At 38.9% G+C, this 60,948-nt stretch overlaps 2 protein-coding genes across 5 annotated transcripts; both read left to right on the top strand.

Moving 5' to 3' along the window:
* Nucleotides 1-1,867: 1,867 nt before the first annotated feature.
* LOC100565106 (pancreatic alpha-amylase) lies at nt 1,868-26,087 on the top strand. 4 transcript variants are annotated; one of them, XM_008109121.3, is made up of 12 exons: nt 1,868-1,985; nt 7,874-7,980; nt 10,230-10,451; nt 10,914-11,060; nt 12,548-12,745; nt 16,340-16,570; nt 17,564-17,697; nt 17,950-18,072; nt 21,609-21,708; nt 23,612-23,733; nt 23,908-24,033; nt 25,811-26,087. In XM_008109121.3, the coding sequence occupies exons 2-11, from the start codon at nt 7,891-7,893 to the stop codon at nt 23,924-23,926; spliced, it is 1,386 nt and encodes a 461-aa protein (XP_008107328.2). In that variant the 5' UTR covers nt 1,868-1,985; nt 7,874-7,890; the 3' UTR covers nt 23,927-24,033; nt 25,811-26,087. The 4 variants fall into 4 exon arrangements, with proteins under 4 accessions (XP_008107328.2, XP_008107331.2, XP_062834015.1 ...); XM_008109124.3 differs by lacking the exon at nt 17,564-17,697 and having other exon boundaries at nt 16,340-16,599; XM_062977945.1 differs by lacking the exons at nt 23,908-24,033; nt 25,811-26,087 and adding an exon at nt 21,314-21,362 and having other exon boundaries at nt 23,612-23,631.
* A 2,931-nt stretch (nt 26,088-29,018) lies between these two features.
* Nucleotides 29,019-45,865, top strand: LOC100564911 (pancreatic alpha-amylase). The gene is made up of 10 exons (XM_003220078.4): nt 29,019-30,650; nt 35,150-35,296; nt 39,024-39,221; nt 40,023-40,253; nt 41,584-41,717; nt 41,826-41,948; nt 42,062-42,161; nt 43,068-43,189; nt 44,826-44,951; nt 45,568-45,865. The coding sequence occupies exons 1-10, from the start codon at nt 30,483-30,485 to the stop codon at nt 45,755-45,757; spliced, it is 1,539 nt and encodes a 512-aa protein (XP_003220126.2). The 5' UTR covers nt 29,019-30,482; the 3' UTR covers nt 45,758-45,865.
* The last annotated feature ends 15,083 nt before the right edge of the window (nt 45,866-60,948 follow it).

Here is a 60,948-nt window from a genome sequence, read left to right as displayed (position 1 = left end):
AACTTTATTTTTATTCTGCCCTATCTCCCTAAGGGGATTCAGGGTGGCTTACAACAGAAACTTGGGAAACATTCAGGGCTCCTCCCTACCCAATGTGACCTTAAATGAATCTATTGCACTTTATCTTTTTAAAAATTTGTAACTTATAATGTGCACCTTGCTTATCCACTATTGCAACCTCATTGTTTTTAATTCGATGTTTTAATACCGCGTTGTGTTTTTTCAGTTGCTGTGTATATATTATTATTGGTTTTTGTTATTGTTCTTTAATGTTTCATATTTTATTTTATCATTGTTTTGTATCTGATTTTGCTGTAAGCTGCCCCGAGTCCCCTTCGGGGGAGATGGAGGCGGGATATAAATAAACTTATTATTAATATCATTATTATTCAGTGCCAGCATAACAAACAAACAGATCAAATCATAAACAATAAAATAAACAACATCAGGTGGTGCAGTGGGTTAAACCCTTGTGATTGATGACTTGAAGGTTGGGTTGCTGACGTGAAGGTTGCCAGTTCGAATCCAACCCGGGGAGAGGTTATAAAAAAAACCCTGGTTTACTCATGAATTTTTCAGGTTATAAAAAAATCCCTGGTTTACTCATGAATTTTAACTGGTCAACCAAATTCCCATGCTAAGTCTATGAGACGCAAAACATTCAGAGTCCCTCCAGGCACTATCTCAAGCAGATATTGACAGGTTTGTAGCGGGGAAGGGGGTGTGCTAGGGGTTTAACCCCCCCCCCCCAAATTTTCAAAACCCCTCCCAAAAAATTTTCTGGCTACGGCCCTGCTTTCACCTCTTCAGGAGTCTACCGTATACCATGCAGCTGTGGACAAGTCTACATGGGGACCACCAAACACAGCAGCATTGCCCAAACGCGAATCGAGGAACAGGAAAGGCACTGCGGACTGATTCAACCAGAGAAGTCAGCCATAGCAGAGTGCTTGATGAACCAACCTGGACACAGTATATTATTTGAGAACACAGAAACGCTGGACCAGTCTAACAGCCACCATGTCAGACTACACAGAGAAGCCACTGAAATCCATAAACATGTGGACAATTTCAACAGAGAGGAAGAAACCACAAAAATAAACAAAATCTGGCTACCAGTATTAAAAAACTCTAAAATCAGAACAGTAAATAAAGAACAACACTCTGAAAACAGAGGAATAATAGACATAAATCAATCAGGGGCAGCTAACACCTCTGAACAAAGGATTCCCTCAGGCAGGAATGAAGCTTGCAAGGCCATTAATACTAATCAAGGTGCTTAATCACAACATTCACACTGGTCTCCAACAGATAAGAATTCTTTCTCCCTCCCTGGACCTTCCACAGATATATAAACCTCCAATATACTTCACAACCTCTGAGGATGCCTGCCATAGATGTGGGCAAAACATACTCTGGTTTCTCTTCAGGTCGTATAAATATTTTGCCTTTAAGGATGTGGGCAAAACGTCAGGAGAGAATGCTTCTTGAACAAAGCCCGGAAAATGCACAACAACCCAGTGATTCTGGCCACCATGAAAGCCTTTGACAACAAATAGAATGAATGCAGTTTGACGCCACCTTAACTGTCACGGCTCAATGTGATGGAATCATAGGAGATGCAGTCTTACAAGATATGTAGCCTTCCTTGCCAAAGAGTGCTGGTGCCTCACCAAACTACATCTCTCTCAGTATTCCATAGCATTGAGCCAGTGCAGATAATGTGATGCCAAAACAGTTTAGTCTCAAAAAGAAAAGAGTTTGGTGAGAGTTGGCCTGATGGACACCAGAGGGCAGCATCCAAACATATTCACCGAGGAGCTTGAAAATTACCTAAGAGCGCTTTCAAGCCATAGAGGTGGGTTGCAGAGGAGGAGCTTGTAGTTTGCTTTTTTTCCAGGGACTTTGGGGAGGCATGTTGGCCAAAAGCACCTCCATCGGGAGCTCACAGAAGGGCCTATGCAGCCTATGAAGCAGCCAAGCGAGTATGTAAGCAATGCTTCGCATTATATTTAGAAGGCTTGCCTTTAGGAAAATGCCAATGCAATGAAACACTCGCCTTGGCTGAAGCAACGCCCTTGTAAACATTAAAATCGTGTGCTCCATCTCGGGCCGAAAGGAGAGGCTAGTAATGAATAAATTATTATTATTATTATTATTATTATTATTATTATTATTATTATTATTATTATTATTATATATCCTTTTCCCAGTCTTCCTCCTCCTTTAAAGTGTGCTTTTGCAAATCCCAGGTTAATCACACAGTAGATTCTTTGATCAGTGTTTGCAATGATCTGGGACCCCATTGCAAACCTAATCCCTGCTTCGATTTAGCCTCCTTTTAAGGGGGCATCTGCACTGTGTGATTAATACACTTCGACACCACTCCTGAACTGGCCTGGCTCAGTGCTATGGAGTCGTGAGAGTTGTAGCCTTCCCTGCCAAAGAGTGCTGGGGCCTCCCCAAACTGCAAATCCCAGGATCTCCCTAGCATTCATTTGATAAGTATAGAGCCAGGGCCCTTCCACATAGCCATATAACCTGGAATATCAAGGCAGAAAATCCCACAGTAGCTGCTTTGAACTGGGGGTCAGGACCCCTGGGGAGGTTGTGAGGGGGCTTCAGAGGGCTCGCTGAAGACCATCAGAAAACACATATTTTTGATGGTCTTAGGTGATCCCTTTGGCAGAGAAGCTGAAGATTTCTCCACTTGTCCTTTGGCTCAATTCTATCATTGGTGGGGTTCAAGGGACTCTTTGATTGTTGGTGAACTATAAATCCCAGCAACTACAACTCCCAAATGTCAATGTCTATTTTCCCCAAACTCCCATCAGTGTTCACATTTGGACATACTGAGTATTCGGGCCACGTTTGGTCCAGATCCATCATTGTTTGAGTCCACAGTGCTCTCTAGATGTAGGTGAACTACTACTCCCAAACTCAAGGTCAATGCCCACCAAACCTATCCAGTATTTTGTGTAGGTCATGGGAGATCTGTGTGCCAGGTTTGGTTCAGTTCCATCATTGGTGGCTTTCAGAATGTTCTTTGATTGTAGATGAACTATAACTCCCAGCAACTACAACTCCCAGATGGCAAAATCTATCTCCCCAACCCCACCAGTATTCAAATTTGGGTGTATTGTGTATTTCTGCAAAATTTGATCCAGTGAATGAAAATACATCCTGCATATCAGATATTTACATTACAATTCACAACAGTAGCAAAATGACAGTTATAAAGTAGCAACAAAAATAATTTTATGGTTGGGGGTCATCCTGTATTAAGGGGTCACAGCATTAGGAAGGTTCATAACCACTACCTTAAGCCATTCTTCTCACCTTTCTCCACCAACTCAAGGAAGAGAGGGGAACCATCAGTGGACCTCAAAGAGAGGTTCTTTACTAGTCAATGGATTTCAAAGGAAGGTTCAAGCTAGATCTAACATACCAGGGGTGCACAGAGTTTCGCTTTAGAGAAAGATAGTCCAAAAGGCAGGGTAATTAATGTAGAAGATTAGTTGACTACATCTCCTATTGTCTTTGTTTGGTTTACAGTGGCTGATGGGCTCTAGAGTCAAAATTTAAAGGCCATGGATTCTCTCACCTTGCTTTATGCTACATTTGCTTACCATTGTGGGGATTTGGGGGTTGGGAAATGTTGGGGGATGAATCAATATATCCTTTTTCCCTTCTTACATGGCTGTTTTTAGCATAAATAAGATAATAATTAATCAATAATAATAATAATAATAATACTTTATTTATAGCCCACCCTATCTCCCTGAGGGGACTCAGGGTGGCTTACAGCAAAGTAAAACATATTGGCAAACATTCAATGTCGAAGGTACAAATAACAAATCAAAAACAGCTTAAGTAAACAAGACCTAATGCAATCGCACTTTAACATATTAGATTGTTAAAAAAAAAAGATCAGAACTTCTCTAGCTATCAGATGTGGGCCACCCCCATTTCTCCCCCCACTAAAGTAAGTACTATGTACCATGTTTCCCCGAAAATAAGACAGTGTCTTATATTAATTTTTGCTCCCAAAGATGCGCTAGGTCTTATTTTCAGGAGATGTCTTATTTTTCCATGAAGAAGAATTCACATTTATTGTCGAACAAAAAAAATGAACATTTATTATATACTGTACAGTATTTGTCATCACAAACCAGCATAACCAGACAAACTGTGAATCCTATCAAGAATTTCTTGTTACTACCATTATTTCCATGTATATGGTATGTACATTTATCGATCCTGCATGCTCTGGTGTTCTGTTCGAAGGGCATGCTTCCCAACAAAAACTTTGCTAGGTCTTACTTTCGGGGGAGGCCTTATATTTAGCAATTCAGCAAAACCTCTACTAGGTCTTATTTTCTGGAGATGTCTTATTTTAGGGGAAGCAGGGTATCTTTTAATAATAATAATAATAATAATAATAATAATAATAATAATAATAATAATAATAATTGCCAGCCTCAACAATGGTGAGGCATGATGGAGCTATCATACAGCTATTTTCTTCAGTACTGAAAGTTTAGTAATGCTGACATATTATTGCATATTCTCAGGAAATGCAGCATTGTCTGGAAACTAATTGAGGCCTCCATGTGATTTATATGTTAAGATCCAAAGGCAGGTTTACATTTGCATTGGCTGGTTGTAAGGGCTATTCCCGTATATTCCCAATATATCATTTCCAGTTATATTTCTAAGCTGTTTGGGAATGCTAGTTCTGGCTTTGGAGATACATCTCACCTAACAAAGTTTTAATCACAGTTGACAGCTATAATAACAGTTGTGTCTGTGCTCAGCTCCACCATCATTTCAGAGACATGCTTTACTGCCTATTGATTGTGGTTTTTTATAGCGTGTAAGAGGAGCAGAATCATTGGCAAAACTTTTATTAGGACATAAAAATAAAAACTGGAAGTTAGACACTGATTCCCATAAAAGGGGGAGGGACTATAAACTCACGTTAATTGTAACGACATGGTGACATTGGTATGTCACTGTTTGTTTCTGCTCATGTAAATTATAAGCAAAGCATGCAAGTTTACATTGCAAACTAGTGAATGTTAAGATTGCTTCCTGATTTATGAAGTACTGATTCCCCCCAAGAAAACATGGAAATAGAAACAAGACAGGGAATGGCCTCATGATGCATTACTATTAACCCCTAGTACAGATTACCTGGAAAATAGGTGTAAATATATATTTAAGGTTGGCTTGTCAATCTCCTTTTCTGCAGTTCTCTCTGGTAAGTCAAAATTGTCTCTAGGTGAGCGACCAGGAATGCAATTTTGATTGACATAGGCTTTTAAAAAGTGCCACAAATGGTTAATCTAGCCAGGTTTGTTTGAAAAAGTTAATGATTTATTTTGTTGGCCAATAACATACATGGCTGTGTTTGCAAGGTTCCTGTAAGGCCACATGTGATGCAAATAGCTTTAAATGTGTTCTATTTTGGGTTGTGTTTTTTAAAAAGTCTAACTGGCTCATTAAGAAACAAAACAGGTTTCACTTTCCCATGGGAAAGCATAAAAAGGCATCCATATCTAAGAGAAGATATGGCAGAGCTCATTAAATAGTCCTTAGACTGCTATATTATTACCATACGACCAAATTCACTGTCTGTCCAAAACTTGATTCCCTCCCTGAAGTGAGGCTTTGTCAGATGTGTTCAAAGCTGTTCTGCTTCCAGCTTCGATTGTGAAACAGTAGGACAGCTGGTGGCGAATGTATCTTGCAACCTACACATTATAAATGGGAGCACTGAAACAGGTTGCAAAAGAGCACCAACTCGCAAGAAGAATTCTTTCCTTCCTCTTGGTTTTTGGATTTGAGGCAGTGGAGGGACAATGGCTTTGAAGTATAAAAACTCAATGTGAAATATATTTATTTATTACAATCGATGTCCAGCAACAGAAAGTGTACAAGCATCAGAATAAAATAGAAACATATACATTTAGGTATTAAGAAACACTGTCAAAACAGGGTTAAAACCCAGTATTGAATATTCTAGTAATCTCCTAGACAAACTATTAACCTGGTTGGAGGATGTGAAATGCATTGTGACTTCTATCCAGCTTGGGGATATGCACCTGCAGGAGAAAGTTTCTGTGCAAGTAGTACTCATTCAGTGAGAAACCACATGCAAAAACAAATCCTGTACATGAGTTTCCAGAAGCCAATAAGATTAAGGGTCCTTCTACATAGCCATATAACCCAGAATATCATGGTAGAAAATTCCACAATATTGGCTTTGAACAGGACTATCTGAGTTTACACTGCCATATATTCCAGTTCAAAGCAGAATATGTGGGATTTTATTCAGTTGTGTGGAAGGGCCTAAGTGCTGTGTGGAAGGGGCCAGTCCTTGTGCTGCTGCCGTTATTCCATCAATCAGAGCTTAAAGAAGTTCATGTTTAAATTAGACCAGAAGGGTTTTAGTCTAAATTTATTGAAAATGGACGACCAATTGGCAAGGAGAAGTCAACAAGCAAGATTTGACTACAACAGCACATTCTTTTTTCACCTTTAGTTTATGCCTTGCCTTTCTTTTGATGTGTGAAGGGCAGACAGTACGAGTTAAAACCAAGGACCTCATCATACTTACCTTTTTTAGCATCCTAGGATGGGGATGCTACCCATCCCATGGCGTCACTGGAATTCCTGTTGAAGCTCCATCCCAAACAGGAGTGGAAGCATCATAGCATGCTTCCCTCCTAACATGCAAAGGCTTTTGCATTGCTTCGGCATGCTTCCCCCAATGGCAAAACTGCACCAGGTTGCAGGGGCGGGGAGGGATAATCCATGTGATGAGGTCGCAAATAGCTACTTACAACAACTCTATTATAGGGTTTCCTTGGCAAGATTAATTCAGAGGAAATTTGCCATTTTTTCTCTTTGAACTGAAAGCTGTGACTTGCCCAAGATCACCTAATGATGTTTCCATGGCAGATCAGGGATGCAGTCTCTAGTCTCCTAGAGTCATAAATAGCTCAGCACGTACATTATTACTCTATGATGTCTCCAGTATTACAAGACGGGGAAATCCAATCTGCTTTCACTTCTGATCTATTTTTGCCCATGGTCAAGTCGCTCTAAGCCAGTGGTTGTCAACCTGGGGTCCCCAGATATTTTTGGCCTTCAACTCGAAGAAATCCTAACAGCTAGTAAACTGGCTGGAATTTCTGGGAGTTGTAGGCCAAAAACATCTGGGGACCCCAGGTTGAGAACCACTGCTCTAAGCTAAAGAGACCTACAAGTTGTAATCTTTCATCATAAGGGAGTGACTACAGCCCCTTTATGACTTTTTTTGACCATTTATATGACTTCTAGATCTCTCATATTCTTTGTTCTGGTACACTGACCAGATCTGAGAGTTGTCCAATTTTCCTGCTAAACAGCAGACTGATTGAGGTTAGGGACTGGCTTTGGAAAGGGTTTCTTTTCCTTTTTCATTCATTCATTTGAATTAGATCCCTGATATACACCCCATTCCCTTTGAATGGCAAAGACATGGGTTAGGACTCATCAAAGATCTACCTTCTAATCCCAAGTTATCATTTAAAGAATGATTCTTTCTTCCCCCTGTAACAGTTGAATGTACGTTGGGGCAGGCTTCTCTGGATTCCCTCACTGTTTCTTGAACTTTTTTGTTCAGCTTCTCACAGCATTGAATGTTTGCCAATATCTGCTGTAAACCGATATTGGGAGATAGAGCGGCATATAAAGAAGTATTATTATTATTATTATCATTATTATTATTGATGCAGAGACTAATGTTTGTGGTCTGTCACATTTGGGGGGAGTTTCCTTGCATTGCCTATGAAATTCCAGTCTAACATTATTGTTGCAAAATCAGATTCCAGGCAGCCTACAATGATCGCTGGAGTCCAAGCAATCTCAGGGACATTACAAGGTGTGACTCAGCTACATATAATGAAAAGAACACAAGCTCTTTTCTCTAAGGTATTTCATAAAGTTTGCATATACTTTAATCTCAAAATGAAGGGGTAATCTACAAAAGAGAAAAGTCAGTTAAAGCAGCCTTTCCTTACCTGTTTTCCGAGCTTGGAGTTGTAGGTCAACACATCTGGAGAGCATTAGTTTCTGGAGAAGATTGCTTGATAGAAGTGAACATGTGGCTAGGCTGCAATCCCCAAGAGCCTTTAATTAGTGGGGAGTGTATGTGGGAATTGCAGCCTGAATGATCACACACTCTCCATTCTTGCTTTAGAGGTCTGATTGGACATAGCGGAGTGTTAAAATGAAATGGAATTTGACGTCTTCCTATACCTTCCAAAAGATATATGCATATATTGCTCTAAAACACAAGAAATAATAACATTGTGAGCTAACTGCCTCTAATTTGACAAACTCAATTGTTTTGGACTATATTTCCCATCACACTCAATCAGCTTGGCCATGGATGCTGGAATATGTAGGCCAAGACACCTGGAAGATAAATTGGGGAAAATTAGTGAACAAGGATAATGCTTTAGCTGCTTGCAGTGTTACAGCAGTCTGATAATTTAATGTTTTAATTTCATTTTAGTTTTCATATTTCTCTTACTGTTATTTAGAATTGTATTGACTGTTTTTTTGTATTTATAAACCACTCTCAGTGAAATGCCAGTTGGGTAATATACAAAATTACATGAAATCAAACCCCTTCTTTAAGGGAGAGATTTCACAACTTCTTTGGCAAACATAAAGTAGCTATAATTCAAATAGGGTCAATGTGTGGTCCTTCAGGGGTTCCCGGCTGCAGTTCCCATTAGGTTTAGCTAACATAACTGAGAGTGAAAGATCCAGTCCAGAAACATCGGTGGAGGAAGGCACATACTCCACATCTGTTTTGTAGTCTCAGATTCATGTGACCTGCTCTACTTCAGAAATGTTGGGGCACCAGAGCTCAGAACCTGATGAGTTACCCTGGGTTGTAATTTTAAGGGCTCCATCACACTACACTGTTATAGCTCTATTAATCCACTGGGAATAACTGGGATGACAACCTTGTATGGAATTCTGGGATTTGCAATATTTGAAAAGAATTTAGTATTCTCAATCAAAGAGCTCTTCACTCTCACTGAAGAATTCTACAGAATGTTATCATAGACGTTAAAGTGGAATAATAGCGCTATAACAGTATAGTGTGATAGAACTCTTAGTCTTCTTATCACTAATCATCCTGGCTGTATATTCTGGAATCAGTACAGGCACACATAGTTTATCGAGGGCTCTGACAAAGTCTTTTTAACATACCCCTAGTTCCTGCTTTTTTTCCCTTTCCCCTGTCTAGCTGAAAGTTTTTAGTTGCATTGTCATTGGGAAGATGCTGAAGCAGGGCTGGAATTGCAGACTTTTAGTGGCAGATTGCAGCAGTCTCTTTGCAGCAAGAGATGTAATAATGAGATCTGCTTTAGCTAATCCAAATGTAGCTGTGTGTGCCTGCCCACAACAGGCGAGGTGAACAGTGTTTGCCTCCAGAATTCCATACAAAACATGTTGAAAACCAAAACAGAGAAAGAAAATATGGAAATCACATATGTCTGCTTTAACATCTGGCCACATCACTTTAAAGAAACATAGACACATGCATTTGGCCTTGAAAATGGAAATCATAAGAAGAAGAAGCTGAAAGAAGCTTTTGAGAGGCCTCTCAAAGATCAAAATGTTACATTTTCTTAGGCAAGGTTTCTCTGGCTCAGTTGTCTCATTTGCATATTGTTAATTTTGATTTAAAACTTTTTTGAAGCACATTGAACTAATTTTTATGGATTATGAAACTTTTGTCACTTAACCAGGTGTCAAATTTTCTGTTATAGAAGTAAGCACTAGGAATGCATCTACTTTGTTAACTGAGGTATACCTGTAGTTCCCAAAAGTAATAATAATAAAGTAATATTTCCTTGCACAGATTTGCCTGACCTTCTGTTTTTGTATGGTCCACAGGCCTCTCACATTACTGGTTTAGCCTCTGAGAGAATGTGAATCAAATGAAAACTGCATCTTGTTGTGGGCCTCTGAACTTACCTAGTGTATTGACCCCAACAGACAAACAGAAATAGTGTCCTCTAGTTTGACAGCATTTCTGTTACTCTGGGAAGCCTTCAGTGCCTCTTTCCTGCAATATATTCTTTTAAAATAACATGTTGCCCCCTCTGAGGTGGCAGTTGAGGTGTGCAGTGGGTCATTTGGGATTTCTTCTCTACTAGGAATGCAAAAGGCTCTTGAGAAGAATGCCACCGATTGGCAGAGACAACAAGAAGGGCTTATTGCTCCTTCTCCTTGCAGCCTTTGGACTTTGCTGGATGCATTACAAATCAGATCCCAAACCTGTAAGGACGTCTATTGTCCACCTTTTCGAATGGCGCTGGACAGATGTGGCTGATGAATGTGAACGTTATTTAGCACCAAATGGATTTGCAGGAGTTCAGGTTGGTTGGTACCTTTTTCTCTTTGATACTGGTTAAAAAAATCCCCATTGACTTCCCAGAAGTTGTTGAGCTTCAACTTTTCATTAGCCCATAACAGATAAAGGGATACGGGAGTTGCACTCTGCCAACTTTGAAAGAGTCACAAATTCCTTATCTGTATCAATAGAATATGATTGGGGGAAATTCTGTTGATATTGTTGATCTCCAGCTGCACTCAGCCCCTGTCATCATTGCTCTGATTCAATCATGTTGTATTCAAAGACATATTACTGTCAGTCTAGAGCTCTCTAAGCAGAAACTTTTAAATCCCTTACCAACAGGAAACCCCGGGATTCTGTGAGATAGATCCACAATCGTTAAAGTGTGTTCATACTTCTGAAATTGTGTAATACAGATTAAATGTTAAGTCTTCTTGGGCAATTCGTTTTTATCTTCTTGCTTGCTTGCTTTTTGTATTGATAGGTTTCTCCTCCCAATGAAAATCTGGTTATAATGACTCCATGGAGACCATGGTGGGAAAGGTATCAGCCTATCAGTTACAAATTGTGTTCACGTTCTGGAAATGAAAATGAATTTCGAGACATGGTGACAAGATGCAACAATGTTGGAGTAAGTGGCTTTCGATGACTTTTCTGACAATAAGCTGAGCCAAAGATTTCGGGTTAAAGATAAACCCTTATTGTATAAGAAAAATGTGTTTTTTATGAACTGTGTTGGATAAAATGTATGCTTTATTCAGTTCTCCATGGGAAATCATCTCCCTGACCCCACGTTTTTTAAATCTACGTGTCAGAATCTATTATGCGTAATGGAATAGACTCTAGCTATTTGAATGTCCCTTTGTAAGCTACATAAATAGAATATATTCAGTGTAGGAGGAATTTTATGATCATATATGACAAATTTTAGGCAGGCTGGGCTAAATTAAAGGCTGTTGGAGGAGCTACATTTCAGATGTGCAACCCACCAGTTGCCAGCCAAAAATTATAGAACATCTGCCACAATTTGGATTAAACATGTACTTCATAGTTTTATTTTCGAAGTCTTTCTATTTAGACCTTCATCTTGCAAACTGTATTCAGATATTTAATGTTCTTGCATTTTGGTATAAATAGTTAGATTTTCTTAATCTGAAATGTACTGCCATCATCACATTTGAGCACTTCTTCATGTATCTCATGTATTTTGGAGAATTATGATCTTTGGAAAGGCATGACCTTGTTAGAAATCATAACCATTTAGAAAAATGGTATTATTTTGGGAAATGGAAATCTCCATAACCTTTTTGAAAATGGTATTCACCACCATTTTGGGAAAATCAGGATTCTCCCTGAGAAGAGTTAAAAACTCACTTGAGTCAATCTTCTCATTAGTGGTAAATATCTACTAGAATTCATGCAAGGTAATTAGATTTCTCAGCTATTAAGCTGATATACCTAGATATCTTTTTGAACTGTTAGGGACAAAGATATGCCAATGCACAAACGTGCACACATATATCTCAAGAGTTTCAGAAGTGTTCTTTCAGTTGTCTAAAAACGTCTACTCTCCCTTAAAATGTCTTGGTTTAAATCATGCTCTCAAAAGACAAAAATAAGTAGACTTCTTTCAAAGTAACAGTTGGTTTACTCACAAACTTCATGTATTCAGCATACAGGTACATTGCATATCAATCCAGTTACAAATTGAATTTGAAGTAGTTTCTCTGTGCAGGTAACATAGGGCATCTTTCTCATAATCAACAGTCCATAGTCTAAAACATCTCTTTGGTCTGAGAGTCTAATGGAGTCTCATGGAGTCAGTTTTCTAAAAGCATACTGTTTCTACATTGAAAGTCTGATGGCTTCTAAACTGTACTGTTTCTATTGGTATCTGAAAGCATACTGTTTCTAAAATGGAGTCTGAGTCCTGAACAATTCCAGATCTGATTGCATGGTCTGCAGGCCCTCTCGCAACATAGAGTTAAGGAAAACTGCATACCAATACACACACATACAATACAGTAAGCAATCTGAATTATATACATAACAAATAACTAGTGGAGGCTTGAAGAAGGTTGCTATTTCGAACAATATAATCCCGTGTATTTCCAACAGATAAATATTTTTGTGGATGCTGTGATCAATCATATGTGTGGCTCTGGGGCTGGCTCTGGACACCGTGGGACCTGTGAGAGCTATTTCAATGCTGGTGTGCGATATTTCCCTGCTGTCCCCTACTTTACGTTTGATTTCAATGACCGAATATGTAAGACACCAAGTGGGGATATTGAAAATTACAGTGATCCTATCCAGGTAAATATCACTATGTTGCGTTGGGGTAGGAAGTGGAGTATAAATAATTATAACTATAACAACAACAGCAATAATAATTGGTTCTGGCTGGATAAGTGGTGTTTCTCAATGAGGTAGTGTTCAAGGATTTTTTTTTCAAAACGAGTTGATTACAAGTCATTCCCAGTTTTGCAAGTGTCATCTTCCCCTGCTAGACCTAAAACAGCAAGATATATTTTGGCCACTCTTGCTGTACATTTTAGTGGACAAAGGAATGCTTAAGGCTATGCTACTTGGCATATACTGCTGACTGCCCAGTTTGAGTTCTTATATCCACACCACACAAGGGTATATCTGAATTACACACTTTTGTCAGGTTAATACCATTTTCATTTTCATCCTGAGATCTGAATTTTGGATTTTTTTTTTTCATGTCAGGAGCAACTTGAGAAACTGCAAGTTGCTTCTGGTGTGTGTGTGTGTGTGTGTGTGTGTGTGTTTTTTTTGGTGAAGTGCATCGAAATCATGGCTATAGAAGTCTAGTCCACCTGCCTTCCCCAGCAGTAAGTTATCATTAGTGCCTGTTCACATTATAAATATAGGTTTAGGTAAATCCAAAGTTCTTCCCTTCTTCAGGAATCTGGGGAACTAAAGTTTGTGGAGAGTACTACAGCTTTCTAGAAGATAATTTTAAGTATCTCATGAACTACCAATTCTGGATTTCTTAGTATGAAGCTGTTTCAATTAAAAGAGGTGTGGTGCTGATGTAACAATGTTATTCAGTGCATCCGTAGACTTGAGTTGATGATGTATGTAATGTATGATAATGACGTAGTGTAACTGTGCTGTGCACACCTCAAATCGTGATATAAGACAAGTAACAATCTATATCTATATTTATATCCATAATAAAAGTGAAAACCCGTATGTGTGTATGTGGCATGGGTGTCTGCTCACACAGACAGCCTCCGGCCTCCACAAACAGGACATAGTTCCCAGTGCTAAGGAGCCACCAAGTCACTCCCTTCCATTGACTTTGCGGTTACAGCGAGCTCCATGAACAACCCCTGCCAATGTCCTTCCCAAACACTACGAACCACCAGCCAAGGAATGCTTTCATTTGGGGACCATTTCATCCTAGATTTTGCATTTTCCTCCACCACAGGCAGGCATCCAAGGGTTCTCCATTGGTGTGGAATTTGCATGACCCTGCCTACTGCCCTTCCCTTTCTGCATAACAAACAGAGCAGAAATGAGCAGCAAATAAATTTCCTGGAGTTTTGGGATTGACTCCACATGGTGGAAGTTGTTGTTCACCCTGCATCAAGTCAGAGCACTGTGACTCCTACTGGGGAATTTAGAGGAGTTGTAGTTCACCAACATCCAGAACGCTATGAACCCAAACAATGATGGATCTGGACCAGGGGTCCCCAAACTTTTTAAGCAGAGGGCCGGTCCACAATCCTTCAGACTGTTGAGGGGCCGAATTATCATTTGAAAAAAAAAAATACAAACAAATTCCTATGCATACTGCACATGTCTTATTTGTAGTGCAACTACAACAACAACGAAAGAATACAATATTTAAAAATGAAAACAATTTTAACCAACATAAACCTATTAGGATTTCAATGAAAAGTGTGGGCCTGCTACTGGCCAATGAGATAGTCAAGTTGATTAGGATTGTTGTTGTTGTTGTTGTGTGCCTTCAAGTCATGTCAAATTTTGGCCGAGTCTAAGTCTAAAATTAATTATTTATTTACTGCATTTATTTACTACATTTATATTTTACCCTTCTCACCCCGAAGGGGACTTAGAGCAGCTGTATGTACATACAATATATTATATTATTAGCATAACACAATATTAGCATTATATATTACTATATTGAACTATACCACTATACTATTATATAATATGTAATATATACCATATAATTAATATTATTATATGGTATTACTATTAGTATTATATTGTAAGATAATAATAAGATTATTATCAATATTATATGTATATACAATATATTATATTATTAAAACTGATATAAAATATTATATTATAAAACTGAGGGCGGGGGCCAGGTAAATGACCTTGGAGGGCCGCATCCGGCCCCTGGGCCTTAGTTTGGGGACCCCTGGTCTAGACCAAACTTCCCATGCATACCTGATATGCCCAGATTTGAATACTGGTGGGTTTTGAGGGGAATTGGCCTGGACATTTGGTAGTAGTAGGTACTGGGATTTATAGTTCACGTGCAGTTGAACCCCACCCATGATGGACCAGGACCAAACTTGGTACACAGAGTCCCCATAACATATTGGGCAAGTTTGGGGGAAAGGGACTTATAGTTCACCTGCATCCAGAGAAACAGTGACTCCCACTGACAATGGACCGGGACCAAACTTCGCACAGAGAAGCCTTATGACCCAACTGAACATACTATAGGAGTTTGTGGGAATGGGCCTTGATTTTGGGAGTTGTAGTTCACCTGTATCCAAAGACCACTGAACCCAGCCAATGACAGATCTGGACCACACTTGGCACACAGACTCAACATAGCCTACTGTGGATACTGACAGATGTTTCGGGACAATTGCCCCAGGAACCTGGGAGTTGTAGTAGTCCACCCCCATCCAGAGATCACTGCAGCCAGGCGATGACCAGCCAACAACAGATCTGGACCACACTTGGTACACAGACCCAAAATGGGCAACTTTGAATACTGGTGGGGTTTGGGGAGGATTGACCCATGATTCTGGGAATTGTAGTTCACCCACTCCAAACAAAATACATAACATTCAAAGACAAATAATGCCTTTTTCAAATAACCCGGGCACCGCCGGGTCCCCAAGCTAGATAATAATAATGATAATAATTATTATTAATAATAATAATAACTGCAAAAGGCTACCCTACTGGGATCTGCACACATCATCCGAAAATACATCACACAGTCCTAGACACTTGGGAAGTGTTCGACTTGTGATTTTGTGAAACGAAATCCAGCATATCTATCTTGTTTGCTGTGTCATACAATAAAATAATAATAATTGTAAAGTATTTTTGATATCGCTGATCATAGCTCAATCATACAAGTCTCTATCAACAGGACAGAAGGGAGCAAATAATACTATTTGCCATTCTTTCTCCTGCATTTGTCTTTGTATTTCAGCCTTTTCCTATTGTTGCTTGAAATAGGAGACGAGTCTTTCATTTATCCTTGCGCTGTTAAATGTTTCCATGTAGCAGGAGGGCTTCAGACCCTAAAGATCCAATGGGCCTGTGAATACTACATCTAATACTACATCCACTATATTTTCTGTTTCCCCTCTACATTGAACAAGTAAAGACCATGTCATTTTGTGCAAGCATAGATCTCCCTTCTTGAAGTCAGAGCTCTATCTCTGATTTCAGAGGGAGAGTTCATCTTTTTTATGATTCCTGGGACAATATCACAGGAGCCATCAAATGACACTTCTGATTTAAAATAATATTAGGATCCCAATGTGGGACTATTTCATTTTTTAGGTTTGGCAGCAACCATCTCAAATCTTCGAGGATTAAATATCTGTGTTTTGGCAGGTGACTCATTGACAATTTTTCATGTATTTACAGGTTCGCAACTGCCGTCTATCTGGTCTTGTTGACCTTGCACAAAGCAGAGAAGATGTACGTTCAAAAATAGCTGGATACATGAATCACTTGATTGATCTGGGTGTTGCAGGGTTCCGAATTGATGCTTCAAAGCACATATGGCCCAAAGACATTAATGCTATCTTAAGCAAAGTAAACAATCTAAACACACGGTGGTTTACCAAAGGTTCACGGCCTTTCATCTACCAGGAGGTTGGTGAATCTAATAATGACTTAATAATGTAAGTTCATTAATTTAATATAATTCATAATATCCGTGCAATGTTCAATGCATCTTTTTGTAATTCTTGCAACAATTTCATAAGGTAAGAAGTCCTCTTCCTCTCCTTGATGCTGTATTTTTATTACTGATATGTGGGAGGCTGAGGCTGAGGCTGAGAGGAAAGTGGTTTGCTTGAAATTATCTACAGAACAATCCTATACATGTACTATCAGGAAGAAATAAACCTAACTGAATTCAGGGGAATTCCTGCCAGATAAATTGATATGAAATTGCACACCTTGTGAGCTAGAATACTAGATTGGATAGACCTCTTGATCTAATCTAGCAAGGCAGTTCTTATTTTCCTTTCCCAAATAAACTTTAAAGTGTTGTATACATAAGTGGTATTTGTGTATTTACTGGGATGAGAAAGTTTGAATCCATTCTGATTAAGTTTTTGGGGGTCCATTACTTTTAGTGAGAAAGTACACAGTGCAATAGAAAAACTACAAAGTTTGTGTAGTCATCTGACTCATGCCCTGATTTTTTACTACTGTTCATAGTAGTCATTTTTGTTTTTATTTTTACGTGCTTGAATTCTTAAATAATTTGGTTGTTTTAATATAATAGTTTAAGTGTTTTCTAAACTTTTGTGTTAATCAGGTTTTTAACTGTATTTTGTATTAACCTTGGTGTAAGCTACTTGGGCCCTGTGTCGAGAGAAAGACTGAATCATAGAGTTCAAAGCGACCACAAGGAACATCCAGTTCAACTCTCTTTAGGATATAACTAAAATAAATAAATAGTGTGGAACTTGAAATGCATGAGATGCTAGATGTGATCAGGTTAAGCATGGCAGAAAAATTGTGTCTTATTTTTTTGTGCTAACTGCCTACCAAATAACCCCACTCTTGGTAGTTTTGAAGCACATTGAAACCACAATTGTATTCCTTCTCCAGTTTTGTGTGTGTGTATTTTTCCAGGTAATTGACTTAGGTGGCGAAGGTGTCCAAAGCTCCGAATACTTCAGAAATGGTCGAGTGACTGAATTTAGATATGGCATGCAACTTGGAACTGTCCTCCACAAATGGAATGGGGAGAAGATGGCAAATTTGAAGTAATTAATTTTGGATGCCCTCTAGTCCTAAGGGCCTCATGTGCAAAAAGGAAGCTCCCTCTGTGCATGAAATCTAGTCTTTCAGGAGCCTCTCCCTCACCCACATAACCCCCAATGTGCAGCAGTTGCAGAGTATAGACAAAGATCTCCAGAACTCTTCTTCTCAGCCCATATTTGGAAGAGAGAGATCTTTTAAAACTTGCTGAAAGAGTCTGTAATCAAGGAAGTTCTAATTATTTCTTCACAATTTAGGAGCTTGGGAGAAAATTGGAGTTTGATGCCCTCTGACAAAGCCATTGTCTTTGTAGATAACCATGACAACCAGAGGGGACATGGTGCTGGTGGAGCCTCCATCTTCACTTTTTGGAACCCCAGGTAAAGAACCTCTTGAAGTTAGAACAGAAAAGCTGTTACATTTTTTAAAGTCTTGAATTCCCATATGTGTTGGAATGGACTTCCTAAATCAAGTAAAACAAAAGTCCTTGAGATAATTTATCATGGGATGGAAATAACACAGAGCCATATTCTGCTTAAGTAAATGCTCTCATTTATGCCACTGAAAAACATATTTTTAAAGAACTGAGTCATGTGGACCTTGTGGCTGTAGTGCTTTGAGCCATTTTTGACTTATAGCGACACTGAAATCAATATATTATAGTGTTTTGGGCGGTTGAGAGAGTGACACACTTAAGGTGATGTAGAAAGATTTCCTTTGCTAAATCACTTTGAGCAGGCACTCTAATTCTGGTCTCCAGTCATAGTATAATACTCAAACCAGTACACCATGCTGGCTCTCCATATTACTAGCTTTTTAGATATCAATAGTGTGATGCAGTCATGCCGACCACATGACCTTGGAGGTGTCTATGGACAACGCCGGCTCTTCGGCTTAGAAATGGAGATGAGCACCAATCCCCAGAGTCGGTCACGACTGGACTTAACATCAGGGGAAACCTTTACCTTTTTTCAATGTGAACTACAGGGAAATTTTGGAAATTTCCTCATTTTTCTCCTGAAATGTCAAGGAACATATCTCAGGAGAATTAGAAATACAGTAGAGTCTCACTTACCCAACACTCACTTATCTAACGTTCTGGATTATCCAATGCATTTTTGTAGTCAATGTTTTCAATGCAATGTGATATTTTGGTGCTAAATTCATAAATACAGTAATTACTACATAGCATTAATATGTAATGAACTACTTTTTCTGTCAAATTTGTTGTATAACATGATGTTTTGGTGCTTAATTTGTAAAATCATAACCTATTTTGATGTTTAATAGGCTTTTTCTTAATCTCTCCTTATTATCCAACATATTCGCTTATCCAATGTTCTGCCAGCCCTTTTATGTTGGATAAATGAGACTCTACTGTACAAGGGAAGAGCAACTCAAGAGCATATTGAGTTAAGAGCCATTGGCTGGCCCAAGTTTTGCTTTGACATACGAGCAATATTTTGAGTTTAGAGCTAGCACCAGAGGGAGTGCTAACACAAGAGTACCATGTTTTAGGGGTCTGAGAGAGCAGACTCGGTGTCTCATGCTCTTGTCCACTTTGGGAAGTTGCTGTCCACTTGTCAGCTTTGAGCAACTTTGGGTTAGTTGATTTTGTGTGGTTTTTATTCCTGATATGTTTGTTTTCATGAAGAGAGAGAGTGAGAGAGAGCAAGAGAGGTAGGGAGGCTGGAGTGAGTGCAGTATGAAGAAAATGATGCTTCTGCCTCTTTGCTTTGTACTCTGTGCTTCCTTGCCACAACTTTGTACTTCTACCATTTTGAAGTTGATCTTTTTTCTTGTTCCATGTGGATGTGAATTTATTTGTTATTTATAAATACATTTTCTTATTTTAAAACATATAACAAAAAGGGGGGGCAGCTGTTCTGGAGAGTAGCTGGCAAGACTCTTTGGTCTCCTTGCCATAATGCCTTTCTTCAGTGATGCAACAGCAGGCAGCAGAGTCAGGAATACTGGTTTTGTTGCCTACCCTTCTAGATCCACTGTTTGGATCAAGAAATGTATTTTGCCTCAAAAGCAGTTTGGCCCTGCAATCCTCACATGTTGAGAATAATGGCCGCAACTGATTGTTTCTCCATGCATATGTGGAATTTCTGCATGTGAGACCGGATATGGATGGTGATCCCTCACAGACAGATAGAATGATACCTGTTTAAAATGTACAGCTTTGATAGCTTCCCAAGCCTCTTGCATCTCACCTGCTGTTCTTGGCCACTGGTTGCAGATATTAACTTCTTGTACTTCACTATGTTGGAAACCACAATTGATCTCATCTCCAATTGGTAACCCAGACAAGACAGAGGTCCTCCTAGTCAGTCGGAAGGCCGAACAGGGTACTGGGTTACAGCCTGTGCTGGATGGGGTCACACTCCCCCTGAAGGCGCAGGTGCGCAGTCTGGGGGTGATCCTAGACTCATCATTGAGCCTGGAGCCCCAGGTCTCGGCGGTGGCTAGGGGAGCCTTTGCACAATTAAAACTTGTGTGCCAGCTGCGACCGTACCTTGGGAAGCCGGACTTGGCCATGGTGGTCCACGCTCTTGTTACATCCCGTTTAGACTACTGCAATGCACTCTACATGGGGCTGCCTTTGAAGACTGTTCGGACGCTTCAATTAGTCCAACGGGAGGCTGCCAGGTTAATAACTGGAGCGGCGTTCAGGGAGCGTACTACTCCTCTGCTACGCCAACCAATTAGCTACCGAGCACAATTCAAGGTGCTGGCTTTAGCCTATAAAGCTCTAAACGGTTTCGGCCCAGCTTATCTGTCCGAACGTGTCTCCCGCTACGACCCACCTCGAAGCTTAAGATCGTCAGGTGAGGCCCTGCTCGCGGTCCCGTCAGCCTCACAGGTGCGGCTGGCGGGGACGAGAGACAGGGCCTTTTCAGTGGTGGCTCCCCGCCTATGGAACGCCCTCCCCATTGAAATCAGGCAGGCTCCCTCCCTCCTGTCTTTCCGAAAGAGGACAAAAACGTGGTTATGGGACCAGGCATTTGAGCATGAGTAGCAGCAAAAATGAGATAAGAATATATGACCTACTGACAGACCCCACATGAACATGGAAAGCGCCTTAAATGTATATTTAAATGTATAATTATGTATATTTTAATGGATATTCTTAATTTTATTGTAATTTTTAATATTGATGGAGTTTTAAATTTGACGACAACTGTTTTTAATGTGTATGTTTATATTGTAAGCCGCCCTGAGTCCCCTGATGGGTGAGAAGGGCGGGGTAGAAGTGATGTAATAAATAAATAAATAATAAATATTCCTACTGAAGGTCTATTTCTTCCTTCTACCTACATTCTTTCTTAGTTTTCACTCAGATACATGACATAAATTGCACGCAGAACTGTTCACAGGTATGAAAAGAGCCAGACACTAGAGTATGGCTTTGTCCATAATAGTATATAATGATCTGTCCTGAATGATTGCCATAGGTTCTATGACTGAAGAATTCTTTCTTCAATATGTATGTATGTATGTATGTATATGTATGTATTGTGAATGTGAGCTTCTTTAAAAGATGCCTACTCAAAGAAGTATGTTTTTTGGTAGTAGGAAGGAGCGCTTTTAGAATGTTTTTGCATTCTTTTTCAGATATGCTTCACAAAGTTCATCCTTCACAACTGACAGGAGCTGAAGTCTAGTATCTTTTTGAGAGTCACATGGGCCCTATCTTTGCTTTGGGAAAGGAATGCCTTTTGCAACCCAAACCTATACACGCCTCCTTAGAAATCAGTTTGATTTACTCCCAGAAAAGATTATCATCAGAAATTTATAAACAACTGACATGTGTTTGCCATACAGATATGCTGCTTGTCACACCAGCCCGGGACATAATCAGTTTTTGTATTTTCTCTGTGCTCTAGTATCTCTCTTATCGATTTTACAGACTCTATAAAATGGCAGTTGGGTTTATGCTTGCTCATCCCTATGGGTTTACAAGAATAATATCAAGCTACAGGTGGCCGAGAGATATCCAGCATGGAAAGGTAACTCTCTACTGGCTCGCTAGAAATATATAGCTATTTGCTTGTTGTGTTTACTTCTTGCCTTAAGGGATTGTAGCAGCACTTGGAAAATGGACTCAAATACAAAGAAATGTCCAGATTTCAGTTGAACGAAAGTTATCTTGGCTTAATTTGCTTTGAACTATGCATCTTTTATTTCATTGTGATTTAATCATGATTAACTTTCCCTGGATTGAGGCAATTGAGAACGAACAATTCTATCAGAACTGGAATATAGCTGTTTGGAAAAAGTAGTGTGACTTAGAACATTGCAAGAAGATCAGAATTTGGCAGACTCCAGTGAGTGAATTTTACAAATGTGATTTTATCACATTGCCCTCAAGCATTTAAGTTAAATAGTCCTGTAGACATCTGATCTGTACTGAACTGTTGTCCTGTGACCACAGTTTTAGTGTATTTAGAGACTAGGGGTGCAGATAGTAGCTATGAGAAAGATGAGGTTTTGTGTTAGAATTCTTTTGTACTAGTTAGTCATTTTGTTTATAGTGGATACATCCTTCCCTAAAGTTGGAATAGGTTTCAAAATTACTTGCTTATCCGTTGTAAAAAACAAAACAAAAACAAGACAGAGTTAGATTTTTTTTAAAAGACAAAAGTGAAAAGAAATAGAGCTGGAAAGAGGAAAGAACGCAAGAACATTAGAGCACAAGTTTTTAATATTAGTAGATGGCCTAGTGGAATATTTTAGTGTATTGTCCCTCTCCCTTTGCTCCATTTTCACTTTAGTTTTTCTAAGCCTGGGCCTAAGGAAAATTTCAGTGCAATAAATCCCATTTTCTGTACAGTACTGTAATAGTAAAATTTTACATTTTATTCAATACACAGCATGTAGTTCTAGTTTTTAAATGTGGAAGAGGATACATATTGTGAGTGAACTAGGCAGGGAAGGATGACCTGATCCTTCCATCCCTTTTTGGGATCCTAAAAAAGACCTTCCTGTATACTAGTTAGGTTCGCTTTGAACTAAATCATTTATGTGTTTGAGTGTAAAAAGACATACCAAGCTCTGGACTCTTCTCCAGCCCTTGAGTATCCTGTTGAAAATGTAATATAACTTGAAAATTGGGCATGATTGGGGGTTGAAATGTTTCAGGTGGCAATTGATGGGGATACCAATTTTAGCCCTTACGAAGATGGTATGTTAGCATGTCGTAGCAATGTGAAGTGAGTCAGTGCATCCTAAAAGGAGAGCTTTCTGGTTGCTGGCATCCTAGCAGTGGAATAGTTTCAGTGTGATAACTATGCTACTGAATCCCATTTTCTATACAGTTCACTAATAGCTAAATTTGCCGTTGCATTCAATAGATAGCATGAATTACTGACATCCTAGCAGAGGAGTAGAAGTGCCCTGGCTCCTTCTGTTTGCTTTGATAGATGTAAACCTCATTCCTTCCTCCTTTGCACTCCTTAGTCTGAACCATGAATTATTTTGTATGTTCTCCCTATTAGAAGAGAATATTATGCTCCCTTTCATATTATTTGTTATATTTTATCGACATTTTATTTTGTTGGTATTGATTAGCCATTACGCAGGGAAGGTTTGTTGATGGGAAGCCATTTGAACTGAATAAATTAAAATCAAGTAATTTAGTCTATCTGGTAATCCATAGAACCTGCTTTAATGATTTATGTAAGTATGGTGGAAAAATGGCAGGAATTGGATTCTGTATTTCGTGTTTTGATTATGAAGTGCAAAATGTAGGGGCTCTTAAAGCAAAATTTTGGTTCTACAATGATTCTATATTATAATTGTAAGTAATATGTATGCATGTGTTCCAGTTCCTGGCAAAATAATTTCCATGTTGTCTTCTTATTACAATTTTATTTCATATCTAATTGCTTGAATGTTCTCTTTTATTAAAAGGACTTGAATGACTGGGTTGGACCACCTAGCAATAGTGATGGAACAATTAAACCTGTTACAATTAATCCTGATGGCAGTTGTGGGAATGGCTGGGTCTGTGAACATCGTTGGACTCAAATACGGTGAGCATCAGTAGTTTATCAATACTTAAATGTGTTATATGTGTTCTGACATCACTTGGGGGTACCTCTGTTTTTCTGATTATTAGTATTCAAATGATAAATGTAATTTTAGTAAAAAAAAAAAAAGACCTTATGTATACTACAATTTGTTATGGTGATCCATTTTTTTTCTAGGAATATGGTGATTTTCTGAAATGTTGTACATCGTCAGCCTATTACAAACTGGTGGGACAACAATAACAACCAGATAGCATTTGGGCGTGAAGCCAAAGGATTTATTGTGTTTAATAACGATGACAGGTAAAAAATACTTTGTTCTCTATCCTGTAGTTTGTAGTGCCCAAAATAGATAAAAAGCTGATTGACACTTTCATGAACATGGATTTTGCTCCTTGTTTATTGTATGCCTACTGATGATATTTTACTATGTCACAGTTGGATGACTTGCAATCTTCTAGATGATACTACACTACAATATCATCTACCAACATAGTGATAAAAGCTGATGGGATTTATAGTCAGAAAAAAAATTGGAGGGCCACATGGAAACCTTTCTGTTGTGTACAATTGTGCTTATGTATCCATCGATTCTACATCCACAGATTTAACCGATAGAACCCAAGGTGGCTCACAGATAAAATCTATTAAAACAAGTTAGTTTTGAAAATAATTTTTAAAACTATACAATTATTTTTATATGATACAAAAGTTAAAACATTAAAAAAAACAGAGCCCACATCTCAATGTCCCCACTGATAGTAATTACATATTAAAAACCTGCTTGAACAGAAGCATCTTGGTCTTCCAGCAAAATGAAAGGTGTGTGAAGAGGCCAAGCATTTGAGGAAGGATGAAGGGCATTCTCCTGGGGTGGTTATGGGTGCAATCTGGGGAAATGAGAGTTTTAAATGCAATTTTATTGTATTTATTATATTTTAACTGTGTTTTAAGCTAAATCCACATAGTAATTATGTGGGCTTTAAAAAAAAATATTCACTTTGTTATAAACTGTAATCAGATTGTATGGTTGTTAGCCGGCTTGAGTTCTTACGGGGAGAAAGGTGAGGTATAAAGTAAGGAAATAAATAAATACATATATGCATACATATATAACATTGATGTCCAGTTCCATGTTCAATAATTAGATGGCAGATTTCACTTACTGGCAAAGAGAAAATGCTCTGGAATATGGAGAGAGAAAAAGATCATATAGGCGACTGAATAAGGCCCCTTCCACACAGCTGAAGAAAATCCCACATTATTTGCTTTGAACTGGAATACATAGCAATATATCTTGCACTCCCTCCAGATTGTACACAACCGAGGTCTAGGAAAACAAGGAGGTCTCTAAAAAAGACACCCAGGTGTACATATTTACGCCGCTTCCACACTGAATAAAATCACACATTTTCTGCTTTGAATTGGAATATAGGGCAGTGTTGACTCGGATATCCCAGCTCAAAGCAGATATTATGGGATTTTCTGTCTTGATATTCTGGGTTATATGTCTGTGTGGAAGGGCCCTAAGTTTTATCCTAGACACAGTAAGCAGAGAGATAGATAGGCAAAAGAAAATAAACCATTTATATGAGTGAAAGGAAACAATATGGTTTAAACTGTATTGCCTTGGCTGGCCAGGTGCTGGACATAAAATTCACCAAACATTTCAAATAATGACTATGAAACTGTTATGTTGCTAAAACCTGGCGTGGATGGATGAATGCACTGCCTTCCATGAACTTGACCTATGATCTCCCATTTAGAAGATGATGCTAATTGCTGTGAGTCCAACCAACACAGATCACACAATAAACCATTTGTCATATGACAGACACATTAATTTAAATATACCTATGGCAACAAATGATCTAAATTAGGCAGGTTATCTGCTGCCCTTCGCTTATTTTTGTGCTGCAGTTCCCATGATCACTAAACTATATCATGGTAGTTCAAAACACCAGACTCATCAACCCCGATTTAGAACTTTGTCTTGGTGCAGCATGATAACCAGGCATTACCATCTAAACCCCATTCATTGGAGAGTATAAATACAGAGAAAATCTTTGCTTTTGTACAGGAACTTGTCGATAAGCCTCCCAACGGGTCTTCCTGCTGGCATTTACTGTGATGTTATTTCCGGACAAAAGGAAGGCAACCTCTGCACTGGAATTCAAATCCACATTGCTGCCAGTGGTGTGGGTGATTTTCAGATTAATAGCCAAGCTGAAGATCCATTCATTGCAATTCATGTTGAAGCCAAATTGTAATCAACACTGACTTTTCTCTCTGCATTAAAAAGCTATTTAATGTTAAAATATGTACATGCTGAAGAATAAATGTAGTCTGTAAATTAACCTGCATTGTTCTCTTATTAATTATCTTAAGCCCCGTTTTTAACCTTACAAAAAGCAAAAAAAGAACCTTGTTGGTTCAATCCAGTGGCCCTGTATTATTAGTCAAATAAAGTACACATTTGTGGCTAATGGAAGGGCTTCTTTTTTAGCTCAGGATTGGGAATCATGCATCTGTGCAGGGGCCATTGGAGTACAATCTCTAGCTGCTTCTAGCCAACTGATAAAGATGATGAAGTCCATAAACATCTCTAAGGCTATATGTTTCTCATCTGTGTTAGAGGAACCAGCTTGGAGGCAGTTTCCCTTCCTGCCAAAATCTCCCTAGGGTGCAACAGATAATACTCAACAAAGGTTGCATATACACTGTAGATTTAATGCAGTTTGACATCACTTTAACTGCCACGGCTTAATGCTATGGAATCATGTGAGATGTAGTTTTGCAAGATCTTTAGCATTCTCTGCCAAAGAGTGCTGGGTTCTTACCAAATGACAGCTCCAAGGATTCCATAGCATTGAGCCATGCCAGTAAATGTGATGTGAAACTGCGTTAATTCTATAATTGGATGCAGCCTTACTCTCTTAGTAACCTCAAAGGAAGAAATATTCTGAATCAATCATGCCAAGAAAACCCGGTAATAAGGTGTCTTAGAGTCACCATTGGTCAGAAACAACTTGGAGACACACAACACCAACTCTTGCATTTTCTTCTCTGATGGCCCTTCCAGACAGGCCCCGTATCCCAGGTTCTGATCCCAAGTTTTCTGTTTATCCCAGATTATCTAGCAGTGTGGACTCATATAATCCAGTTTAAAGCAGAAAACCTGGGATCAGATCCTGGGATATCAGACCTGTCTGGAAGGATCCTGAAGCCTCTTCCACACAGCTGTATAAGATCCTACATTATCTGCTTTGAACTGTGGTATATGGCAGTGTGAACTCAGAGAACTCGGTTCAAAGCAGATATTGTGGATTATCTGCCTTGATTAAAGGTAAAGGTAAAAGTTTTCCCCTGACATTATGTCTAATCATGCCCAACTCTGGGAGTTGGTGCTCATCTCAATTTCTAAGCTGAAGAGCCAGCGTTGTCCCTAGGCACCTCCAAGGTCATGTGGATGGCATGACTACATGGAGTGCTGTTACCTTCCTGCCGGAGCAGTACTTATAGGTCTACTCACATTTGCATTTCGAACTGCTAGGTTGGCAGAAGCTGGGGCTAACAGCGGGAGCTCACCCCTCTTCCCGGATTCGAACTGCCAACCTTTCGATCAGCAAGTTCAGCAGCTCAGCAGTTTAACCTGCTGCACCATTGGGGCTCCTTGATATTCTGGGTTATATGGCTGTGTGGAAGGGCCCTTAGTGTACTGTATGTTTGCTAGAAAAATATTTCTGGACCTCAGTGGAAGTTCATCAGAATTACATCACATAACATGCCCACTGGAGGAGGACCTTAAAATGAATTTGAAGACATGAAAAAAGGGAGATTTCTTCTCCTTCTCCATCTCAGCCCATGTCACTATGGATTGTCTTTAGGGGGGACAGAACGTCTTGAATAAAATGGAAGGGGATGTAAGGAGCTGACAAGAGGCGGAGAGATCACCAAAAGGTTGGTGGAGGTACAAGTGTGCAAAATCACACATTTGATAATGGATAGTTTATAACCAGTTCAGACTCTGGTTACCCTTTGAACCAGACTTTGGTGGACTTTATCGTTGCTTTCATGTGAAAAACATTTCCACAGATTTCTTTGGTCATATCACAGAGTAGTGGTCTCTGATGAGGCCATTCACACGCAACATGGACAAATTTGCTAACAGAAAATAAAAATGTAAAGCATTTTGGTAGCAAATCCATGTGTGCATAATGCTACCTTATGCTCTTGGTATAACAGCAATCTGATTGATCTTGCTAATTGTCCCCTGTCCTATAACAAAACAAAAGTGTGATGCCATATGGAGTTTGTGATATTTCATTTGGATTTTCAGGATAAGAATAATGAAAGGCTACACCAGACATCTGCACTGTACAGTTTAACTTAAGCCGCTTCCGCACAGCTGTATTAAAATCCACATTGAACTGGATTATATGACAGTGTGGACTTAGATAATCAAGTGCAAAGCAGATATTGTGGGTTATCTGCCTTGATATTTTGGGTTATATGGCTGTGTGGAAGGACCCATACATCTCTGCTGAGGAAGAATCTATCAGAGATTAGTGGCGAATGAGAAAACTAGCTGGAGTTTCTCTTGGGCCCCTGCTACACTGCCTTATAAAATCCAGATTGTCTGCTTTGAACTGGATTATATGGCAGTGTAGAATCATAATCCAGTTCAAAGCAGATAATGTTGATTATCTTCTTTGATTATCTGCATTATACGGCAGTGTAGAAAGGACCTTGGTTAACATAAAAAGGGCTAGCCATTCTAAGATTAAAATCAAGCATTGGATGTGTTATAATATATAAATAATAATAAAATTTATTTATATACTGCCCTCTCCTCAGAGGACTCAGTGCAATTTCCAACATGATCAAAACAATACAATACAATACACATAATAAAAACAGAACCATACGACAATTTTTAAATTGTTTTATTTTTAAATTTGTTGGACCATAATATTCATGGGGCTGATTAATATTAAAACATGGGCAAAAGCTGTGTAATTGGTAGGGCACCTAATTTGCACTTTACAAATGCAGTGCTACTCCTCTTATTTTAAACTTGTTTTCCAGACTCAAATTACATTTTGAATTTAACCTTTAAAACCCCAAATTGCTCAGGGCGTGACTATCTGGGGTTCCCCTTCTGTTTTGCAGTGAATGTTCCTAGTGAATAAGATCTGCAGAAAATTATCAGCAGAGGTCTTCTTGACTGTCATTTGAAAGAGGGCTTTCTACTAAATAGTGGACTCCATTTAGAGTTTTAATGCTTTTTTTTTTAAAAAAAAGGGCAATAAACACAATATTTTTAGAATTTGTTTTTAAAAATATGTTATCTTTGTAATGTCCAGGTAGCCCCTGAGTTACAAACATCTGATTTACAAATGACTCAGAGATAACAATGAGGATGAGACAACAGGAAGTGTGAGAAATTGACCCTTCGGAAGAGAAATTCACTCCTGGAAGAGTTATCATGGGGAAAAAAGTGTATCAACTGAAGCTTTCTCATCAATTGTTTCCACAAGCCAATTTGTTCAAAATCCAATGATCACAGGGACAGAAAGTTAGGTGAAGTCCTCTGAACAGGAGCACAGATAGCAAAACAAACACCACAGGGGTGTTACCTATGCTATCCAAAACTAATAATATTTTTGGCTGGAGTTACGCTTTAAAAATGTACCTGTTCTGACTTAAATACAAATTCAGTTCAAGAACAAACCTACAGAACCTGTCTTGGTTGTAATTTGGGAACTACTTGTACTATTGTCTTTTCTGTTATGATTTTTATTTTCATGAGTTATTATTTTGTTTGCTGTCCAATGTGGTGTAGTAATTTGAGTAAGACCTTCCTTATAAATTTCAGATTTCAATATTAATGTCAAAATATGTAGTATGGTTTTACACAGGATTTGTGCTACATTAGAACAGTAAAGACAAATATCACTTATGCAAAATAAACATTAAATATTAAATAACCAAAAATAAAATAAAATAAGGTGTAAACACTAAACTAATCTGGGAATCTGCAATTGCAATAGATTGGACTCAGACTGAGGGTGCAAGTCCCTGCTTAACATGGAAATCCTCTGAGTAGCTTTGGGCAAATTCCACTCTCTCAGCCTCAGATAGAGGCAATGGTAAACTCCTGAACTAATTTGGTCAAGAATCCATCCACATTAGAATTAAAAAATTAATGCAGTTTAATTGCCATTACTCAATAGTATTACTATGGAACCATGGAATTTGTAGTTTGGAAAGGCACTGGCTTTCTTAAGAAGAGAAAATTAAAGGTCTTGTAAAACTACCACTCCCATGATTTCATAGCATTGAGCCACGAGAGTTAATAGTGGTGTCAAACTACCTTCATTCTATGGTTTAGAAACTCCCACAGTCTTATGTTGGTTTAATATGCAACATTCTAATACACAGTACGTTCTTTTGAGGAATGCTATCTAATCTATTCAGATGAGAACCTGAGCATGAGAGATCACCTTGAATCTTATCCTTGTCTATGCATTTGAAGTTCTTAGCCAGAGAATTTGGTTTGTTATCTTCACCTGTTATGTTGTTGAAACCCTCAAATGGAATGACCTTTGATTACGGGGAAATAACTAAATAAAACCAATCGTGGGTTGAATGTCTCATGACTGACGTGTACTTTGAGCTGCAGCAGGAACATATAAATAGTCACCGAAATCAGCGAAGTCGAGCACAGAGACGAAATTGACCTGAACAGTATGAAGATTTTTTTCCTCCTAGTGGCTTTTGAGCTTTGTTGGGCTCAGTACAACCCAAATACAAAGTCTGGAAGGACCTCTATTGTCCACCTCTTTGAATGGCGTTGGGCTGACATTGCTCTGGAGTGTGAGCGCTATCTGGCACCTAATGGATATGGTGGAGTGCAGGTAGGCCATTCTCAAGCTTATTACCAGATTCTGCTGATATGCCAATTGCACCCCTTCCTGGAATTGGAGGACCTAAAGATGGAAGTGCAAGCACTGGGAGCCTCAAGGCTGGACTTCTGCAATGCCCTTTACATTGCGCTACCTCTCTAGCTAGTTGGAAATTCCAGTTAGCTTAAAACACAGCAGCCAGACTAGTTACAGGAACATCTAGGAGTGAGAATATCACCCCTTTACTAAAGTCATACCACTGGTTGCCAATTTGTTTCTGGGAAAAGAACAAAGTGATGGTTTTGAACTTTCAAGCCCTCCATGCTTTGCGTTAAGGTTACCTACAGGATCACCTTCTCCTGTATAATCCGCCCCAGACACTAAGGTCCTCTGGGAGGTATCAACCAGCCTAAACCCAGTTGGCAACTGTTACCCAGAAAACCTTTTCATTGGCCACCTTTTCATTGGAATGACCTGCCAGAATAGCTTTGACAACTAAATCAGCTGATGGAATTTGAAACACAACTGAAGACTTCTCTCATTGGTAGCCCTACCCAGCCAGTTTTAACTTTGACTTTTAAATCACATTCTATGTTTATTGTGTTTTAACTTTTGTCTCAGGTATTTTGATATGATGATGTGTTAATATATGCTTTTATGGTTGCATTTTAACTATGTTTTAATATGTGATTTTATAGATGTATTTGATTATGTTGTGCCCTGCCTCTAGCCAAAAGGCGAGGTAAAAGGTAAAGGCAAAGGTTTTCCCCTGACGTTAAGTCCAGTCATGTCTGACTCTGGGGGTTGGTGCTCATCTCCATTTCTAAGCCGAAGAGCCGGCGTTGTCCGTAGACATCTCCAAGGTCATGTGGCCAGCATAACTGCATGGAGTGCGTTACCTTCCTGCCGGAGCAGTACCTATTGATCTACTCACATTGGCATGTTTTTGAACTGCTAGGTTGGCAGGAGCTCCCGGGGATTGAACCTGGGACCTTTCGGTCGCTCAGTGCTTTAACGCACTTCGCCACCGGGGCTCCTAAAAGGCGAGGTAGGGAAATGTTATTATTATTATTATTATTATTATTATTATTATTATTAATAATAATAATAATAATAATAATAATAATAATATATTGAAAAATGTATTTGGAAGTGGATTGTGCTTTGGCAAAGACCTGGAAAGTAGTGATTATGTCCCATCATAATTAATGTGTCCTGCACAAAATTTGATACCAAGGTGACAACATAATTTTTAATTGACTTGTTTTGGATACAGGTCATTTCACCTAAACAAGCTGAGGCTCTTTTTATGTTGTTCCATCTGTAGTCTCTTTGGAATCAGTTTTTATCAGTCTTTGGAGGTTTTTAAACAAAGAGTGAATTGGCGTTTGTCACGAGGGCGTTGAATATATTCCTGCACAGCCGTGAGTTGGATTGGATTCTTGTGGTCTCTTCTAAATCTGTGATTCTAAATCTGCTACATTCTTGTGTTATAGGCTGTGCAACTGGTTGAGCACACCAAATTTGCCATTTGAATATCTGAATGGATGCTAAAACACAATGAAATGGTGGCACCTTAAATGTATGCAGGGTTAGGGTAAAGGTAAAGATTTTCCCCTGACCTTAAGTCTAGTCGTGTCCAACTCTGGGGTTTGGTGCTCAACTCCATTTCTAAGACAAAGAGCCATGTGGCTGGCATGACTGCATGGAGCGCCGTTACCTTCCCGCCAGAGGGGTACCTATTGATCTACTCACATTTGATTGTTTTTATGCAGAGTTACCCACAGGTAATATGTACTAAAACTAAAATATATACAGAGTTGCTCAACAGACATTTGCATCATGGGAATAAGAGCATTTCAATCTTTAATAGATGTTCATCAGGGTTGTAGCCAGAAAATTTTTTCGGGGGGGGGGGGTTAACCCCTTGCACACACCCCTCCCCGCTACAAACCTGTCAATATCTGCTTGAGATAGTGCCTGGAGGGACTCTTAATGTTTTGTGTCTCATAGACTTAGCATGGGGATTTGGTTAACCAGTTAAAATTCATGAGTAAACCAGGTTTTTTTTTATAACCTGAAAATTTTCGGGGGGGGGGGGGGTTGAACCCCTAAAACCGCCCCCTCGCTACAGGCCTGATGTTCATTAAATAATACCACATTCCTAGAATATCAGAAGTCCAAGTGTATTATTTTACAGCATCTGTCATCCTTGACTATGTTGGTTAGGGCTGGTAGGACTTGTAGTTCTACATCTACAAATATCCATGATTCCCATCTCTGGTTTAAACTAAAGCTTGGAGGTTTGCATTTGGCTTCAGTGAACCCACTCCACTGCTAATTTTCACACTTGTTTGAATGAAAAAGAATTGGTTATGTTGTGCCCTGCCTCTAGCCAAAAGGTGAGGTAGGGAAATAATAATAATAATAATAATAATAATAATAATAATAATAATAATAATAATAATAATAATATAATCCCAGGTGACAGTCGCATTGACGAAAAACAACAAGGAAAACTCAGCCGCTATCAGGACCTCAAGATTGAACTGCAAAGACTCTGGCAGAAACCAGTGCAGGTGGTCCCGGTGGTGATCGGCACATTGGGTGCCGTGCCAAAAGATCTCAGCCGCCATTTGGAAACAATAGGCATTGACAAAATTATGATCTGCCAACTGCAAAAGGCCACCCTACTGGGATCTGCGCGCATCATCCGAAAATACATCACACAGTCCTAGACACTTGAGAAATGTTCAACTTGTGATTTTGTGATAGGAAATCCAGCATGTCTATCTTGTTTGCTGGGTCATAAAATAAAATAATAAGCAGTATAATCTTTGTTGAGAATTCATTGTGAAAGCTTGGAAAAATCAAATACAGGCTGAACATTCTTTATTCTGGAATCTGAAATCTGAAATACTATAAAATGTAAAATTGTCCGCATGGTGACCGCATGGTCACCTTTGCTCTCTGATGATTCCTTATAATACAAATTTTCCCTCATGCATAAAAGTATTAACAAATTGTGTATAAAATCGCCAGGCTATATGTATAAAGTGTGTATGAAGCATAAATGATTTTCATATTTAGACTTGGGTCTCATTTCAAAGATGTATATACAAATAAAGCTATTCCATTTTTTTAAAAAAAACAATCTGAACTCCAAAACTTTTCTGGTCTTAAGTATTTCACATAAGGGATTCTGAACCAGTACTTTTGGAGCTGAATTGGAGAAAGCATGCTCGTTTTTAATATTATTTTATTTTGACATACAAAATCTGTCAGTTGCTTTGAAGCCTCTAGTGCAGGGGTCCCCAAACTAAGGCCCGGGGGCCGGATGCGGCCCTCCAAGGTCATTTACCTGGCCCCCGCCCTCAGTTTTATAATATAATATATTGTATATACATATAATATTGATAATAATATTATAATGTAATGCAATATAACCTAATAATAATACCATATAATAATATTAATTATATATTCTATATTACATATAATATTACTAATAATATTACAGTATAGTGGTATAGTTCAATATAGTAACATATAATGCTAATATTGTGCTATGCTAATAATATAATATATTGTATGTGCATATAATTTGTAAACCACTCTGAGTCCCCTCTGGGGTGAGAAGGGTGTGATACAAATGTAGTATATTTTTATATTTTATATTTTATTATATTGTATTGCTCTGGGCATGGCCCCATGTTAGCCGCCCCGAGTCCCCGTTGGGGAGATGGTGGCGGGGTATAAATGAAGTTTTATTATTATTATTATAGTAAATAAATGCAGTAAATAAATAATAAATAAATTTTAGACTTAGGCTCACCCAAAGTCTGAAATGACTTGAACGCACACAACAACAACAACAACAATTAACTTGACTATCTCATTGGCCAGAAGCAGGACCACACTTCCCATTGAAATCCTGATAAATGTATGTTGGTTAAAATTGTTTTTATTTTTAAATATCGTATTGTTCTTTCATTGTTCTTGTTGTTGTTTTTGCACTACAATTTTATTTTATTTTTTCGTGTCAGGAGCAACTGGAGTTGCTTCTGGAGTGAGAGAATTGGCCGTCTGCAAGGACGTTGCCCAGGGGACGCCCGGATGTTATGATGTTTTTACCATCCTTGTGGGAGGCTTCATGTCCCCGCATGGAGCTGGAGCTGATAGAGGGAGCTCATCCACACTCTCCCCAGGTGGGATTCGAACCTGGCAGCTTTCAGGTCAGCAACCCAACCTTCAAGTCACTTAGTCCACTACGCCATCTGGGGGCTCGCACTACAAATAAGACATATGCAGTGTGAATTGGAATTTGTTTGTATTTTTTTTCAAATGATAATCCGGCCCCTCAACAGTCTGAAGGATTGTGGACCGGCCCTCGGCTTAAAAAGTTTGAGGACCCCTGCTCTAGTGTATGTAAAGATGCATCACATGCCTTTGCTTAAATGGCTGAACTGTTTATCCAGTGTCATTGTATGATACCTTTTTTTTTTTTACAGATCTCCCCTCCAAATGAAAATATTGTCATTACAAATCCATGGAGGCCATGGTGGGAAAGATATCAGCCCATCAGCTACAAACTATGTTCACGATCTGGGAGTGAAAATGAATTCATAGACATGGTCACCAGATGCAACAATGTTGGAGTAAGTAACTCAGAAATCCTGACAATATCACTATCTGGGTGTTTTCAGATCAAATAAATTCTGGCTCCATGTTGATGATACCAGAAAACCAGTTCCTTCAGAAAGATACCTTGTAGAACTTACAAGACATATGACTATGTTTCTCATGGGAAGTTGGCATAATCAACTCAATTTGAATGGTGGCATTTCAATTGAATTAATTTGGAGAATGGCTCTGGACACATTAAATGAACCCACTTCATTTAGAGTGCACCACTCTAAAATAACATATGTCATTAGCAAAGCAACAGGAGCAAAAGTACAAAGTGCTAGGACTACATGTTTCAGTCATCCTTGGACACTTGGAATATGGTAAAATAATTTCCTGTAACTTTGAAAAGACTTGTATGCTTCTGGTATATTATAGAGACATAAATGCACCAATAATCCATGAAGTTCCAACTCTGTCTCCGTTGGTTTGATAAGTTGGAATGTTTGAAAGAATGGAAGGAGTAGATAGTGTTTTAAAAACCTGTTATGTGATTCACAAGAGCTTTGACTGTGTATTCTTTCATGCCTGGAGGTTGGACCAGTTGGACCTTTAGTCTCACCAATGTCTTTTATTATCTTATTCTCTGAAATAAAATCTGCCCCTCAGTCTAAAAGAGGGTCTCTGGCTTTCCATTCTACAGTGCACGTGCAAACAATTTTATACCTATTGTCACACCAATCCTCACATCAGGTCAAACTTTGTTAGTATTCCAATATTGTAGATGGAACGGGCAAAGAATGAGAATTTTTTCCATGTCAGGAGCGACTTGAGAAACTGCAAGTCGCTTTTGGTGTGACAGAATTGGCCGTCTGCAAGGATGCCCAGGGGATGCCCAGATGTTTTGATATTTTTATCATCCTTGTGGGAGGCTTCTCTCATGTCTCTCATGTTGCTATCAGCATGGAGCTGATAGCGAGAGCTCATCCGCGCTCTCCCCAGGTTGGATTCGAACTAGCAACCCTCAGGTCAGTAACCCAACCTTCAAGTCATCAATCCTCCCATGCACTTCCAGTCAGTTTCCGCAGGATGTTATTGCGTGCAGCTACTTTGTGCTTGGTGTTCATGCAGTGTTTCCTATATGTTAGTGTTCGGTCTAAGGTGACACCAAGGTATTTAGGATGGAAACAGTGTTCGAGCTCTTGGCCTTCCCAAGTAACTTCCAGTTTCCTGTTGGCTTCACGGTTAGGTAGGTGGAAAGCACACACTTGTGTCTTGGAAGGGTTAGGCTTCAGGTGGTTCTCTTTGTAGTAGCTGGAGAGATCTTTCAAGGCATTAGTGAGCTGGTTTTCAACTGTTTCAAAATCTTTTGCTTGTGTTGTAAGGCCAAGGTCATCAGCATATATAAAGCTCTTTGTGAGTGGTGGTTGTGGCTGATCGTTCGTGAAGATGTTAAATAAGGTCGGTGCAAGAACACTTCCTTGGGGTAAACCATTCTTTTGCCTCCTCCATCTACTTTTCCTGCCCTGAAACTCCACATACAAGCTGCGGTTTTCCAGGAGGGTCTGGACAGTTTTTGTAAAGTCAAAGTCCCGGGTAATATGGTAGACTTTATGCAGCATTTTTCTATGTTGCACCGTGTCATATGCTGCCGTAAGGTCCACAAAAACTGTTCTCATGGTGCAGCCTTTCTCATAGCCTTCCTCGATATGCTCAGTCAGATGGAGAATTTGACCTGTGCAGTTTTTCCCTGGTCTGAAACCTGCTTGTTGTGCAATAAGCTTAGGTTTGATGACAGGTCCTAATCGATTTAATAGCATCCTCTCATAGACTTTATATAGATGACATAAGAGGGAGATCCGTCGGTAGTTCCTGGCATTGGAGGCATCTTTACCAGGTTTTAAAATGGCAATGATCTTAGTTTTCCTCCATGCTCTGGGAATCTGTTTGTGTGCCAAGCATTGATTATAGAATTTCAAAAGCCAGTTTTCAGTTTTAGGCCCCAAGTGTTTGATTTGCTCCATCATTAAGTCATCTAGGCCAGGTGCTTTACCAGTTTTACATTGCTTGATGGCTTCTCTGAGTTCTTTCAGGTTTAGAGGAGAAGACAACTGGTGGGTTTCAAGTTCTGGCACCCTGTTGATTTTCATCTTTACTCTGCTGCCATTGGTTTTCCCATTCTGAATTAGCTGGTAAGCTATCTGGTCTGGTGTTACGTTTACATGTCCATGGTTGACCAGAGGGTCACTATCCAGGCGTCTCAGCAATTGCCAGGCTTTTCGGCTTGGACATGTCAAGGTTCTCAAGCAGCTCTATCCAGCGGTCTTTCTTAGCATTAGCTATGGCTGTAGATAGTTTTTGGCCTGCTGCTATAATCACATCACTATATGGATTCTCTTGAAATAGTCTGAGATATTCTTGTAGCTGATTTAGTGATTCTTCATTTAGGCCTGGTAGGTAGCTTGTGTGACAGCCTCTAGGGATTGAGAGCCTCGAGGATCTTTTCACAGCTTCTACAAACAGGTCATAATTTTCTATAGAAGGTTCTATATCAGAAATAGCTGCTTCCAAGGTCTCTGTAAACTTTGTCCAGTTAGCTTTATTGAAGTTATATCTTCTGCGGAATGGGACACTTTTTGGTCTTACAGCTGCATACGCTACGCAGCATATCGGTCTGTGCTGAGTATTAGGTATCGGGTTTAATACCCTTTTAATGCATTGGTGGATTATGCTTTCCTTTACAAAAATCAGATCAGGGTTATAACCACGCTTCCATCGGCCGCTATTAAAAGATGGTGGTAATTTACTGTCATGAAGGAGGCACATTCTACTATTGTTGGCCCATGTTAGAACTGCTTCACCATTTCTGTCATCTTCATCATAGCCCCAGACACAGCTATGGCTATTGAAATCTCCCACAATAAAATGGGCTTCATGATTGGTTGGGGGCGTAAAATAGAAATCAGCCCCAGGTGGTTTGTAGAGTGAAGATACACTGCAGCTATCCAGTTTCATAGATAGGATTTCAATGTTGTTCACTTCTGTGAGAGAGGTTGCAGATATTGCTATACCAAATCGTACAAAAATGGCACTACCATATTGCCTGTGAGGTCGTTCCACTGCCAGTTGCATTCCAAGAATTTTTGGTCTTCTCATTGTGATGTCTCTGTGTGTTTCCTGTATACATAAAATGTCACACGAGATGTCCTCAGACATTTTGGCTAATAGCTCTTCCTTAGCAAGTGACAAACCTTCTATATTAATAGATATAATTGTCAGCAATGGTCTTGATAAAGACCTTTGGTGTTCATCCATTTGTGGAGAGATAAAACACATTTAAAATGTTAAAAAAATGTTTAAAAGCAATGCAATGCTTTTGGGTTGGAAAGATCAGCCGTTTACAAGAAACGTTGCCCAGGGGACGCCCGACTGGATTTACTCAGTCTTCGAGGAGGCTTTTTCCGTGTCCCCCATTTATCACATTGCAACTTTTTTTTTTACTCTTCTGAAATCAGGGTCTATGCTGTCAAACAGGGGATCTACAATTTATCACATTGCAACTGTAGACCCCCCGTTTGACAGCATAGACCCTGATTTCAGAAGAGTAAAAAAAGCATCATTTGGTTGACCAGCCATAAGGAGGCATCTTCAATGCCACTATTGTAACAAAATGAAAATAAACTAAAGAAAGGGTGAAATCTAGGATATCCCTTCACATTGCTTCACGAAAATAACTTAAACATTTTTTTTCTCAATCAGGTACATATCTATGTTGATGCTGTAGTCAACCACATGTGTGGATCTGGAGGTGGAGAAGGCACCCATTCTACTTGTGGAAGCTATTTTAATGCCGGTACCCGTGACTTTCCTGCAGTCCCTTATTCAGCATGGGACTTCAATGATGGGAAATGCAAAACATATAGTGGAGAGATTGAAAATTACAATGATGCTTACCAGGTAAACTCTGGGGCTGTTTTCTTTATTGCTCTTTCTTTATTTTGTTGTTCTTTCAGCTGGTTGAAATGCAAAATCAAGCAGATGAATAGATGATAGATAGACAGAAAGATACATACATACATAGACAGTCTGACTGACTGACCTACCGATCAGAGGTTACTTGTGATCAACATCATGTTCCACTCTCAGGTCTGGATGCAAAAGGTTTTAGTATGTCAAAGAATTGAATAAATGTGGAATAATTTTTATATACTCTATCACTGAGTTATAGCTGTAGGATGTTATTACCCCAAAACACATGTGTCAAACTCAAGGCCCTCCATGTCACTTTGTGTGGCCCAGGAGGTTTGGGTGGATTTCAGACCATGTAGCATTTTGAATGGTTGTGTTTGCGTTTTGAATTTTGTTTGTTGTCATTTTCAGAATGTGGTCAATTAATGAGGATGATGTGTGATATGGTGCCTCAGGTTATTTAACAATATGTCAAATAATATATTTATACAGTTTTATAAATACAAATAGCTCTCTGAAAGCAACTGTAAAGCTGATGTGACCCCCAGTGAAAATGAATTTGATAGATCTTGTCTGATTTTAGAAGCTAAGCAGGGTGAGCTCTGGTGAATATTTAGATAGGAGACTGGCAATGAAAACTATTTTTCTGAGGAAGGATCTGACAAAACTATGTATGAGTGTTCTTTACCTAAGAAAACCCTTATGGTATTACTGTAAGTCAACAGGTGGCTTAAGGGCACATGCAGACACACCATAGAATTGACATTTCAAAATCATATTTCTAAACAGGTCCGTGATTGTCGCCTTGTTAGTCTTCTTGACCTTGCTCTGGAGAAGGACTATGTGCGCTCAACAGTTGCTAACTTTATGAATCGCCTGATTGACATTGGAGTAGCAGGATTTCGGATTGACGCTTCCAAACATATGTGGCCTGGGGACATGAAAGCATTTTTAGACAAGCTAAAGAATTTGAACACAAGTTGGTTTCCTGAAGGAACAAAGCCATTCATCTTTCAAGAGGTGATTAGTTGATCTGTTGTCTCAAAGCAAAATATTAAACACATATAGTGTTAGTTTGAGAAAATTGTAAGATGGGCAATTTCTTAAGTTGTCAACATAATAAATGTTTTTACTACACTGGATATACTGGCAGGGGGGCTCTGGGATCTGCACCTTTAAAGGGTAAGTTTGAAAGCTCAACAGCATTATCAAGGAACTCTCATCACATTTCACTTGCATTGAACAATAGTCAGAAATAATATGGATACGGGTATAGCTCTGTAAACAGAGTTAGGAGAGCTGGGAAGACATGAAAATAAACGTTTGACAGAGTCTTCATTAAGTGAGACCTATCTTTTTGTATATTTCACTTCTTCTATCTTAAGGACATGCCTAACTTTATTCTAGTCTACACACAGTTTACATTTAGATTTTTATGTGAACAGCTGGAGCCTAATATTTTTCCACAATATGTAATGCTAATCTTGAGGTGCTTGATGTTATATAGTCAAGAGAGCAATGAGTGAGGCAGTAATGCAGACACTATAGAGTTGTGTTTGCAAACTTCAGTATCCTATGGGCACGCTGGTCAGGAAACGGATTGGCTGCAAACCTTATGTAATATGGAACCCATTTTATTTATTCTTTCAATTTAAACTTACATTGGTATCATATGACCTCGTTAGTCAATACTACACAAGTCACAGTTGAATGTATGACCTGTCATAGGGTTAATCTGCATTGAGAGGAATCCAGAGTTCTTTTTCACACTATTGGGGAGTGCAGTCACTCTGCTGGGATGATGTGCATTCTAGTTCCTCTGTGTCTCCACCATTCTCCTAGTTGTCCACAGAGCTCTATGTCCCAGTCAATATAGGTACCCTTGTTGACTTCAAAAGCATGAAGGTGTGGGAGCTATTGATGGTGGCAATGATATGGACAGGATCCATGTCCTTTCCCTGAGCTGATAAACAGATGCCAGTGTCCCATCTGGATGACAGATCAGGTTGAATCTAACCCAAACTAGACTGCTCTAAAACTGCAGGATACTCTGGAGTTTCTAGCAAACTCTGATGTATCCCCTGACTTTGCTCAAGAGTGGGGGTGGGGTGGGGAAATGAATGAAACAAAACAAAACAACTCCTGGGATATGCCTGAGAAGTGACTGTGCGTCATGAAGGCAGCCAACTTTCAATTTAAAGCAAGGCCAATGTTTTTGGCTAATGTAGACAAGACCGTAAATGAAAAGTGTGGACCAGCCAACTTTTGTATCTGAGTTTATATATGAGATGGAGAAAGAAAGGGCTTGTTCCACACCTTGAAATAAATGGTGTTTTTTTTCACTTTTCAGGTGATTGATTTGGGTGGAGAGGCCATCTCAGCCAGTGAATACTTCGGAAATGGCCGGGTAACAGAATTCAAATATGGTGCAAAATTAGGGACAGTCATTCGCAGGTGGAATGGAGAAAAGATGGCTTATCTAAAGTAATTTTTTCATGTATTTCAAACAAGGATACAACTGAAGGTTCAATATTCTTTAGCATCTTACAAGTACTGTTTCCAATTAATTTTCACTTCCTTCATTTTCTTTAGGAACTGGGGTGAAGGCTGGGGTTTCATGTCTTCTGACAGAGCTCTGGTTTTTGTGGATAATCATGATAACCAGAGAGGACATGGTGCTGGCGGAGCTTCCATTTTGACTTTTTGGGATCCTAGGTGAGGAACACTTTTGAAGGCCTAACTGTTCTTCATCTCTCATCTACCAAAAGAAATATAAACTTTGATTTCTGAGTCTTTTTTTAACCTTTCTCTCCCTACCCCGTTTTCAGACTCTACAAAATGGCAATTGGTTTCATGCTTGCTCACCCCTATGGTTTTACTCGAATCATGTCAAGTTTCCGTTGGTCAAGGAATTTTGTGGATGGAAAGGTCAGTTCCTATTGTGTCATTAGTAGTAACAATGTCTAATTGGTTCTAAGTATTTCTCAATTATTTAGTGCAAGCTATTTATTTTCACTGTTCCACAAGTTCAAGAAAACCTGCACATTTTGGTTATGGGGTGATAGGAGTAGGAGTATGTGTTAAAGGAGCTGAAAAGAGCTTTTTGTTGGGCAAAATAACAAAAATAGGCTTACATGGACTGTATTAGATTAAAGAATGAGTCACTTTTGTTATGGTTCTTTCACTATAACTAGACTCGTGATGAATCACATACGATTTAAAGCACAATTGGAGGGTGATGGTCTATAGAAATGCCTTTCCTTTCCTAAATTGACTATCTTTTAAACCTCAGGTCCAATATTAATTTAACTTGAATATGTTTTAATGGATTTTGACTGAATTTTAAAAAATATTGTTTAAATTTAATGCTGCTTTAATGTTTGCTTTATTGTATATTTTAAATTATATGCTAATATTTTTATGTTAAGCAGCTTCGGGAGAGATAAAGCAGGGTATAAATAAATATAATAATTTTTTACCAAATTAGAAATGACAGAGAATGCAAAAGTTAACTGTGCTCCTAAGTTTCATAGCTATCATAATCTTATTGTCAGAACCGTGTAGCTTCTTAACTTTAAAGATTATCGTAGTCCCGCATCTTGGAAAAATTGCTGTTTACGTGAACTCAGGATAACAATTATGATATGATCCCCAGGAGTGTACTTTATCTCATTTGTTGCATGTACAGCTTCATTTGGAATATTTTTGAGCTACTCAGTTAAATGTTTTCAATTATATTTCCTTGTATATAAGTTCTAAGAAATGTATTTTGTCTGCAGATCTGTCAACAGTTATCTAGTATTTTTGCCCTAACAATATATGTCCTGTAACTAGGATGTGAATGACTGGATGGGACCTCCAAGCAATTCTGATGGCTCAACTAAGTCAGTCACCATTAATCCAGATACAACCTGTGGCAATGGGTGGGTCTGTGAACATCGATGGCGTCAAATAAGGTTAGGAAAATGTAAACTTTATCCAACCTATAGATAAGATCGCTTTCAGTCAACTTAATTATGCTTCACTTGGTATTGGTTTTTAGGCACTTTGAAGAGTGATGAGGGAAAGCCTATTCTGTTTAGCCAATATGTTCTAGCCTCAAAGTTTTAAATGAGTAGGTTTTAAACTGATTTTTTAATAGTGAAAATTATTTAACAAAATTTAAATGTAACTGAAATTTTGAAATTTTCTTAAACCAGGAAAAAAAAGAGTGAAAGATCGGTATGAATTTTAATTATACAACTTTGATATTCCATGACTATTTCAATATTTATGGATATGAAAAATAAGGAGCCATGAGTTCTATTTTAAGAAAAAAGATGAGTATAGATAAAAATATTAAAGGTCATGTACATGAAGTAGAGATTCTCTTTCACTCTCCTCATCTCCATGTCTTTCTGAATGGTCTTTCCTCTCTCTAATACCACGCTAGAGTGGGTAAATGAACAGAGAATTTGAGGAAATTGTGTATATCTGAACAAAGAGGCAGAATCTGTATATAAATTCAAGGAGTCTTATGTTTGAGCTGTAAATTGATCTGAAAATTCAGAAAAAAATGCTTAATCTGTACCTACCTTCTAACAGAAGCTACTTCTCTGATTATGAAGATGGACAGTGCACATCAAATTATATGACACACAGCTAAAGAACAAGAAAAAACAAAACAAAAAAGGAATGAGGAAAAAGATACACACATATAAAGATACACACATATGTTACTGAGACAAATGCTGAAATAAAACACAAACAAAACACTAATACATTGACCCCTCCACTCAAACTGTAATGAAGTGAAACATATATACCAGTTTATCATTATCAATCACAATCCATATTACTAATAATCATAGCTACAAATTGTTACAGTATTCGTTTTCATTGTTGGTCAAAAAGTCCATAAATCTTTCCCATTCTTTCAGGAAATTTTCAATTGTTTTGTCCCTCAAAAGCCATGTTAATTTGACAATTTGTATATCAGAAGTGCTTGGTATGTTAATCCAAACTGCCAAATTAGCATACAGTATTGGACATTTCTGACACTTTGTACTCTGGAACTTCCTGTCCAGTCTTTAGATGTATCTTGGGGTGCTCCAAGACTCACTTGAGTCCCTTTCACATCAGGGTTAGGCTGCTTGAGTCCCTCCACTTGCTTATATTGCTCAGTGGACCTTTATACATTGTCAGATTGTAGATGAGTGGTTCTCAACCTGTGGGTCCCCCGGTGTTTTGGCCTACAACTCCCCAAAATCCCAGCCAGTTTACCAGCTGTTAGGATTTCTGGGAGTTGAAGGCCAAAACATTTGGGGACCCACAGGTTGAGAACCACTTCCCTAGATGAAGAAGGACATTGCAATACTACTCACTTCATTTCATGTATCTGAATGTCCACTTGCAAATATTCATGTCTCATGTCGAATTCTAGATGTTGCCCTTACCTTTTCATCACTATGTTTTGTTACAATTTTTTCAAAATGTTTTTGCTGACTTTTGATATGTCAGCACTTGGGATCAGCTTGTATTGTTACCAAGATGGCACATAATGGTACTCCTATATAAAAAATTTAATGCTGTTTCTCCTCTCCCCTTCCAAAGGAATATGGCTATTTTCCGCAATGTTGTTGATGGACAGGCTTTTACCAATTGGTGGGACAATAATAGTAATCAAGTGGCATTTGGTCGTGGCAACAAAGGATTCATTGTCTTTAATAATGACGACTGGTAAGTAGGCTGAGGTTTTTTTAGATGCTGAAACTATCACTATCTTACTTGGAAGTGTGCCTATAAGGTTGACCAACCTCTTTTGAAGTGGAAGGCAAATTCAACATCAGAGAAAAGAGTGCATGTAAGTGCATTTCTGTGGTGAGCAAGGGCTAAAGGTGAAATGGTGAGACCAAAAATGTACGTATCTTTGAGCTCAATTCCTGCAAACCATGAGAAGGAGGGATGTATGCAGACATGCAGAGAGAATGGGAAAAACCTTGCATAAAAACTAGGAAACCATCAAATGATTTGGCCCCCAAGAGCCGGCACTTACTCACCCCTGCTATGCTATATCATATCACACAAAGCATTGAACTGTGCTTCATGAAACCATCACAGAATCTTCCATAGAAAGGCAGCAATACGAACCTAATCGACATCAGTTATATATCTATTAGTGTGTAATGATTCTAACAAGGTGAGACGGTTTCATGAAGCAAAAGAGTACTTTGGTATTGGCCACTACATAAGGGAATGATAGTCTTGGACAAACCACATTTGTTTATTGTGTAAAGTTTTATTAGGAAAAGGGATTATTTAAATGTCTAATACTTTTTATCTCCCTGTCAAACAGGAACTTGTCTGAAACACTGCAAACCGGTCTTCCTGCAGGCACATATTGTGATATAATTTCTGGTGAAAAAGAGGGGAAAAGCTGCACTGGAATCAGAATTGAAGTCCAAGGTGATGGCAAAGCTTATTTTCAGATCAGCAACACTGCTGAAGACCCATTTGTTGCAATTCATGTTAATGCAAAATTATAATTCTGTCCAAACAAATGTCCTTCCTTGATCTTGCTTTCCTAAACAATTGGAGTGATGTAGAATAATACAGAAAAATTTTAAAATAGAATAAATGGCTATAATATTCAATATTCTTGCTGTTTGTTTCATTGGTAGTGCAGGCCCCTTCTAAACTGCCAGATAATCCAGATTATCAAATCAGATAATCCACATTATCTACTTTGAACTGGATGATATGAGTCTACACTGCCATATAATGCAGTTCATAGCAGATAATCTGGATTTTATATGGCAGTGTAGAAGGGGCCACAATCTTTGGCACTGGGATTTTTCTTCTAATCCCTTTTTATCTAAAATGGTCTTCATGTGGCTACTGGTCCACATGAAGAAAGAAAAGGCCACCATACAGAGCAACATTTCTCAACCTGGGGGTTGCAACCCTTGGGGGAGAGTCAAATGACCATTTTACAGTGGTCGCCTAAGAGACTACCAGAAAACACATATTTCCAATGGTCTTAGGAACCCCTTTGGCAGAGAAGGCTGAAGATTTTTCCGCCAGTGGTAGTCCTTTGTGATATTATACGTTTTTATCAAAAGAAGACAATGATTTACAGTGACATAAGTGGCTGACAGGTCTACAAGTCTGCTCCTGTAATTTGCTGCCTTTCAAATCCATCTTCCATGTGCTGAGTCAGGTTCAACACTTGTGTGTGCTGTATTATTATTGTTATGCTTCTGAATGATTTTACGCTTAAAATTTTAATAGTATTTTAAATATGATAGGCTTTTTAACTTTTGTTTTTTCTCTTAGCAATTTTATAAGCCTCTTTGAATCCCATGCTGGGGAAAGGCAGCATATAAATAAAATGAAAAAAGACACCAAATATTCAAGCGATTGCATGGTCAAATATACATATGCATGCATGCATTCACAATAACACCACCATTACAATTTGCTTTTGAAATCATGAAGTGAATGCATTTTGTGTCTTATGAATGCAGAATTTAGTTTAACATTGGACAAAATACGTCTAGCCACTTCTACAAGGGAATCTTATGCATTCATAGGACACAAACAGGATTCTATCCAGGGCTAGTGTTGAAAACTTACTTATTTAATGTAAGATAAAATCTTTATCTCACTTTCTTCTCCCCAATTGTTGTATTTGTATAAAAAGTGTGTGACCTGGCAGTAAAGATTGAGAACATCTGCATATTACAGCAATTGGAATGAAGTGCTATACCCACTTAACAACAATTTACTGACTAATAAGGTCTATTAGGAATAATTTAGCATCCATGATAAGGTTTCTTCCCTCAGTTTGGCAATTGTGCCAGTGTTTAATTGTGCTGTAAATAAAATTGCATGCTTTACTTTCCAATTGAATGCTGCAATAAGGTGCTTTAATTGAGCTAAGGTAGAAAACAGAGTATCCCTTTTAGCAAATGAATTAGAGCCTGGGACTGAATATTCAGGTTTGCCACAGAAAGCAGAAAAAAGACAGTCATATTCAGAAGAAGGCCTTTTCCCAGCTTACTTGGGATGCAAAAAGACAAGGGTGGCTCTTACCAGGGCACCATAATAGCTTGTCCAACATCTAGTGTGGCCTTTGATGATGTGACTGTTTGCTGGTGAACTGGGAGTGAATTTAGACTGGCCAGAGTAGACAAGTCCTGGAGATCACCAAATGCACTGCTGAATGCACTGCTGCATTGGGTTGGCATCCACATGATCCAGTCAGGCCAAGACCACATCGGGGTCACTGGACTGTCATCTCACCGTATGCGTCAATATCACCATTCCCAGCTGGTCAGAGAGAACCATGCGAGCTTCTGACCATCATAGATGATTCCAGCCATCTGTCATTTGAACCAGATATTTAGAAAAGAACCAGCTCTATACAGCAAGACCACGATAATCGGTCACCATTGCTTTCAGCTCCTTTTACTTCTTCAGGAAGTGGAAGAGTTCCTGTCTCTGGAGAGTTGCACAAAACAACAGCAGCTAAATTCAACACACCGGCAGAGCCGGCCAGGACAGAGAGTGGTGTATTTGCCACACAGAGTTCCTTGCTACTTCAGCATAAGACCACTCCTGTGTGTGTTCAATCTAATTGTGATGGTAATTTAAATAGAAATGCAATGCATATCTGAGGAAAACTATGGCAAGGTAACTTTTCTTCTTTAGTGTTTTATGAAGCTTCACCATAACTGCAATTCTACATTGTAACAGATCACCTTTCCAGGCTGGAATCCTGTCACACCCTGCCTTTGTTTACCACTTGGGATCTTGGATCTCAGGGTAACCTTATACACATAGACCTCTAGCTGTTGTGGCATGACCAGCCTTCACCAAACTTTATATGAACAGAAGGAGACAGTGAAAAAAACAAACAAGTTATATTTAAGAAGAGACATGTAATTAATATATTGACAGTTGAACTCCCAATCAATCAGAACTCCCTCAACCCACAGTCAGTTCTCCTGTCCTCTATGTGATTTTTTCTTTTTCATTTTAAAATCCACATTCTGTTTCTAAAATGTATTTCTCTATATCAAATCCAAGAATATCTGTGTCACACAAAGACAAACCTTTATTTTGTAGTATTTCCTATCTACCTCACCTGCAAAATTTCCCGAGCTATGATTGGTTTCTTTCAGTTAAGTTTACTCAATGCTTTTCTTCACGTCCATATGGTCATTTTGTTGTTGAAACCCTGGGAACTCAAAGAGGACCCCAAAATGGCCATAGAAAGGTAACAATAGCTAAGTCAAGGCAATCTTTCACTCAGAAACCTTATTTAAGTTAACCTCCAAAGTTGGCTTGTAGCCTGGACATACAAGTTTCACAAGCACTTAAGCATTCACCAGGGGGGAACATAGGAAAATCCCATGACCCCTTAAAGTGGTAGGCTTAATCCCCTAACAAATCCTTTGTACACATAACAATGGAGCCAAACCAAAGGTCATAGAAGTTGCCCAATCCCCTGCTTCGGTTCTTCTTCTGGGAACCGATTCAGGCTGGCTAACATCCATTGCCACCCATTATTTTGCCAACACAGACTATTATCCTCACCCAGGCTGGGAAAACTGCCTTCATTACCACCCATTGACTTAGGCCCTCCCCACATTCCTTCTTCCTCATGAACACCTGAGAGGCAGACCAAGAAACAGCCACAATTCTTTAACTGTAAATGACAGTTAATTAAAATTCCCACCAGACCCAGAAGCTGCAGAAAGAAACAGCATGGCAAAGCCAACCAGTGAGCAGATCCTAGCCGGTGCCCACTTGAGCCAATCAGCACTCAGTGTGGCAAAAGTCTATTGTTTGGAACTTCTATAAATGTTTCTATATGTTCCCATTGTGGGTATATCAGATTTGAGAGCACAGACTCTTCTGGCATCCATTTTGGCCAAAGCGAATAAAGCCTCTGTTATTTTGCCTTCACCCTGCCGTGTTCTGTTTTGGATTGGATCTATAGAACTTGTGGACTTGAAATTATATAACCCTTTTATGGAATATTTTCCATTTTTGAGTATATTGAATGTAGTTCCCCCTTTATAGCTCTGCGTAGATCTGGGTTATTGAATACAATCTCTGTAAGGCATGTACTTCCAGGGTCAAAAGATTTGTTACCCATTTCATATAGTCATAACATGTATGAGTTCATCCATGTGCTCCAAGAGCATATCTAGCAATAGAGAGTGATAAAGTAAAAGCGGCATATTCTCTAGCCCTTTCTCTTTAGATTAGGGAATTTGTCTGCAGATCTGTTTCTGTCTGGGCTTCCTTTAACATTGTTTGGCCATCTGAGCTCCAATTTGTGATCATAGTAAAATTCACTTAATATCCACTAAGTTAGGCAGACTTTCTCTTTTAATCTTTTAGGCTATTTACTGTAGGCAATTACAGATATTCTGGCATACACATTCTTCTTAGAGAAAAACACAGACATGTTAATTTCTGGGCATATGGCTTTCATTTCATCACGCGGATTGTAAGGTATCATAGATTCATTATGTTTCAGTACATGGCAAGTCAGATGTTACATTTCCATAAGGACTATCTTATAGAAGGATATCATCATCTTAAGCAATATAGCTTGGCTATTTATGCATTGAGGAAATACACTCTGTTTTCTGAACAGGCATCCAAGCAGTTAATATTTCCGTAGACATTGCTATATCCTGCAGTATCTGTTGTATATGTGTAAACATCCATAATGAGCATCCATAGCAATAAGAATGTGAAATACATATATTTATTTAGCAAAGCCTATTTGAGATCAAAGATGTTTCTCTCCCTTTACAAGCATGGTCTATTTCCATCAGTATGTCTGTACTCTACCAGTAAATGCAAACTATGAAGCAGTCTGGTTTCTTTCTGTGCTTTGCTTATATTATGTATTTCCAAGATTATCATCTGATATTTCTGGTCCAATCGAAATAAATATGTGGCATATCTTCCATTTATATAAACATTTATCTCCTCCAATCAGATTCTTGAAAATAACATGAATATACCAGGTCCACTAAACTCTCATCATTATTACATCATTCATCTGATTGCATCAGCTGCTGTTCTGAAGGCAGCAACTGCTATGAATATATTATTTTGGTTTATACTTGTATTGCCATTTTTTATCTGGAGGTAAGCTATCTCTAGACTCTTGGTAACACACACATACACACATTTTATATTACACAGAACTTTTTGCTTTATACCTTATATGCCTCCATCTCTTGTGAACTCTTTGTTTGCATTTTCTGCAAATGTTAATCCAAATGAGACTGTAATCTGTTTCAAAAACTCCTTTTTGCTTCCTAAAATGATATGCTGTCAAATTCTATTGCTACAGTTGTTGCTCATCCAGGCCATCTTTCCCTTTGGAGATGGCTACATTTGACCCAAGATCTCCCAGCTGTCTTCCTTAAAAGGATTCCATTTTAGTGAGATTTTTAAAATAACTGCTTACATCTTTAGAGGGGAAATAGCTGTTTACATTTTTGGGAATATTTGCCACTGTAGGTTTTCATCATTTATATTTTGACTGGCAAATGCTTCCCATCAGAAATCTTTTTTGATTTAGCAGCAAGGAATTCCAATGGCGAACAATCACAAAATTTTGGCATGAACAATGTAAATTACAAATCCTTGATAGTCACATAATTATTGCTTGAATCAAAGAACAATGTGGCATAGTGCTTACTGTGAAACCATTGATTGGATTTCAGCTGTTTAGAACTTACTTTAATTTAAACATTGAATTTCAAGAGCTATTATGCATTACAACCAGTGCAAGACAAAAGAATCATTAAACTGACAAGATTAATAACCCTATATGGCACAGCAAAGTAAGAGAATGGTCTTGTTTCTTTCCAACATCAAGCTGATCTTGAAGCCAACTTTCCTTTAAAGAAATGATTTATATTCTTTTCTTTAGGATAAAAAGTGAAATAAACAAACCCACCAATTTATGAAAGAGATTATTGATATAATAATGGAGCAAATACATTATTCTTACATATCCATATACACACACAAATATTTTTTTTTGTGTTCCTCTTCCCTAAACCATGAAGTTTTATATGACTTTGATTGATTTTGAAAGATAGAACCCTCCTGAGAGATTTCACTTATCTTATTTAAATGCATGGATTTCCCATTGGAAATAAATGTTTTGCCCAATTAGCTTCCAAATTCACCTTGAATTTCACTTCAGATTAAATGCAGACATCTTAAAGACTATTTAAAACCCCTGGGAAATTTGCTGGGATCATCAAATCTATTTTGCCTCCCCCTGAAAATCTATGGACAGTTTCACTGTGAATTTTCAATTTAGGTGGAAACTAGGAACATTTCTAGTTTGTATTGATCTAGCAAAGGAGAGCTACACTCATGATACTGATGCAGATGTACTCCTGGATGACTATCATGATCTTCATGGACATATAAAAGGACAATATGGAAGAAGAATGTATTGTCCTTTCAACTCTTTTGTACACCTGTGAAACATGGACCTTCTACAGCCTTTGCTCTAACCTTCTGGAAAGATTCCAACATCATTGGCCCTGAAAAATCCTGCAAATCTCTTGGGAAGACAGGCAAACAAATGCTAGCATTTTGGAAGAAGCAAATACCACTAGCATTAAAATGGTGATCATCCGCCATCAATTTTGCTAGACTGGCCACGTTGTCTGAATGTCAGATCTCCATCTCTGAAAGCAATTATTTTATTCTCAAGAATGGAAAATGGAATTTCAGTGGACAACAGAAGAGATTTAAAGATGATCTTAAAGCCAACCTTTAAACCATATAACCCAGAATGCCAAGGCAGATAATCCACAATATCTGTTTTGAACTGGATTATAATCTAGTTCAGTGTGGATTTTATACAGCTATGTGGATGGGGCCTTAGATGACACTCTTAGGATGCATAGGGCAAAGTTTGTGCTTTTCAGATGAAGTATCAAGCTGAATAACTTCTACAATAAGATTGGATCATATGTCCTATCCAGTGCCATAGTATTCTTATGACAATGCTCACATTTTTTGGAATCATCATGCAAGCAGTGACAATTTTTATTTTAAATGACAGCCAAACATAGAATTTTCCATTCATCTATCCGCCTGTTTGTCTGACCACTTAAGCCATGCGTAACACAGTAGTTAGAAATGCTACTGTACCTATTTCGAGCGTAATTGTGTCATATTTGTTTCCAAAATACCAAAATGACAAAACCAGATACTGGCAACAATGAGAATACTATGATGGACAGACAATATGACCAAGCAATTAGGCAGATGATGAGAGACAATAAAAAACCATTGTTAAGAAATAACTGATACGAATAGAAGAATAAATGACAAATGATAAAAGAACTCCTCATAACAGAAGAGAAGCAATTCCCCTCTGGATTACTTGAAAGATGCAGATTCCTATGTACCCTGTTTCCCCTAAAATAAGACATCCCCAGAAAATAAGACCTAGTAGAGGTTTTGCTGAATTGCTAAATATAAGGCCTCCACTGAAAGTAAGACCTAGCAACGTTTTTGTTTGGAAGCATGCCCAACGAACAGAACATCAGAGCATGCAGGATTGGTAAATGTATGTACCATAGATTGTTGTACATGGAAATAATGGTAGTAACAAGAAATTCTTGATAGGAATCACAGTTTGTCTGGTTATGCTGGTTTGTGATGGCAATTACTGTACAGTATATAATAAATGTTCATTTTTTGTTCAACAATAAATGTGAATTCTTCTTCATGGAAAAATAAGACATCCCCTGAAAATAAGACCTAGAGCATCTTTGGAAGCAAAAATTAATATAAGACACTGTCTTATTTTCGGGGAAACACGGTAGAAGAGATTTGTTTGCTGCCAAAGTTTACCTCTCTCAAGAGCTAATAGAGTACTTTAGAGTGTCTGAAATCATAACAGAGATATAATAGTTTAAAAAGAGTGCACATATTGTCAGAATTAAAAACTAGGAAAGCCACAGAATCCTTAAATGACTGATCAGCACAGTTACTTTAGGAAACTACAGCTCCTAGACACCTACAACTAGCATGTCCAAACTGGTTCAAAGTAAATACTCAGCGTTATCTGGCTCAAACTTGCAGAACCTTCAGCTCATCAAATTGAACACAGGCCTTCAAAAATATTAAAGTGGGATAGGAGATTTTAACTGATATCTTTTCTGATGTCTTTATTAGTGCTTTTAATCAGTAATCATTGTTTGAAACCATGCTGCCAGTGTCTTTGAATGAGAACATGTTAATTCTCCCAGGTAAGTGTACACCAAAGGGAGTACAGGTGGGTGGTAACATTGACAGGAAAATAAGAAAGGCTATTGTTTGAATGAAATATGCATACCTCGAAGAAAGAAAAAAAAGCCATAGCCATTGCAGTTCTGTGATCTAAAATAATCTGGTGCATTGAACACATGAACAATGGTAGAACCCCCCCCCCCCCCTCAGTTGTAGCGATGTGACCTTGGGTAAAGGAATTATCTGGCTTTCTAGCTAATTTGAGTTCAAATTACAATGGGTGAGTGTGGCATGAATGGGATCAAACCAGGATGGAGTACTGCACACTAGTCTCATGCATTTGTATGGAATTACTACCTGTTTCTATTTGTCCCATTCGTATGGCCCTGTTTCCATCTGCCGCTTACAGAAACAGGTGCCTGTACAAATGAGCTTTTCCACCCAAGATCCCAAAATTTTTCGGGCCTTGGGTGGCAAAGCACCAAGGCCTGCCAGGGCCTACATCCGAGCAGGCCCGGCACCCAGCTGTAGGCCTTGCTTGCTGGGCCTATGAGTGTCGAGTGTAGCTGTAAGCCCTGCCTGCCAGGCCTATGAGCTTGGTGGGTAGGGCCTACTGCTGAGTGCTAAGTGCTCAATGCTTGTAGGCCCAGCAGGCAGGGCCTACTAGCATCAAACGCTTGACACTTGACTGTAGGCCCTGTGAGCCAGGCCTACAAGTGTCGAGCACTCAACTGTAGGCCCTGTGAGCCAGCACTTTCATTCCGGAGGGAGTTGTACCATTCTGTGCCATCCAAATAGATGGAACGGTACAAAACCACGAAAGAAACAGATGAAACGGGATTCAGGCCCAACCCTACTACACATGGGAGCAGAATTATTTTGCACATGTGGATTGAGCCACAGATTTTATTTCCTTCCCTAAATATAAATCAGTTCATAAGGCTATACAATAGAATTACTGCAAAGCTCTGGAAGACTCGTATCTTGCAGGTATGGCAAAAATGTACTGATTCTTGACAAAGGTATAATTCACAGGGAAGAAATGCTAGCAAAAAGAAAGCCTTTACAACTTTTCTTCTTCCTCCTCTTTTTCATTTCATTTCATTTTTCAAACATAAAAAGCAACAACTTTTTGAGAATTTATCCAATTCCTTGTAATTGCTTCACTTCAGCTAAAGTAGAATTGTATTTCTATGCTCCAGCAATAATATTATTTGCAGAAGGATTATATAGGCTATAAGTCTTTGTCGAAACCAATTATTAGAATTTTCCAGAAGCACAGTAACTAGAGAAACTTCTCAAGTAAATGGAGGTTCTCAGTCTATACATTTTGAAATTACCCTGTTGGGCACGAGCCAACCTCTGGAAAGCATGGGGCACAACGGTACCACCTTGGGATGGATGTTTTGCTTCCTTGGCTGGTTTTCCAACAGCCTGGAGAAACAGTCATTAATCTTCTTATTTAATTTTAAAAGTGTCACCTATTACTAAATTTTAGAGACTTATTTCCATTTGTATCCCTTCAAGGGAACAGGAGCTAGAGATTTGGATACAGACTATGAGGCTGGCAAAGCCTCTGTCTCATTTAAAAAAAAAATATGGTTTGAGGTTATGTTTTAGAACACTTTCCCAAGAAGGGAAGAATTTGTTTCACAAATGAGAATCATATGATTTTATGTGATATTTTGTATATAAATGATCTTTGCAAGATGACATTGCAAAGGACAATGGATTGAGATTAAATTTAATGGATTTAAAACCCACCTTTCCAAAAGCTGAAACAAAATGAAGTAGCATATGCTAACAGATAGTTGATGAAAAGAGCAAGAGTCCTTGCAACAATAAACATGCAAATAACTTATTGGAAAGATCGATTTCCTATGCATGTTCTTTCCTCTCTTGGTTATGGTTGCAGAAACAATACAACTTACCAAGCAGGATGATGAGTGGGAATGGGAACAGGAAGGTTTCCAAATGATTACTGGTATAAAATAACAAACCTAACAAAGCATGTTCACTCAAAAACAGGAAATCTAGAGACAGAGAACAAAACCCTGAATCTTCAATATCTTGTACTACCTGCAGATTTTACACAACTAAGGTCTAGGAAAACAAGGGGGCCACTAAAAAAGACACCCAGGTGCACATACTTACGCTCCTTCCACACAGCTGAATAAAATCACACATTTTCTTCTTTGAACTGGAATATATGGCAGTGTAGACTCAAATAACCCAGTTCAAAGCAGATATTGTAGGATTTTCTGTCTTGATATTCTGGGTTATATGTCTGTGTGAAAGGCCTTTAGAGACACAATTCTGCAAGGAGTGACTGAGAACAAAACTATCATTAAGAACAGATACATGTAGCTAAGTAAAGAGCAGAAAAAGAGACAAGAGTGAAGTAAATATAATACGCATAGAAGAATTAAAACAGATAGTCTCCCTGTGTAGTTTGAAATGGAATACTGCTAGGAATGTTTCTGAATACACAGATTGACTCAAATATATCTGTTTTAAAAACTTTCCTCAGCTTCCCCCCCCCCCCCCCTTCAATAAAATTATCCCAACTTGAACATACTGTAAAATGAATCTTGATATTTAATAAATACTTGTTGCAATTTTTCCTGGTAATGTGAAATGGTTTTACTTGAATGTATCAAGCACACTGTATCTGAAATGAACCACTTTTCCCTGCACCTAAAATGGTCCAGACTAATGGTAAAAAGAAAGTAATTCTGAAGGTTATATTAAGTATAATGGAATCCAATCAGAGCGCAACTGCAATTCTTTTGAAGTTGTTATAAACCATGATGCAAGCCACTTACTCACCAACAGTTTGTTAAGCATTTCAATGAGATTGAAAGAACTCAGGCTATCAATTTCTTTCTTTCATTTCCATTATGAACACGGCAGGTCTTCGCATGTTACAATGCACGCTTCCAAATACATATATATTTTCTGTATTAAAATGTAGATGTACTCCCGTCCAGTATCTGTAGAACATAGACGGGCCATTTAGTTAGGGTTTTTTTCCTTGATGCCTCTTCTTATAGGGAAGCTCAGACAGGTACATTAACTTTTGAAAGACCTGTAGGATTATATTGGCATTACCTTCACATGTTATCTAAAAGGTCTTTCACTCTGAACAAGGAAAAGTAACAATATTTTTTGTATGTTTAAGTTATGGAATGTCTTCTTTGAGAAGTGATTTTTTGTCAGTACTGTACATCTTTTTACTGAGTTTAATACATACAGTAGAGTCTCACTTATCCAACATAAACGGGCCGGCAGAACGTTGGATAAGCGAATATGTTGGATAATAAGGAGAGATTAAGAAAAAGCCTATTAAACATCAAAATAGGTTATGATTTTACAAGTTAAGCGCCAAAACATCATGTTATACAACAAATTTGACAGAAAAAATAGTTCATTACACATTAATGCTATGTAGTAATTACTGTATTTATGAATTTAGCATCAAAATATCACGATATATTGAAAACATTGACTACAAAAATGCATTGGATAATCCAGAACATTGGATAAGTGAGACTCTACTGTACTTGGCCCTTCTTTTTTCTTTTTCACTAATATGTCTAAAACAATATTCCAGGAATCTGGTGATTTAAGATTTTATATTCTATTCATGTTTTATATTTATATAACCCTAACATCCCACTAGTGAGGCACATGCATGTCTTGTTAGAGACACACTTTCTAAGGCAGTGGTTCTCAACCGGTGGGTCTCCAGATGATTTGGCCTTCAACTCCCAGAAATCCTAACAGCTGGTAAACTGGCTGGGATTTCTGGGAGTTGTAGGCCAAAATGCCCGGGGGCCCACAGGTTGAGAATTACTGTTCTAAGGTGAAAACCATATGTGATTTCTAGGAACTCAATCCAAAGAACTGGCTTGGAAATAATATGTTATCTTTCAACCCTGTAATAAAATTCTAAAGAAAGCAAGCGGACACTGTTATGCATAATATTGTGATGCTAAAAATATATGAAAACTACAAGAAGGAGGTGAAGAATTCATAGACTACAGTTAAAAGTTGCTGATGAGAACTGTGACAATGATTAACTGATGAACTTTTGGGGTGAAAAACGTGTTTATATTATCAGAGACAATGGCTATTTAAGGTAAATAAATGTTTACAAGGTTCCTTACGTTAAGAAGGAAGTCAACACAAAGCTCCTTACGCTTTCCAACACCAATTAAGGAGAGTCAGCATCTGCCAGGAACTGAGATAAATCCAGGATGTTTCAGGCTGGAAAAACAGCTATCATTCGTTTACAACTTTGGAACAACATCAGCAAAAATATTGCTATATAAGAGACCTTCCAATATTCCAAAATTGTGGCTGACTGGAGGACCTGCTGTGCTCTTCTTCTTGGGAAGGAGATAGTGTACCTTGGGAGTGTCATTTCTGCTATGGGAAAGCAGGATGCTGGATGCTTGTCTTCTTTTCTCAAGTGAAGAGAAAGGTGTACAATTTTGGAGAAATATGTTTGCAGGGAGTAAGTTTCTGCTGTAGGGAAAACAGAGATCTGATCCTTGGCATTGTTCTTAGGGAAAGAGGATGCATTTTGGAAGTTTTGGAAGTTTTTGGAACGGTGCGTTGGCAGGCAGCAGAGAAAGCAGGATCTGGCCTAAGTAAGCAGGTTCTTCTCCAAGAGATGACAGAAGGAGAAATGGTGATGTATGCATGAGGATGAATGAATGTGTATGTGTAATGTGACTACTGAGTAAAAATGAAATCCCCTTTGTTTTTTTTAGCCAATATAACTGTAGTTTGTTTGTGGATTCAATATACATAGAATCTATTTGTTTGTATATCCAATGTCAGTCTTTGTGTAAAAGTTTAAAAGTTCTCATACCCTTTCTCTTACTGGAAAATTGCAATTAAAAGCTATGCTTTAAAGTTATTGAAAAGTTATTCATAACAATACCTGTACACAATAGTAGTAAGAGATTTAAAATATTATGTATATTTAATCATCAATTCCATCATATACTCATTTATTAATCTTAATGGGTTCTTCCATATTATCATGTAAAATAGAGAATATTACTGTTATCCTATAAAATAGGGAAAATACAATGAAAAGGTTTTCAGGAAAATGCATTGTTTCTCTCTCTCTCTCTCTCTTTCTCTCTCTCTCTCTCTCTCTGTGTGTGTGTGTGTGTGTTTCTGTATTTTCTTTTAATGTCATGGGGCAATCCATAGAAGTCACTTCTTTTATTTGTCAGTAATAATTCTTAGGCTGAGCCAATTCTGTGAAGGCTGCTATAGTGTCTAGGTGACTTCCCCCCTTTCTCTTAAATCTAAAACATTCCCTACTGACAGCTCGGCAGCTCACTGTGAAGCATTTGCTCGGTTCTTCGCGGATAAAGTCGCTCTGATCCGCTCTGGCTTTGACGCCATATTAACGGCAGTCTCCGGGGATGTAACACAAGCACCTTCTTGTCCTATTTTGATGGATTCTTTTCAATTAATTGAGCTCAAGGATGCGGACAAGGTGCTTGGAGAGGCGAGAGCCACTACCTGCATCCTAGACCACTGCCCATCCTGGCTGGTGAGAGAAGCCAGAGGGGGATTGGCCGAATGGGTGAAGGTGGTGGTGAATGCCTCCCTTAGGGACGGCATTGTTCCAGCGAGCTTCAAATTGGCTGTGATAAAACCGCTGTTGAAAAAGCCATCACTGGACCCCACTCAATTGGATAACTATCGGCCGATTTCCAATCTCCCCTTTTTGGGCAAGGTCATGGAACGGGTGGTGGCAGCGCAACTCCAGGCATTCTTGGTAGATGCTGCTATTCTAGATCCGGCACAGTCTGGCTTCAGGGCGGGGCATGGTACCGAGACAGCCTTGGTCGCCTTAGTCGATGATCTTTGCCAGGAACTGGACAAGGGGAGTGTGTCCTTGCTGGTTCTGCTGGATCTCTCAGCGGCCTTCGATACTGTTGGCCACGGTATCCTTCGGGACGACTCGCCGGGTTGGGCATTGGAGGCACTGTTCTGCAGTGGCTCCGGTCCTTCCTGGAGGGACGATCCCAGATGGTGTCACTGGGGGACACCTGCTCGGCTCCACAGCCATTGTCCTGTGGGGTCCCGCAGGGGTCGATATTGTCCCCCATGTTGTTTAACATCTACATGAAGCAGCTGGGAGAGATCATCCGGAGTTTTGGGGTAAGATGTCATCTGTATGCAGATGATGTCCAGCTCTGTCACTCCTTCTCACCTCTCACTAAGGAGGCTGTCCAGGTCCTGAACCGGTGTCTGGCCGCTGTGTCGGACTGGATGGGGGCCAATAAATTGAAATTGAATCCAGACAAGACGGAGGTCCTCCTGGTTAGTCGCAAGGCTGAACAGGGAATAGGGTTACAGCCTGTGTTGGACGGGGTCGCACTCCCCCTAAAGATGCAGGTTCGCAGTCTGGGGGTGATCCTGGACTCATCGCTGAGCCTGGAGCCTCAGATTTCTGCGGTGGCCGGGAGATCCTTCGCACAACTCCGCCTCGTGTGCCAGCTGCGCCTGTTCCTTGGGAGGTCTGACTTGGCCACGGTGGTCCACGCTCTGGTCACATCCCGGCTGGATTACTGCAATGCACTCTAAGTGGGGCTGCCTTTGAAGACGGCCCGGAAGCTCCAGCTGGTGCAGCGGGCGGCAGCCAGGTTAATAACGGGAGCGGCTTACAGGGAGCGTACAACCCCCCTGCTAAGCCAGCTCCACTGGCTGCCGATATGCTACCGAACCCAATTCAAAGTGCTGGTTTTGACCTACAAAGCCCTAAATGGTTCTGGTCCTGCCTATCTATTCGAACGTATCTCCTCCTATGAGCCCGTTAGAACTTTAAGATCTTCCGGGGAGGCCCTGCTCTCGATCCCACCTGCCTCGCAGGCACGGTTGGTGGGGACGAGGGACAGGGCCTTCTCGGTGGTGGCTCCTCGGCTGTGGAACTCCCTCCCCAGCGATATCCGGCAAACCCCATCCCTCCTGGGATTTAGAAGAAAACTAAAAACTTGGCTCTGCGCCCCGGCATTCAGCGAATAAGCTCATTGGCTGATGTAATCGGGTTGCAAATCTGTAATTGTAGCAGTATTAAATGACTGAGGATGGTGCAATATCGCTGCCTTGCAGCATTTTAAATTTTGTATATTTTTATCATGTTTTAATTGTTTTGTTTTATAGTATATTTGTTGCTGGCCCTCGTGGCAGAATGTAAGCCGCTCTGAGTCCCCTCAGGGAGAAGGGCGGGGTATAAATGCATGTAATAAATAAATAAATAAATAAATACAGAATATGTTTTCTCCTCTGATATATGAGATTATAAAGAAGCAACAGCTGAGGTAACCAATATGCCATTTGAATCAATATTATCCAACTTTGTAACTTTATTACACTTATTACATTTCTTACATAGATAAGCCACAAA

This window comes from Anolis carolinensis, chromosome 4, assembly GCF_035594765.1.
Source record: "Anolis carolinensis isolate JA03-04 chromosome 4, rAnoCar3.1.pri, whole genome shotgun sequence".
In the NCBI taxonomy this organism is placed as follows: Eukaryota; Metazoa; Chordata; class Lepidosauria; order Squamata; family Dactyloidae; genus Anolis; species Anolis carolinensis.
This window is presented reverse-complemented; position numbering and strand designations above follow the sequence as displayed.

What these genes read in the sequence shown, in the direction of transcription:
- LOC100565106 (XM_008109121.3), top strand. Translation starts at nt 7,891, where the DNA reads ATGATCGCTGGAGTCCAAGCAATCTCAGGGACATTACAAGGTGTGACT. An exon ending in ATTACAGTGATCCTATCCAG is followed by an intron (nt 12,746 to 16,339) that starts GTAAATATCACT and finishes ATGTATTTACAG; the next exon opens with GTTCGCAACTGCCGTCTATC. An exon ending in TTCACTTTTTGGAACCCCAG is followed by an intron (nt 18,073 to 21,608) that starts GTAAAGAACCTC and finishes TCGATTTTACAG; the next exon opens with ACTCTATAAAATGGCAGTTG.
- LOC100564911 (XM_003220078.4), top strand. Translation starts at nt 30,483, where the DNA reads ATGAAGATTTTTTTCCTCCTAGTGGCTTTTGAGCTTTGTTGGGCTCAG. An exon ending in CCAGATGCAACAATGTTGGA is followed by an intron (nt 35,297 to 39,023) that starts GTAAGTAACTCA and finishes TTTCTCAATCAG; the next exon opens with GTACATATCTATGTTGATGC. An exon ending in ATTACAATGATGCTTACCAG is followed by an intron (nt 39,222 to 40,022) that starts GTAAACTCTGGG and finishes ATTTCTAAACAG; the next exon opens with GTCCGTGATTGTCGCCTTGT.